Consider the following 72,089-nt stretch of genomic DNA (forward strand, 5'->3'; position numbering starts at 1 on the left):
AAAAAAAGTTTTGTTGTATTGCACTTATTGTTTTTTGGTCCAAACTGCCCAGTTAAGCTAATAAACAAATCTACGGCCGAGCTGAGGAAATTCAATTCTCCTAAAATCCGCGTCCAGATAATGGAAGCGCTTTCTCGGTGCGCTGTATCCTCCGGAGGGGTGGTCTAAAACAATATTCCTGTGGAGACAGCAGAAAGCATTAATCCTCGCTTTGTTCTTGTACACAGATAAACATAAAAGCCGCTTCTGTTGATTCCTCCCAATCTTATTTCTCCCAGTGCTCCATGAGCCGATGTCAAACACATAGAGAAGGCTGTGATGGTCCAAGAAGGTGCACCTATTAATAATGCTGCTCTCTGAAACCATAAGCTTTAATCATGGGTAAAATTTTCAGAATTTGACAGCCTTGTCTTCCCGGTCCCGGCGGTAATGGCTATTTTGCTAGCATGTCTAATACCATCTTGTAAGTGATTTTTTCGAAAAAGAGAAAGCAGTCTATGCGGTGCACTCTTTCTATTTGATGTTTCGATTTGAGATTGATCTCCAAGGACACCCTGGCATTCTGAAAGTGGGATTATTGGATTTTGTGGCTTTCTCAGATGTCGAAGATCTTTGAACAGTGTCTTGTAAAGTGCGCTACATCCCGGCTGTCTGTGAACTGCTTATGAACTCATCAAAAGACTGCGGCCTCCATATTAATGAGGGTCTCTTGAAGTAGGCCGCTTCCCACACGTTTGTGTCACTGTGAGAACTGTTCCCCCCCCTCTCTCTCTCTCTCTCTCTCGGCGGGTAATGATTTTCTTTTCGATGAAACCAAATTCTTAGGAAAATTCTCCGATGGGTGGTGCCACGCATCCTCCCACCTGCATGGGCACTGGCCACTGTGTGGAGCCGCGGCCGGTATGACAATGAAAGGAGGGGCATTTGTTGCACAGGTGATGTGGTGACTGGAGTGCAGCCATCAAAGAAAGATAGATAGATAGATAGATAGATAGATAGATAGATAGATAGATAGATAGATAGATAGATAGATAGATAGATAGATAGATAGATAGATAGATAGATAGATAGATAGATAGATAGATACTTTATTAATCCCAAGGGGAAATTCACATTCTCCAGGATGTAGGCAGCAGGATATGAAGGTCTCTGACTGCAGGTACTGTCAAAGACCCCGAATGATTAGGCCTGAATCCTCACCTTCTACCATTTATCATTCATCTTCTTGGAGATGTGTCCGTCACTACTTCTGTGAGACGTTTGTGAGTTGACGTGTGTTGGAGTGGAGAGCTGGGTTCAGTCTCACAGTCTGGGTGAATGAATGGGCTTTGTAATGGACGGGCTGATCATGGGGGCTCATCCCTGTGCTGTGCAACAGATACTGTCAGTTATTACTATGAAACTGTGATTTATTCTTTAAATGATTATGCAGACATTTGTTACTTTTTTGCTGTATTTACACATTGTACCTCTAGAAGTGGGCTGCATTTAAAAGTATTTAGACAGAGACTGGGCCAAAACTGGGCCCCTGTTAGTAAAGCCTTAAACAAAAGAGCAGCCATTTGGTGGTACAATCATCCCAGGCTTTTATTTTTCCTTTTGCAGTTTTGGCACATGAGCAGTAGGTGGGTGAGCCATTTTAAACAGTTTAGGTAAGGCAAAATGTCCATTAGTCTTACTTCTCAGGTTTCACCGTGAGCCTTAACTCAAAGTCTTCAACAAAGAAGTCAGCTCATCTGTCTATTCGCTCAGTCCACTGTCACAGGGCTAAAGCCATACTGGCAGCATCAGACACAAGGCAGGAAGCACATATGGACATGGAGACAGGCCATCACCAGACGATTCATGCAAACTCACCCACACACACTCACAAGTGGCCAGTTTAACTTCACTAGTAAACCTAGAAAGCATGGCTTAGTGATGAGGGAGAATAAAATGGAGGACCTGGAAGAAAACTCATTAAGACAAGACCTTGGGTAACCATGTGTGGTACAAGACAGGAAACAGCCCTAGAGAGGGTGCCATTCCATCGCTAGGCCCTCTCATGCACACATACACACACACACACACAGAACCCACCAATGGAATTACACTACACTACCACACTCCATTATGCTCACTGTGTTACCAGTCTAAGACGGGTTGAAATCTAAATAATCAGCACAGACCTCAGTGTTAATGTTTGCAGTGCTCCATCTATTGGAGTGTATTTTGTAATGCATGTAGCAAAAAATGCATTATATTTTTCATTCCAACAGATGGTGCATCACAAACATTTATAGTAGTAAAATCCATCTTTTGATAAATGCAATATATATGTATCTACTATATGCCATTTGTTATGAGATTTGTAAAAGCAGCATTAATGTTTGTGATGCACCATCTGTTGGAATGACAAATTCAATGAATTTTTTCACTACAAATGTTTGTGATGTGCCATCTGTTGGAATGAGAGTGACATAAAAACCAAACAAACACACAGACACTTATACTTTTATTAAGATGAATTATATTATATTATATTATATCATATTATATATAATACGCTACCATGGCTGTTCGTTAGTCAGTCCAGGATTTTAAATGCAAACCGTTTCACCTATTGACCTGAAATTTGGTACACATATACTACGTGACGTCTACTGTCTGCTTTTGGGGTGATGATTTTTATTACTCTTTTTATTTTTTATTTTATTGTAGAATCAACTCTCAGCAACATGCAGCATCCTTGCCACCTTCGCAGTCACTTCCCCTGCCTCATCATATCTATCTATCCATTATCCAACCCACTATATCCTAACTACAGGGTCATGGGGGTCTGCTGGAGCCAATCCCAGCCAACACAGGGAGCAAGGCAGGAACAAATCCCTAGGCAGGGCAGCAGCCCACCGCAGTACCTCATCATATCTTAAATCATTCTTCAGGCAGATTGAAGACTTAAGTGCCAGCTTAAGTGAAAAATTAAGAAAACATACTAAGTAATTGCAACATAAACACTGACTTAATCAGTTATAATGCGAAAAGATGCCGACGAAATAAGAGAAGCAGTGGGCCGCTAGGGTGGAGAAAAGAAGAGCTGCTCAGGAAGCAGCAAGCGCATCAACCTCTGAGCAAACGAATGGTAAACATACAGAGAAAGATCATGAAAACTAGGAAGGCACAAGTCAAGTGTGTTCATTGCACGTTATCGTGCGCCATTACTGGTATAATATATTACCTGTCAGAGACAGTAACTAGTATACATTTTTAAATTTGGTATTTCTTGTCTTATGTGTGCCTTTAATGTTTGTTCTATGCCTTTCTTCAGTATCGTCATGTGTCTCGACTTGTCTTAGCCGGCACTTTCACTCTCAGTTGAGTTTTCGTAAAGCCCACTTCTTGATCTTCCTACGCTTTTCCATGTATGGTGCTTCCTGTCTCAATTGTGTTTGACTAAATAAACAGAGCAAAACAGACCAATCAGAATAAAGCCAAATTAACCAATCAGGTTGTTCCAAGGGACTGGACACACACACAGTATTATATTATATTATATTATATTATATTATATTATATTATATTATATTATATTATATTATATTAGGGGAGCAACCTTCAGCGACCAACCCCCATTTGCAACCAGAATATTGGAAAAATCTATAAATGTACAAAAGAAAAATTATTATTTATTGGCATCAAAATCATGAAATTCTATAAATATGTAAAAGAAAAAATTATGAAATGAGAATAGAATATTTACTCTCTTACCGATTGGAGTATTCCCGTTAAATTGAGGTCTACTACCAGTATTTATAAAAGACTAAATAAATGATCCATTCATTTTAACTGACATTCTTATAGATAAAAAACCTTTTTTTTAAAAAATGACTCATTTACAGAACAGGAAACATCGCGTGAAAACTAAAGTGGTATGCAATGGGTCATCGTAACTCAACCTTCAGCTAACTAATTCACCTAAATACAAACATTGGTGTTATATTTTTAATAGTTTGTTCCTGTGAAAGAAAGTTTACTGAATCAAAAATAAAAATGATGACTTTCTTGATATTTTAGTTTATAATTTAAAGCGGAATAAGACTCTTAAAATCTAACAACATCACATTAAAGTTTGATAAATACTGAAAAGAATGATACCAAACATACATATGTAGGTTTTAAAATAAGTCTGATTTAAAGCATGACAAAAAACGTGACACAAAATTGTTGCACTTTTAGGCTTAGGATTTTATATAGAGAGAGTCAATTATATTTGAATGAAGGTCTTCTTTTTCCAAGACCCACAGACTCCAGCAAGGTTATTTTCTTCAAAATTCAGAATTTTTTGATTTTCTCTTCTCTTTTACTACCTTATGTGTGAAGAAAAGAGGCAGTACATGGTAAAGTGTTGAGGCCACCAGTAAGAACCTTGTTTAATAAAGTCAAGGTTAATTCACAAAAGAAAAAAAAAGTATATATATTGTCACACACATGCATTTACGAAGCAGCCAACAAGCCCTGAGGTGAGTAAAGTATCGCAAGACGAAGCGTTGCTTAAGGGTATTAATGTCTCTCTCTCTCTCTCTCTCTCTCTTCAGACCTAATGAAGAAAAACAAATTTACACCTACAACGCTTCAAAATGGCCGCTCTCCACATCCGTCCCCGAGTTGATGACGTCGCCTCCAGTCATTTACGACTACCTGATGTCACATCCTGTTATTCCATTTCCTGTCACCTTTTTGTTTGCTATAAAAACACATGCAATTATGCCTTTGTTGTCAAATGTTTATTTTGATCCATTTGCATTTATTTTTGTATCCGTCCTTTGGACATTATACAGGGTTATTCCGCAACTCTTTTTGGTTGTAGTCAACTTATTGTGATTTATTACAATGTATATGTATATATATATATATATATATATATATATATATATATATATATATATATATTCGTTGCATTCGTAGTCTGTGTCACAATCTGATTGTATGGGTGGTTACCTTCCAGGTAACGCTTGTGGTTGGCCAGCAATCTGCTAACATCCACCACGGTGCCCTCAGTTTGTAAGGAGCAGATCATAGAATGGTTGAAATAGTTTACTGTCAAATAAATGCAAAGAGTACGCGACACGTGTTTCGCCCTCGTTATGGGCTCATCAGGCGTACACACTGCACTGCACTCCCTCTCGGGAATCGAACCTCGGACGTCAGCGCCAGAGGCGATGCCCCTAACGTTGCGCCACGGCGTGTGGTTCGTTTATTTGACAGCAAGTAGAACGGGGTAATTACATTCATTGCATTCATAGTCTGTGTCACAATATGATTGTATGGGTGGTTACCTTCCAGGTAACACTTGTGGTTGGCCAGCAATCTGCTAACATAAACGAACCACACGCCGTGGCGCAACGTTAGGGGCATCGCCTCTGGCGCTGACGTCCGAGTTCGATTCCCGAGAGGGAGTGCAGTGGAGTGTGTACGCCTGATGAGCCCATAACGAGGGCAAAACACGTGTCACGTACTCTTTGCATTTATTTGACAGTAAACTATTTCAACCATATATATATATATATATATATCACCTTCTGCAATTTGCTTGCTGCTCAGCAGATGTCACTGTGCTCTTCTTCTTCTTTCTGCCATGTCACTTGGTTTTTTGATCACAGGTTGTTTTGTCATCCTTGAAAACCACCAGGTTGCCAATACCAAAATTTTTGAGATTTTCCAGAAAGTGGAAAGTGCCTCGCAGTAAGGAGATTGTGGGTTTGTGTCCCAGGTCTTCCTTGCATGGAAAGCACTTTGATTAGTGAGAAAAGTGCTATCTACTGTTCATGTAAAGAATTATTATTATTATTATTATTATTATTATTATTATTATTATTATTAAGGCTCTAGCCTCATTAGTTTGTAAGTAATTATGTTACAGATGGACAGACCTTAGTATTTTACATATGTAGATTATATCATATTATGCTTTTTGTTAATATTTTGTTTAATTACACAGTGTTATTGTATTGTATACTTGTTCTGTGGCTGGAACCTTGACATTACAACTGACGGATGGCCCCCAGCCTTTACATTTTGTCTGAGGACTAAGGTCTGGCAGTGAATTATTGTTTGAGTGTAGATCTTTAGAGTAAGTACTCTTTGGTTTTTCTGGGTGATGTGCATTTTTTCCTTTTGTTTATAATGTTTCTGGATTTCAAACTGGCTCTGTGTTGTGTTTCTGCCAGGGTTCCTCCGGGGGTCAAATTCTTGTTTAATATCTGTTTTGATTAATTTAGAGTCTTTTGTTTATGTTAATATTGTTATTTACTTATTTTCTGTGTATATATGTACCTTTTGTTATGTTGCCTGTATTTTGTCGGTGGCTCCCCAAAACGTTGGGACCACCTGCCCATCACATCACTATAAAGGTAAAGGTTTCCCACAGTTCCTGTCACTTCGTTCAAATGCAGTAGCGAGTCGGTCAGTTTACTTGTTTTCTGCTGGGCTTGTGACATTGCTGTTTTTTCTTTTTCTTTTTTCTTTTGACCTTCTAAATGGTTTTTGACCATTCCCTAGATTACTGCAATGGGGCTTTGTTTGCATTGGATTGTCTTATTGTTTTGGGTAGCCTTTTGTGCTCTGTGGAGCTCCAGTGTTATTGAAGAACATTTTGAACAATAAATCTTTTCTTTTTTTAAAATTGTATGTGGCCCTCTGTGTTACTTGCTGAGTTTTTAGATGGAATTTTCCCCTCCAGTGAGGATTTTTGGAGACTCTCAAGTGTTTGGGAACTCATGGCTGTCAGAACATTGTGGTTACTTTGAATTGTTGCTTAGACAAACCCTTTTCGCCTTATTTTGTCTCCCTTTTCCCTTGCTTTGCCATTTACTGCTCTTTTTCATGAAATAAATTAGTAACATTGTTTCATTTTTGTCCTAAAATCTAGAATTTAATGGTCATCATTTCTTGAAGGACATTTATGTATTTCCATGTATTTTATGCTTTAAAAGCCTGAGCCCCATTTTGGTGCCTGTGTAGGCCAGAAAGCCTGCCTCTTGAATTTGGAGCAAGGCTCCCTGGGGTGAGGCCTGTTTCTGATTCTTAGACCATGTGGTGTCCTAGTCTGGCATTTGTTATTTTGAGGTCCACATTGAGAGAGTTAGTTTTGTGATTAAAAGTGGTTTTCATTATGCATACATTTCTTTATCCTTTATTTGTATTTTTTCTGTGACACCATTTTGTGGCTCATCTGGTTTCTAGCATGCAGCCAAGAGTCGCTAGGCATTTGTCTACGGTGGTCACTCCAGATCTCATCATTGGTGCAACAGTTTGTAGTGGTCCTGTGCTGCTCAGATTCACACCATCGCTAGGACGGTGATTTATTTATTTTTTTGGTGGGGATTCCAGCTACACACCCAGCCTTGGCCCGACCCTCACACTCTCACAGACAGAGCCACAAATCAAACGAATGAGTGAATAATATATTAAGTGGAAAATCAAATATAAACAACACAAATCAGACAACCCTCTCCTTCTCCTTGGGCAATACAGATATTACACACAACAATCAGCCCCAAACAATAAATGCTCACGACAATGTCCTTAACACAGTCCCAATGCAGCAGAAACGGATGAAATGGAGTAAAGATGATGATGATGACCCTGGGAACAGCTTCCGTAAGAAATGAATTAAACAGTAATACTGGTAGTCCTGCACGTCGAGGGGTGAGATATGTGGGAGCGCTCTCTCCGAAAACGTACAATGACTAATCCACCACTAGTATCATGACAGGCTGGCACGAGGCAGTCCATTCATCCTTACAAAAAGCGATTCAGGGTATAAATGATTTCACCGGGATTATGTTGGACAGACTTCTCCTCTTGCTGCTTTTTAAGTTTCCTGCTGGCCCTTCTTGTTCCCAGCTAGGAAATGGAGTCCTTCCAGTGGTAGCACTACTACAGGTTTACAAGCCAGACTCAAGCAGTGCTTTTAACTTTAAAACTGTTGATGCATCTTCTTTTGAGTTTATTTTCAGGCAAACAACTTTTCTTTGTGCATCTGACTACGAGTTTTTGACAATGCCTTTTTGCTAGGTGAAAGATTGGTTTCTTTCCTGGTTTCAACCCCCTGTTGTCCTGCTCCTTCTATACTCTATATTTATTTTTCTAGTATCAGAATGTAGTTTAAGTTAATTTGTTTTGGTTTCAATAGATGTATTTTTCATATTTTTGATTCTTGTTTTCTTTTTTTCACATCTTCGGCCCCCCTTTTTGTTACTTCGCGCCCCCCTAGGGGGCCTGCCCCACAGTTTGAGAACCACTGCTTTAGGAAGACATAGAAACATAAAGAAAGTCAAACTTGCTAGCTTGCAGCCTACAAACTCAGAAGGGGACAAGGGAACTCAAATGTTGCTTCAAAGAGGACATTCAGAAAGCCAAAAGGAATAGACAACAATAGAAAGTCCAAAAGCAAAAAAAAATCAAACTACCATAACCTATAAAAAAACTTCACAATAGAAACTGAACTGAACAGCACGAGTAGGAGCTCATGACTCCTTGAGGTGTCTCAGGCCTTGTAAAGGCTGAGGACAATCAGAGCTGCAGTGTCAGGGGGCCCTGCCCCCTTTGGCTCAGTGTGTAAGAAACAAGGACAATAACTGACAGCATTATCATTAAATACTGAAAGATTAATAGATGAGACAATACTAATTAAATAATTGCATAAAACACAAAAGAATTCATAAAAAATAACAACATGAATGAATAGTAAAACTAAAGTCTGGTGAAAGCATGACAAGATCCTAAAAACTGAATCAAGATGAAGCAGTCAGAAATTATCATTTTCCTCAAGCCCCGCCTATTTTGTAATATGAGAGGAATGCTATGCACAATAAAGCCACTCCCACTCCAGTCTGTAAGTCTCCACCCCATCACCAGTCAACTACTTCACCAGAGGGTCTCCTTTTGTGTGTGTGTGTGTGTGTGTGTGTGTGTGTGTGTGTGTGTGCTAGTTAATGATTTTCTCATGGTGCTTGTCCTCTTCGGTCAATGAGTAAGGGAGACCCTTCACTTTGGTTAAAACCTTTAAAGATGGCAGATCCAATCGCGTTGATGTGCTGTATAGCAGGCACACTTGTATTGGGAACTTCAAAGCATGACAGCTCTGACAATTATGGAAGAGCCTCTTTGACGGATGCTGTTGTTCAAATTTCAGGCGTCGCTCTCCTGACACCAAGGTTGGAACCTTCTGGCAATGCAAACATTCTCCTGAACGGGATCTCAGGACCTGCAAACTCAACGCCTGAAGGCGAAAGTACTACCCGCAGAGCCGCCAACACCTCAACTCATTACTCGTTTTTAACAAGTCATCTGAGGCAGCTCATTAATGGCATTAAGTGTCCTGTGGATTTGGAGACTGCTAGCTTTGCCAAACTTCGGAAGGGAGTCAACGCTGAATATATAATGTGACAGCAGAGAATGTGAGAAGCGGCCGCACCCCTCGGCAGAGGTCGCGGGGCCCTTTGAATGGTTTGTGATATTTGGGGGAATTTCACAGCACTCTGATGATCAGTTTCCATAAATAAGCTGCCTTTTTTTTTTTAAAGAAAAAAATTCCATAATTATATTTCATCAAGACCCCTACAGTCGCTCCACAGGAGCCTAAATAAAAATGTATCTAGAATACAGAAGGTATTATTTCACAAAACAAAGGAGGGTTCATAAAAAACAGAGAGAGGTAATCAGATAAATGTTTGCATAACAAAGCTTTAGTTTTCTAAATGCAGCATTCTCTTTATCAAGTGGAGGGGTGCTTGCCGACTATGCCACTTGTTCCACTCACGTGTCTCTTTTGTTTCCCCTACCTTTCTTCTGTGCTCCAGTCGTCTACTGCTGAAAGGAAACGGCTACATACATCTCATTTCTCGAGGTCTGACAATTGTTTCAATGGTCATCCCTACTGGGAAAATGCTAATGGGAATAAGAGCAGGAGATGCTAAGTAAAAGGTCAAAAGGAACAGAGAATCCGAAACCAAACATAGTCGAAAAGCACCCAAAGTCCTCACTTACTAAGAAGATTTTTGCCCTACCTAACACTGTGAAGAGTTTTGTTTAGAATCCAAAATCTTGGACTCTAGGTACAGTATGACACACTCGGGATGATGACATCATACAATGTAACTTCCAGGGGTCACATTGTGGCAATGGTGTCCTATTACAAGAAAGCAATTAAATAAGAATAAACATACTGTGGGCGGCACGGTGGCGCAGTGGGTAGCGCTGCTGACTCGCAGTTGGGAGACCTGGGGACCTGGGTTCACTTCCCGGGTCCTCCCTGCGTGGAGTTTGCATGTTCTCCCCATGTCTGCGTGGGTTTCCTCCGGGCGCTCCGGTTTCCTCCCACAGTCCAAAGACATGCAGGTTAGGTGGATTGGCGATTCTAAATTGGCCTTGGTGTGTGCTTGGTGTGTGGGTGTGTTTGTGTGTGTCCTGCAGTGGGTTGGCACCCTGCCCGGGATTGGTTCCTGCCCTGTGTTGGATGGGATTGGCTCCAGCAGACCCCTGTGACCCTGTGTTTGGATTCAGCGGGTTGGAAAATGGATGGATGGATAAACATATTGTATGTACGAGGGGGGACCTAAAAATAATGAGAGTGTTTTTTTAAAACATTGTATATATTTCTCAGAAAATTTCCAAAATGTAATCACACTCAAAATACTCCCCCTGAGATGCAACACACTTGTCTCACTGATTTTTCCATTGTTCAAAACTGTTCTGAAACTCTTGCTGAGTGACAGCCTTCAGTGCCTCCGTCATTTGTTTCTTGACCTCCTCTACATCATGAAAACGTTGTCCTTGAAGGTCCCTCTTCATTTTTGAAGGGTGCAAGGTCCATTGTCATCCCATTTTTCGTGAGAAACTGTCACACACTCAGTGCTGTGTGGGCTTGAACGTTGTCGTGATGCAGAAGCCACTTGCCGGATCACCACAATTTGGGTCGTTTTCTCCGCACTGCTTCACACAATTGGTTGAGCACTTCAAGGATGCTGCTTGGTTGATAGATAGATAGATAGATAGATAGATAGATAGATAGATAGATAGATAGATAGATAGATAGATAGATAGATAGATAGATAGATAGATAGATAGATAGATAGATAGATAGATACTTTATTAATCCCAAGGGGAAATTCACATACTCCAGCAGCAGCATACTGATACAAAAAAAAATATTAAATTAAAGAGTAATAAAAATGCAGGTATAACAGACAATAACTTTGTATAATATTAATGTTTACCCCCCCCGGGTGGAATTGAAGAGTCACATAGTGTGAGGGAGCAACGATCTCCTCAGTCTATCAGTGGAGCAGGACAGTGACAGCAGTCTGTCGCTGAAGCTGCTCCTCTGTCTGGAGATGATACTGTTCAGTGGATGCAGTGGATTCTCCATTACTGACAGGAGCCTGCTCAGTGCCCGTCACTCTGCCACGGATGTCAGACTGTCCAGCTCTGTACCTGCAATAGAGCCTGCCTTCCTCACCAGTTTGTCCAGGCGTGAGGTGTCCTTCTTCTTAATGCTGCCTCCCCAGCACACCATGGTGTAGAAGAGGGCACTCGTCACCACCGTCTGATAGAACATCTGCAGCGTCTTATTGCAGATGGTGAAGGACGCCAGCCTTCTAAGGAAGTACAGCCGGCTCTGTCCTCTCTTGCACATTGGCCACCTAGCGGCAAACATCTAAACTAATGCCCCTCCAGCCTCCAGAAAAAAATTGTCGTTATTTTTGGGTCCCACCTCGTATAAGGTTTTAGAACACTTAACAAACCAAACAGAGTATGCTCAGAGAGGAAGAACTATGATGATAGGACCCTCAGGATTGTAACACTGGCAGCCCTTGCTGATATGGCACCCCGGTACCTAAATGTTTTCTTACCAACTTGGCTCCTATTACATTTATGCCATTCAAGATAACTCTTCACTAGTCTGAAACTTTACAGGAAAGCCACCCTCTGAGAGCTGGCCATGCCCTCTACAAGGGGCAATGAGACAAAAATTAGCAATGAAAGGGGAACCAGGAATAGCAAGTCAGAGCCTATGGATATCACTCCTCATAACTCAAATTTCATTTTCTTAGATGGCCTGCTCAGACTTCACCCATAGTCATTTATCAATAGAATCAGGGCCGTCATATCACTGCACTGGGGCCCCTACCTACACAACCACTCAGTAAGTCACTACATGCATAGATTAGCATGGGGTCTCTATGCTCGTGGAGACCCCAGGCAACTGCCTAGCATGCCCATGCGTTAAGACGGCCCTGAATAGAATGCCATGTTGATTAAAGAGACCAAATAACCTATTCTCATTTGATTAGTGTTTAGCTTTATGGGACGTTAAATCCCAGTATGTCACCTGGTCAACTCAGAGCCACCTCAGGGTACCACAGAGGAGTCTGAAGTTGGCTCAGCGTATTAATGGCACATAGCTGTTCATAGTGACATCACACACTACCTTAGGAAGGTGTGGCCGTGTGCAGCAATGACAGGACGGACAACGTTGAAAAGCTGGGACACCATCCAGGTCATCCCGTTTAATGCTTAAAGTCCAACGATAAACGTGACTTAAGGTGATAAAGAATATCAGCCACTGGTGTACAAAACAACAAAACAAGCTCTTTGGCTTCAATAGCAAGAGGGGGGCTGTTCTGGGGAGCTCCATCTGGCAGTTCACTTTCAGGAAAGAATGACGCCTCCTTTCAGGCAGCCGCGCTTCTTTATAATGCGTACACCAGAATGGGCGGGGCTAAGTGCTCTCACTTGTTGGGAGAGAACGAGAAGGGAATGTTAGCGGCAGCGCCTCCTCTTGGCCAGGCGGGTTATCACACACCTCGATCGAGCTCAAGAGGAGATCCTCCGACATGCATGCGTGACAAAGGTTACAGCCCTACTAAAGGACTCAGCCAGAGATCCTTTTTCTCTCATCCTTTCAGATTTATTTGTGCTCACACCACAGTGTGTATCAAATCCCCTGACGTGGTATTCACTGTCTGTGTCAGGATTGTACTTCTGTCACTGGTCTCGGGGAAGACATGTGAGTAAGAATTTCATTTTACTGAGTGGCAATACACTGGAAATGGAAACTTGCCTTGTATTGCACCTTGAGGTGATTTTCTTTTTCCATAAAGTTTCAGTAATAGGGAATATACCGGAACAAGTGGTGGGGTAAAGAGTACATCAAGTAAATGTTTTTGATTTTTTTTTAATATAATAGAAGTTCTCTGTTTTAAGTAATGATGTGTTGCATGTTGGTTGGACACGAGAAGAAGAATTTCACTGTCCTTCCTACACATAACTATACAACTGCTATTTCTACTGTCACTATAGCGGACACTCTCCCGTGGCACTTTTCATGTTTAATCGAGTCATTCCTGAATGTCTACAATGTGAACAAGTGGTAGGCTAGTCTACTGCCACTACTACCACCACCACAACAACTTCTATTACTACTTCTACTATCACTATCACTACTACCGCTAAGGCTACTACTATGACTCCTACTACCACTAAGACTACTTCTGCCACCACTACTAATCACTACTCATTCTTGGGTAATGTTTCAGTTCAAACTCGGTAGAATCAATAAATTTAAATTGCATAATTAAAATAAGATGTTACTCTACAAAGGTCACAAGTGAATGGTAATGGTGTGACTCATTCACGTGTAAGGATTCATTCACTACTCAAATAAACTGTGCAACTCGTTCTTGGGTAATAATTAGTTTGTGAGTTAAATGAACAAGAGTCATGTCATATTTCAGTTCAAACTCAAAAGAATCAGTAAATAATACATAACTTGTGTAGTCAGTGATCTATAAAAACGTGTGCACTAAAATAAAAATAAAATAACTGTGTGAAATTACAATATTATTTTTATAAGGTTCAGTTTTGTGTGACTAATTTGTTCAATTTACAAAGGGAAATAAACATACCGTATATACTCGTGTATAAGTTGGGTCTTGAAACCTGAAAAACTGATCATAAAATCAGACCCCGACTTATACGCCCGTTCATAAAATGCGACATCTTCTTGCCTCCTCCAATCTCACACCAGTTTCTCAGACACATTGAATTTTGTTGCAGCAGCGCAGTTACCAATTTCTTTCACCACTTCAACGACTTTTAATTTAAAACTAGCTTCATATTTTTTTCTGATCGAATGCTCCATCGTAGATAAGGGATGCTCTTACGATAAAGGTGTATGAGGGTGTGAGATACAAAAAACACAAATCGGTGCAAACGTTGCTTCGGAATAGTTCGGGTATTACCGTGTGATCACGTAGGCACAATACACAGAAGCAAAAGGCCGTGTGCCCCGTGGTTACTCTCTCAGGTGGGCGTTAGTATATCGTAATCTCTTAGACCAATAGTGTGGTTTTCTGCATTCGACTTATACGGCTGACATTATAAAATACCGGAAATTATACAGTAAAAATCAAGGCCCGACTTATCCAGGGGAGAACTTAAACGTGTGTATGTACGTTACTAGTTTTAATATTGCTTATACAGTATATTCAGTTTAAAGCAATTCCATTAACAAACTGCACAAAACAAAAACAATGAACACATTCTATTACCACAATGCTATTCTGTTCTTTTCTTCAAGCACTGAAAATTTACACTGTTATGCACCTGTTATTTCTCTGGAAAGGTTCTCAGAATTCCTTGGAATATTCAACATCACTGACATCGTGAGAGAAACAATTTTCAAGTCAACAGACCTGTTTCTGGGGTATCCAAATTTTGCAGAATTAAACCCTTATAGTGACTTCAAAAGACTTTTAATCTCATTTCCCAGTCATTGAATTCTTCTTCTTGTTTGAGTTTTGATTTTTGTCATTGACTTCGCTTCAAAGAAAGTTTGTCTTCAACCTATTCTGACAATGCGTATCTCCCGGTCACTTCACTCTTATTACTGTGTCTTGCAGGTCAGTATACTGAGTCTGCTCAAGTTTCTTTCCAAATTCCTTCAGATTGTCTGTGAGTGTGCGGGTAGTAGTAGCGGCGCCAGTGTTGTTTTCTGCCTTGCGCTCAGAGTTACTGTGTTACCATCTCACGCCCCTAGGACCCTGAATTGGATTAAATGGGTTGGAGAATGTACATGCAGCATGCACATATTGAGAAACATGGCCACTCCTGTTGTGTTAAAGTAACCCTTACAAGTCCATGTGTAGAAATGGAACATCCATAAATACACTTCACTGGAGCGTGTGCATGTAATTGGTGGCCTGATACCAAGACAACTTAAAACTATAAGGTGAGACCCTCAGTCCATCACTAAATTGTGTTTCAGCTGTAAAGCAGCATGAGACAGTAATCACTGGAGAAAGGCGCTATATAGAGTGAAACTAAATATCTGTTAATAGATGCCTCATATTCTTATGTCCAAGTAACGACAGAGACGATGAAAACAAAAAAATGCAGTTTTAGATGGAACTGATCTGCAGAGCCCCCTGTTAGTGATAAGCAATTCACAATTCACTTTTCAGTAAGCTATGGGAAGTGGTGGGTGAACACGAGCCAGTAGATTCAGGAGAGCTCAACTGGAGTGCAGGAAGTGGACGACCTCTTTTGTTTAGATGTTTAAAGTCCATTCTTTACCCAAGAAACACATCTGTCAGCTACAGTTAGTGCAGAGTGCAGCAGTCAGAATCTGAACTAGAAAAAGAAAATCTGAGCCCATCCCACCAGTCTTAGCGTCACTACACTGGTTACCGGTTGACTTTAAAATACTACTAATGGCTTATAAAGCCTTAAATAATCTCACCCCATCCTATATTTTGGAATGTCTGTTCCCTTACACTTCAAGTCATAACCTTAGATCTTGAAATGGAGGTCTGCTTATAATCATAGGAGCTAACCTGAAAAGAAGTGGTGAGGCGGCCTTCTGCTGTTATGCACCTAAAATCTGAAATACTTTACCAATAGAAATTCACCAGGCTAATACTGTGGAACAATTTAAAAAAACTGCTAAAAACTCATTATTTTAAAATTACTTTTTCATGGCTACATTTTAGTTGTATCCCTATTAGTCCATATGGGCACTGAATTATCATTTTCCTCTGGGTTCTATAATTCCGTACTAATCCCTACTATTCTCTGCAGTCTTTTCCAGTTCTTTTGCGGCAGCAATCTGCGCCAACAAACACCTGATAAACGTACCATGCTGCCCCCTGCGTTTATGGATTGAATGGCAGATGTTCCAGATGTCCACGTGACCATCGTCATCAACTCCTTTCATGTGAAGCCTGCTAACCATGAGGACTGATTTAGAACATCTGTGTTAGCTAGAATGCCCAGTTAGGGCTGGGTGGTCTTTTGGCCTTGGAACCCCTGCAGATTTTGTTTTTGTTTTTTTCCACCATCCTCCTGCCCATCCGACCTTACCTTTTTCTTTGTTACACACCATATAATATTACTGTCTAACCTTGTGTGGTTATGTTTTAGATATTAACTTCCTTTTATTTCATCTTGTAAAGTACTTTGAGTTGCATTGTTTGTATGAAAATGTGTTATCGACATATATGTTGTTGTTGCTGTGTGTATTGCCCATCTGATTCGTACTACTTTCCAGTCAGGGATAAATCAGTGAACGAAAGCTCTGCCATTGCTTGCTTTCACGTTTCTCATACAAGTATAAAAGAGTAACAACACATTCATATTAAAAAGTCTGTTATGTACAACTTGTTATTGGAATCGTTTTAAATGGAATACATCAACATAACATGAAACTAATGTGTTTACATCCTGTGGTATATTCAACGAATTAGTAACACAAAACTGAACCTTATACAAATATTTTTCTAATTTCTAACAATTCTTTTGCTATGCCCTAATTTAGCGCACACTTTTCAACAGCTTGTTATATCATTTACGAATGAACTGAATCATTACCCGAGATCGAGTCGCACGATTCTCATCCATTTGGTTTGTAAAGTGGATCACTGCAACATTACCCAAGAACAAGTCACACAATTCTGGTTGACTTCTGATTGTCAAACTTAGAGGATTTTCATTAAACTGTCATGCTTCAGGTTAACAAAGAGGTTAATATTGTACAACATGAATTACCAGCATGTTAAATATTTTATTTAACACACATAAAACAATACATTATAAATAAATAAATGACTTACAATTTATTCAAAGTTCCCCCTCCCCAGAAGGGTTTTGTCATGTCTTATGGATGAAACAAATGAATTGACTCACTTAATTAGATAGTTTAAAAGAATCAAATTAGTAAAGCAAATTAAAATTTCCATCACTACCCAAATATTCCAAAGCCTACCCATCTCTGTAATACGTTCACAACTTGGCATTTTGAAGGTCCACCACTGGTGAGCCCATTTCACATTGTGATAGAAAACAGGACAGGACAGTGTGAAGAGTTGGGGGTCTCCCCTTTAGCACTATTTCATAGCAACAATGCTACAGCAAAGTGAATGAACGCCAAAGGACTTACTTCTCTTTCAGGCTAATGAAGTGAGGTCATAGGCTTTCTCCGCTCTGGTATACAAGAAGTAAGAGAGGTGAGTGAATGCGCCTCGTGCACACACTTCCACCATTTTACGTGTTGCATAGAGCCCCCTTACACACTCACGTGAGTGATGCTGTCCCATTTACAGGTTGCTTGTTTGGCATAAGGCGGGCACAACAGGGCACAGAGAATGGGAATGGCGAAGTAACTGTGTGAGGCCACAGCAATGGGGTTGATGGCAGAGTCATCCCTGACCTAACATCTCAAGTCTCACTTTGATGAGGGTAAGCAAAAATAATGCAAGTGGAACCACTAATAGCTCTCCATGCCCTGGCCTAGTGGTCATGATCACGTCCATGAAGCTCCACAGTTCATTTTTATGTTGGTTTTATAACAAATTTGGCCAAAACGAATTTTTATCTGAGAAGACAGCCGTGATCCTACGAGAGGCCTGGGCCTAACGCTAGAATTATCAGGGAGCACGTCAGGGGCAGCGCGCAGCTCTTGGAGGTCACGCCTCCGCACCCTCGGTTAATGGCAATGGCGCTCCGATTGTTTATCAATCACTGTGTTGGGACGGCTCCCTCTGGTGGATTTTTCATTTTGTAGGGAGTCAATAAAGACAAATGGATTGCTGCTTTCTGGAAAAAGCCAAGTTACTTGTGTTATTTATTAGGCAATATGAAGGCAGGGCCATTTAAAAGGGACAGGTTGCTATGTAACGTGAGCGAGAAAAATGAAATGTTGTCACTGATCACTTACAGCAAAAAAAAAAAAAATGGCCTGGCAGAATTTAGTGACATTCTGTAAACCACCTTGGGGGTTTTGTCTGTGCTTTTTAATGTCACAAATTGCCTCTGCGGGAGTATTTCCTTGTAATTTGTATACGCGCCATTGTATTTAGCACGCGGCCGGCGCTACTGCATGTTCTCTGTAGACATGACAGATGACATCTGCAGCTTTCCTCTCGCCTACTGCAGATAAAGGCCGTGCTTCAGTGTGAGTGTGTCTCCCTGTCTGTGGGAACGGCTGCACGTCTCTGGGGGGAGCTTTTAAAGTGCACTCGTGAGTGTGTAAATAACGGTGTCAGCCACTGCCCCACACTGAGTGAACTCAGATATGTCGGTATTAAGATCCCCTGGTGACACGCTGCCCCCACAAGACAAGTTGAACCTAATCGAGTGTGAGGATTACACAAGGCATGGACACTAAACATAAAGGGTCTCCGTTCTCATGAAGTAAATCACTGCAAAAAAGGGGGGCAAGGCTCTGGACTAAAATAAGCCTAACACCCTCTGGTGGGCACCATTCTGGGGTACACGTTTTAGGCGGTGGGGCTCTTAAAGTGTCAGCCATTGAGGTAAAAGGTTATCGGTTCAAACTTTATACACTACTTCAGGGTGGGGACCCCAAACTAGACACTTTCCCACCAGTGATCATGCTATACAAATATTTAAAAATTCGTGCTATGTGTTGTTACACACATAGGGAACAGCTGAAGAGGGCTAGTGACTGCAATTCTACTGCCACTCCAGGGGTTGGCGCTGTGTCCTAATGTCTCTCTCTCTCTCTCTGCAAACCAGTTGATTGACAGCTAGAACACCTCTGATGTCACTTCTGGTGTCAATCCACCTGGACCCGCCTCTTCCTGTCACAAGGGCCATCTTGGGACAGTTCTGTTTTTGAACTCATGCCTGTAGAGATAACTCCGCAATAATTGAATGTGTTTTGGAATATCACCGCATCTAATGATACGCCAACTCTTTAATGCTCTCTTTCTGTTACAGCATGTAAATTGCTGTTACAGCATCCACTACTGAAAGGCACTATATGGCAGCCATTTAAGAGTGACTCCTTACTGGCTAAAGTGTTCCCAACCACTGCCCCCAATTATGCCCCTGAGTAAGTCCCTTCAACTGCCAATGGTCAGGATACTTGAATACCGAAAACAGTTTGCTTGACTGTCAGAAATGCTATTGAAAGGTGCTATTAAAGACATACATTTCATTTGACCATGTAAAGCACAAGGTTGTCCATTAAACCCCTACAATTACCTCACTGTGTTGGCCCGAGTGACTCTGCCTGTGGCCACCCTGTAAGGCTACACCATCCTGCCATCGTGTAAGATGCCTTGGCCTAATATTCCATGCTGATGTATGGCGTAGATTTCATTTGATCATTTGAATCATTTGATCATGTGAATTTCCCCTTGGGATTAATAAAGTATCTATCTATCTATCTATCTATCTATCTATCTATCTATCTATCTATCTATCTATCTATCTCATTTAACTGGGACACCTTGTGCATTTACAGACCAGTGCCTCACTTTGGGACCCTGAGCAAGCCACATCATCTACCAGGGGTCATACTATAGCCTTACAGAGCCAAGCTTCATCGGTGTGATGTGCATTCCTGGAAAGCAGCATACGGCGTGCAGGCTATGTATTCAGTTGGGCAGTATGGCCGAGGTGATGGAGGGTAAATTCAAACACTGCCAGTGCAGTTGTGCGTGACCCTCAGTGTGTCCATGTTCACAATGTTGAATTAAAAGAACAAAGGCACGTTTACAAGTTGTCACACACGTGCGATTAGGAGGCAGTCAAAAAGCCTAAAGGTGAGTGAAACTTCGCGAGGTGAAGGGTTGTCACATGGTACTTACCGGAATCTCTTCTCTCCACAGAAAAACGGAAGAAAAATAAATAACACCACTTCCGGGTTCCAAAATGGCCGCCACAATGTCACTTCCGGTCACATGAGATGATGTCACTTCCGATGCTTCCAAATGACTTCACTTCCAGGTTATCATTGAACGACATTGTTTCTGCTTCCTGTTGCAATGTCACCTCCTGCCAACCATTTCCTATTCCCATAATACAATTTGCATATAAACGCCATTTTGTGATATAAACATTGTCAAACGTTACCTCTGTTTTTTTTTATCATTTATTTGCTATACATACGGGGACGGTACCCAACACTTTGTTTTTTTGAACGCTTCATTATTTATTTGAAGAATTCTCACAAAGCAGAGCAGTCTTAGCAAAGTATATTGAAAGGCACTACAACTGGCACAATTTGGGGGAAAACCCCACATACACACAGGGAGAGCATGCAAACCCCACAGACAACTTCCAAGTGTGGGATCTGAACCCAGCATCCATGAGGCAGCACTGCTACTCACTGCACCACCATGAGTTTGGCTGGCAGAGCTGATCCAAGGAGGGAGTGTGCCCAGGCAGTGAACCTCAAGGTCCTCGCTTTAGTTCCCATATAAGACCCTAAATGAGTGAGTGAGTGATTTTAGGGTTCCCACTGTAGAAATCTGGAAACAGATGTTCTCTCCTCTTCACTGTTGAAATGCTCCTTACATCACTGTGTAATGTAACAATGGGCAGTTAGCTTGGCATGGTGTCTGAACTGTTTCACCATATGCCATAATGTCACCAGTTCAGTCCCAAGAAAGAGTCACTTAAACTGTCTGTCATTCAGCTGTAGATAAAATGGGAACTATTGTACTGTAAACAGATCTACTATAGCTGTCCTCACTCTTTCAAGGCACTATATCTATAATAGGGTGTTGTACCATGTTAGCCATTATGGATGTAATGAGAAGCCTTACAAAATTACACCTTTTATTGGCTAACTAAAAAGATTACAATATGTAAGTTTTGAGGCAATTCAGGCCCCCTCTTCAGGCAAGATGTAGAAAGCAATTACAGAACCCACGTGCACAAAGCACTAGATAGAAACATTCATCCAATCAAGTTAGTTTTTATTTCTATATTTTTTCTGACCTTACTTGGAAATTCAGTTTAGTTTTAGTTTTCCTTCATTGTGTATTTTTAGTTTTAGTTTAGTTTTTATTTCACAAAGATATTTCTATTTTATTTTTATATCTATTAGTTCCAGTAATTATGGCATGGAGCTCCTACGGAGTTTAGTTTTGTGTCACAATCAGACAGAACTGTACACTTAACAGATTTGTAAATCTGGAGGAATCCACCAGGTGGCAGTGCGAGATATCATCACGGGGAGAACATGTTTGGCTTCTCTGTGTTGTGACTTCCCTGGAACACCCATTAAATTCGGATGACACCTTACCGCAATATCTCTGAAAAGGATGTTTATTGATTAAATCCATCAATCCAGGGATGTGTCCATTCCAGCTAGCATTGGGCACGAGGCAGAAACAATCCCTAGATGGGGCATCAGCTCATCGCAAGGTACAAGCATTCACATACACTGCCGTCATTTTAGTGTCACCAAATCTGCATGTCTTTGGAAGGAAACCGGAGCACACTGTGGAAACCCAGCAGGAAAACATGCAAACTCCAGGCAGGGAATACCAGCGACGTGACTCTCTGTGAGACAGCAGCGCTACCGCTCCGCCACCGTGTCACCCCCATGTGTGTCATTATTAACAGTGTTCATTATTTAAACGAAATTAACAACTTATCTGTAAAATGTAACATACATACTTTAATGCATTTCATCATGAAAGTGATATCAAGTATAAATCTAAGGATTCTAAATGTGCAGAGAGCTGGAATATCATACATTTAATGTGCTCAGTGTGGTGATCTATTGCTGTCTGCTGCTGTTGTCGGGTCAGGAGGAAGCCCCAGAAAAAAAAGATGGCACAAAAGATGGTATGTGAGACTTTTAAACTGTGTCGTGTCATTACGATCGGGAATATGCGACGCTTGAATAAAAAAACACCACGAATGCATCTGTATGTTGGCATTTTGCTTCACCACTTCGAACCATTCATCAAACATCAAAGCGTGCACATCAATCCTCAAAGCAGCTTTCTGTCACATGTAGATAGTAACCAGAGACTCTGACATCACGTTCCAACTTTATCACACTGTGACCCCCCCAAACCCCCCCTCCCCCCAAACACATAATTTTTTGCTGGTACTGCAACTCGCACACGTGTCGCATTAATTTCTGAGGACCTGCTCAGAGGACGCGTCTTCAGTGTTCCCAAATGAACACTGGGAACGCGTGGCAGCCATGTTGCATACGTGTCCATGTTCTGAGTGTGAAGTATAAACGAGCCCTTAGTGGAAGCTTACTACACTACATGGTTTACTATCTGGTTTTGTTTTTGTCTGATAAAAACAAGCATAATCAAAACTAGATACTGAATATGAACAATTTTACACAATTTTATCATTTTCTAAATATTTTCTCATGAAAATCACGGGGGCTTAGGAAGAACAGGGCTCTTAGACTTGAATCAGTGTGCAGACCCCACCTAGCTGTATTGAGGGAAACAAAGAAAAATAAGCATGTAGTGTCAAGGTTAGGGGCAGTGAGACTTGAATAGACCACCATAAAGGACAGTAAACCCATAATGAGCAGAGCAAGAGCAGGCAGTAAGAGTACAGACAGGCATAAAACGACAGAGACGGCATCTGAGATGAAGAACAACATCTACATTATCTAAACCTGTTTATCCAGAGCAGGATTGCAGGAAACCTGGAGCCTACCTCAGCAGGTTCGGATGTAAGGCAGGAAAAATCCCTGGTATGCAATATGCATGACAGCGGTTCTCAAACTGTGGGGGCGCGAAGTAACAAAAAAGGGGACGCGAATGTTGCCATATGTGGCGTACCTTCGCTATTCATAGGGAAATTTTAAACTTGTAGCGGTGTATCGGCAGCCAAAAATATAGGAATAAATTTTATTAGGGTTTCAAAAATACGTCAGGTGGGTGCAAGTAAAATTGTTATGAAAACTCGGGTTGCAAATACTTAAAGGTTGAGAAATGCTGATGTATGATAAGGCTGATGTTAAGAACAAAAAGTATATGATATTCTAACTATCTATTTTGAGAGAGAGAGAAAAACATTGAATAAAGGGAGACAAATATTTTAAAATATAATTCTGCTGATGGATTACTTTCACAATATCAAGTATTCTGAGTTGTGAATATGAACTAAAAAAGATAAATTAATAAAAATAGAATAAATATAAAAACCCATTAGTAAGTTTAGTTTTTCATCACTTGGCAGACTCTCTTCACCTACCTACCTTTGTTTGTATCGCTTCGTTGTTAAACGATGTTTTTAAAGCAAAAGTGATTGGTCAGCAACGATATGCTGATCTTGTGTGACGACCTAGTCAGTCTCTCGATCAGTGCCGTTTTATTTTTAAAAACCCGAAGTGGTCTCCCCTCGACTTTCTTATATACTCAGATATGGGGATGGATATTTGAAGAGTAAACTGCAAGACAATGATCATATTTTTATATTACGTACATTAAGGAACCATCAACAACAAATCAAATCAAATTAATAATACATTGAACAATTATTATAAAAGTAAAGTTGAATAAATCAGACTCTGCAGCTGCAGTATGTGTTTAGGTAAAGTACCACCTCCGGGTGATGGATTTGGCCCAAAAGTTAATACAGATTTACAATTGTGGTGTAACAACCACATGCCAAATTTCATCCATCTATCTAGTTGCGTTTTTGAGTTACCATGTTTACACACACACAGACAAACACACACACACACACTCGCTATTTTTGGACTCTGGGAGGTCTATAACTTCAAGATTCATCAAAATATTGACGTCATATTTTTTCACGATTACTATACTTTCTCTATACTTCGTATATGAGAAAGTAAAAATGATTTCTCCTGTACGAAGTGGCAGGTGAATTGCTGTTAACAAAAAGCAGTCACCTGAGAAACAAACTGAAACGTTACTCACTCATGATTATATGGTAAACGTTTTGTTGAGCAGCACATTCTGATTTCAGCCATTTGAATAACATCTTGATATACAACAAGTGCAAAGAAAGGCGGCACGTAAATCGCTTTCTATTTCACACGCTTTACGCGGCCGCATTCAGCTCGTTCTGTCTCCGCAAATGCTGTGTGAACAACGGTCCTCCGTCACCAGCCGCCGTTCACTGGATGAATATGTGCAGGAGGCTCATGGTGGATGACTTTCTGTCTTAGAGTTAAAACTTACAAGGGTTAAAGACAAACAGCAAGAATATTCATTCAAAAACGAAAACTAAAAATATTTTAGTAAATTATTATTTTATTTCAGTTAGTCTTTCCAGCTACTTTAATAGCTTCGTTTAGTTTTAGTTTTTCATTTTCCATCCATCCATTTTCCAACCCGCTGAATCCGAACACAGGGTCACGGGGGTCTGCTGGAGCCAATCCCAGCCAACACAGGGCACAAGGCAGGAACCAATCCCGGGCAGGGTGCCAACCCACCACAGAGTTTTTCATTTTGATTTTGTTAATTATTTTATTTCAGTTTACGAAAAAAAAAAATTTAATAATAGTTTCAGTTTTGGTTTTAGTTTTCGTTAACTATAATAACCTTGTATCCAATGCTTCATTTTGATTTTGATTTGATTTTGTTAATTATTTTATTTCAGTTTACGAAAAAAAAAAATTTAATAATAGTTTCAGTTTTGGTTTTAGTTTTCGTTAACTATAATAACCTTGTATCCAATGCTTCATCCACTTCAGGGTTAAAAGAGCGGCAGCCATTCCTGGTAAAAGTGAATGCAAGTCAGGAGCCTGGATGAACGTTAGAAAATAAAGGGAAAGGCCAAGTCTCGTCAACTCACTTGTGTCACCCTGACTGCATCGCTTGGCCTGCCAGCAGAGGAGCAGCTGTACTGCGTGTGGAAGGTGCCTTGGTATGATGCCCCCTATGCAGAGCTGCCATTCACAAAACAGTTCAGTTGAGGATGTAAGTTTGGCACGGGCGCTGGACCACAAAGCACAAGGTCACCAGTTCACTCACCTCCTTTGACTCATGATTAGGAAATCTAATAGCCTGGCGGTTAGTGCTGCTCAGGCCCAGGCCACCCTGAGTGGCTGTATGGCATGTGCTTGTTCTCCTAGTGTGCATGTGAGTTCTGCAATTGCCTTCCACATCTGAAAGTCATGAATGTTATGTATCTCAGTATATCTTAATCTTATCTGCTGACCCATCCAGGATTTAATGTGTCTGCTCAGTTTAGGTGACAGTCACTATTGTCCTGTTGTAAATGATGGTAGGCATAGGCTGGCATCCCGAACAGGACAGGATAAGAAATTGACCATATGCCATGCAGTCCCTACATTGATGGGTTGAAGTCAGAACCCCAGATGTTCCCGTGACCATCATCATCAAATTCTTTCGTGTGCAGCCTGAAAGGCACAAGGATTCATTTAGATCAATTATGTTAGGTAGAGTGCCCAGTGGGGGCTAGGTGGTCTCTTGGCCTTGGAACCCCTGCAGATTTTTGTTTTTTTCCTGCCCATCTGAAGATTTTTTTTGTTTTTTTTGTGTTCTCCCGGCCATCTGACCTTACTTTATTCTTTGTTACTTAGTGTTGCCTAATCTTATTTTTGTTTCATATAAACTTTCTTTCTTCCTCTTGTTAAAGCACTTTGAGCTACACCATTTGTATGAAAACGTGCCATAGAAATAAATGTTGTTGTTGTTGTTGTTACCTGGTGAGGGAAGACGTTGGATTCAGAGCAGTGGCTCCCCCTATACTCTAGATGGCAGCACACCCAGGCTAGGATTCCCACACAGACACCTGCAAGGCATAATGGGAGTTGTAGTTCCATGGGGCAACACAGTTGGGTTTCATGGGTTGTGCCAGGGGGAGCTATTGGGATTAGTAATCCCTATTTTCTAAGACTTTTGATTGACTTCCATCAGGCTATGCCCTGGCACCAGAAGTACTCCAGGGTCCAAAATAAAAGGATCTGCTCTGCCACATTCAGGTGAGTCGGAGACCCACTTAACTGGTAAGAGTGGAGGAACAAAAGGAGGAAGAAAGAGAAACGAGAAGAGAATATTGATAAAGAATGTATATTTATTAATAAACCCATTTATTATTTGAACCCAGGACTGATGTAGTAGATGGAGATGAAGAAACAGGATGATAGTACTGTTGCTGATGTACTCAAATATTACCTACTCTTACTGCTGCATGTGTTTTACTGTTTTCAGGGAAGTGAAGTGGGATGAATTGCTATCTCAAAGATCCAAAACCTGCGCCCACTTGTTGACTTCATGTGTTTGTGTTCTTTTATGCTCCGTTGGTGAGAGTTTTATATCAAAAATAAGGAATCCTATCAACTTTTGGGCCACATCCAGCCACCAGAAGTGGGACTTTAACTGAAAACTTTCGTGAATTTTCAAGTAAACTATGGTTATAATTACAGGTAGATGATATGAATTATGTATAGATATTTATAATGATAAAAAGCAAACTGATATGAAATTTGAGAAAAATTACTCAACAGGAAGTAGGATTTCATTTAAATAACCATCCGAATATTTTGTATCATTGAAATATAAATGTGTACACGATATTAAAAACTGTATTTAATATATAACGCATTCTTTTAATAACTATTATTTAAACAACCATCCGAATATTTTGTATCATGGAAATATAAATGTGTACACGATATTAAAAACTGTATATTATTAATTTTAATTTATACATCATCAGTTTAACAATAACGTGTAAACACTGAACATGCCATGTAAATATAAAGATGGAATTGGGAAGCTGCTATGTCCCCGTCGCGTTCCTGGTAATACATTTAATTTTATATATTTTTTTTTATTTCCGACATCATTATCATAATTAAATGTAGCTAAATACAGTTTTACCTATAGCAATTTATTGCAACAAATATTATATAATAGTAACAGTTTTTCTGTGTTTTTAGGTGACTATAACTCTTTATACTTTGCACATAATCTCGGTAATGCATATGTAGTCATGAAAAAATTCCACCACCATTTTTGACCTCCCTAAGTGCAAAAATATCATTTTAATATGAAGTTTGATTATAAATAGAGATAAGTGATTGTGTATCGATAGTATCAATTAGATATGATATTTGAGAAATATCACACAGCAGGAAGTGGCTCTGATGACCTTTTCCTCTATCTCAGGTATTTGAGAAAGTTGAGGGGCACACACTCCAGATTTAATTTTTTTTTTTTTTTTACTATACCTTTGTCTGAAATCTCATACCAGCTGGGCACAAGAGTGTTGAGGTGAAGATCTGGGGAAAGCTACAAAATATTTTTCTGCAGCACTGAAATGTTCCCAAGAGCACAGTGGTCACCATAACTCTCAGAAGGAAGACCTTTAGTGCAACCACAACTATTACTGGCTGCCCAACCAAACTGAGCAATTGGAGGAGAAGGACCTTGGTAAGAGACGTGACCAAGAACCTGACAGCCACACCAGCTGAGCTAAAGAGAACCCATGTGGAGATGGGAGAACCTTCCAGAAGGACAACCACCACTGCAATGCTCCACTGATTTGGGCTTTATGGTAAAGTGGCCAGAGGACACACGAAAACCAGCTTGGAGTTTGCAAAAAGGTATCTCAAGAACTCTCAGACTATGAGAAACACGATTCTCTGGTGTGATTAAACCAAAATCAAACTGCTTGGCCTCAGTTCTAAGCATCACATCTGAAGGAAAACCGTCACTGCTCATCACAGGTGCAAAAGGGAAGCAGGGTGGTGGCAGCGTCATACTGTGGGGCTGGTGACTGGGAGACTAGTCAGGCTTGAGGGAAAAGGTAAATGGAGCAAAGTACAGAGATGTTCTTAATGACAACCTTCTCCAGAGTGCTCTGGACCTTGGACTGGGCCAAAGGGTTACCTTCCCTAGAATCCTAAACACAAAGACAAGACCACACAGGAGTGGCTTAGGAACAACTCTGAGTATGTCCTTGAGTGACCCAGACAAAGACAACATCTTGAACCCAATCAGACATCTCTGGAGAGACCTAACGATAGCTCTTCACCAACGGTCTCTATCCAACCTGACAGAACTTGAGAGGGTCTGCCGGGGGGAATGGCAGACAATCCTCAAATCCAGGTGTGCGAAGAAGCTTTTCATGGCAGACATTAGAGGTCTCTGTTCTGGAATCTCTGCCAAAGGGTCTGAATATTTGTATCAATGTGATATCACATTTTTTAAAATTTTTAATAATTTGCAAAAATTCAGTTTTTTGTCAAATTGTAGTATTGATTGCTGCTTGATGGGGGAAAATGAATTTAGAAGATTTTAGCCCAAGGCTGAAATGTAAGAAAATGTGAGAGAAGTGAGGGGATCTAAACTCTCTGAAGGCGCTATATAAGCTGGACGAGGACAAATTTAAGTACGAGACTGGGTTAGTTGGGGGGCTACACCCTTGTGCATATATAGGGTAGCAGATTAAGAGGGGAGGTGGGAGGGGGTTTCCTTCACAATTCAATATTCAGGTGACAACGGTGGCATTACAGAACCAAGAAGTTGTGACAAGTTCCAGCACAGTATAATGAAAGATAAACTGAAGAGCAAAAAGTAGAAGTGCATCCTAGTGAGTACCAGCTGGCTTCAGACGCTGTGGGTACTCGGGGTACTCCAAACAGGACCATGCAGGGGCTCTGAGGTGGAGGACTGCTCACTACCAGCCCACTTCAAGCACTGGGCTTTAGTCTCACTTCCACTTAGACTCACTGGTTAGGCTGACCTTCTGTGCATGTGGTTTTCCCCCTGTTATACATTGGCTCCCATGTTTTTCTTCCCACTGCTGCTAGGAGAGACCCCAGGCCCTTCCTAATCTTGAATTAGATTAAGGGAATGTTATTGTAACGACCTAGGGGGTGCAAGAGATGAAGGAATGAATTCCGCCTCCTTATGCCAGAACGCTGGTTTAGTCCTAACAAGGACCTTTGACATCTTCTGAAATTCCTCCACTAAGCTGCCAAGGTCTTCTGTGGTGCCACCCACTCCCAGCTGCCTTGTCCTTTTGGCCTGCACACCCACCTGCTCCATCTCACTCTGCTCACCCAGGGTCAGAGGCACCCCAACCATTGCATTATAAATGTAATGAATTATTATTATTATTATTATTACACTATTTCCAAGTTCGTGAGCCAACCCACAACCAGGGTCCACCTTCTAGGCTTGCCAGAGACCACACTTAAGGCATAAGGGACACACAAAACAGAATGCGTAGTCACAGTGTTACTGTATGTCTGCTGTCTCTCTCGGGCCCACTTACAATTCCGGCTTCTCCAGGTATCCCACCACCTCCGATAGTCTGTGGACTTTTGTCATGGGGAGCTGTAGCCAATCCCAGCAGCATCAGTTGCAAGGCAGAGACCAACCCTGGACAGGCTGCCAGGGGGCCACTCACAGGCTCACCCACAGAGAGGCCAGGCTGAAGTCTCCAGATAACCTAACCTGCATGTCTTTAGGACGGGTGTGTGAAAAAGGATGAATCTGACTCAGATATGGAGAAAACCTGCCAACCCCTCAGACAGGGTGGCAAACCTGCCTTACAAATCTGGGACGCTGGAGCTCTGAGGCAGCAGGCTGCAATACAAATGAAACGTCACATGACATTTCCTGCTATCACTCTTTCTGGAGCTCATTCGTGATCTCTTAATAAGGTGGCCCCGAGATTTCTGCATGGAAGCCGAGCCTCAAACCTTGAATGAAAGGGGCAGCACCCAAACTTTATCTCCCTGCCAGTCCGGGGTCCGCGCAAATCCGTGCGGTGGTCTCCAGAGCTCAGTGTGAAGCCGTGGAGTAACAAATTAACAAACAAACGTCACAAGTCTCTAGAAAGTGAGCAAAGGAACGAGAAGAAAAAGAAGAAAAGCCGGCAACAATAAAGTCAGCAGATAAAAGTGTGAGCAATGGCAGGAAGTTGTAAATAAACAGCTGGCTGGAAGCGTGCGCGCTTCCTGGCTTTTATTTGCGGGAGGCGCTGCTGGCTGGGGCCCGCCGATCTCAGCAGCGTGCGGCATAATTTAACCGTAATTGATAATGTAGGGGCAGCTAGGGAGAGGTGTCAGCTCCTGTGAGGGTCCTCGGGGAACTGCGCAGAAATCAAAGCAGATGGTCCAATTGCTCCTTATTTATGTGTTGCTGCGAGCTTCTCCGCCTGCGGGATAATGGATCATTATAGCCTGCTGTGCATAAACACCAATATGCTTTTAAATCTGGATTGCAAAGCTCAAGAAGAAAAAAAGGCCAATAATTCATAGCAGTCTGTCAAGATGCACCTCTTTAACAGGCTCGTCGACATGAATAATCCTATCAAGGATGCCGGGGCTCCGCTCTAGTGGCCTGTCTGGCTGCCGCCGAGCTGTGGCGCAGGGAGGGCGAACGAGGCAGCCTGCCGCTCGCTCCAGATGTGCTCGCCGTGCCTTCCTGACAGTTACACCTTTTGCCAAAGCAGCCACTTTTAATTAGAGCCGCTGCCTAATAGGACGAGCAAACTTCTGTTACTCAGATGGCAGCTCCGGTGACAACCCCCCCCCCCCAAAACACATACACACCCACCCAACATACATAGAAACGAACACGCACTATTAGACCGTCAGCCCTGTGTGTGTGTGTGTGTGTGAGAGAGAGAGAGAATGCTCGACAGTGTCCTCACACTTGCACCCTTATATGACAAACACAGATCTATCTATCTATCTATCTATCTATCTATCTATCTATCTATCTATCTATCTATCTATCTATCTATCTATCTATCTATCTATCTATCTATCTATCTATTATATAGTGCCTTTCATATCTATTTATCTATCTATTATATAGTGCCTTTCATATCTATCTATCTATCTATCTATCTATCTATCTATCTATCTATCTATCTATCTATCTATCTATCTATCTATCTATCTATCTGCAAACACACAAGTATGGGGAGAATTTCATGGCCTCTGACAATGGGGGCACACAGTCAATAACTTCTTTCCCTTTTTTCCTTTAGTGTGGAGCAGAATGCCATGAATGAACGTGGCATTATTTCTAGCATGGATCCTGCTCCTTACGGGAAGATTGCTATTTAAATTACACAGGCACTGGAAGCTGTCATTCATTCACAGACAAGCTTTGAAGCTTTGATGACATATTATCTGCCTAGGAATCTCTTACAGCAGGCTAAGATACCTTGCATTCAATGATCCATAATATACTGTACAGGGTTCACTTACGTGCCCCAACCCTTTATGACATGTCACTTGCTTGATTTATAATGTTTTTATATACAGTATATATATAGCCATGTGCATGGGAGTCAGCTTATGGGCTCTAGTGAACGTAGTTACCTGCTGCGCCAGGTGTTGGCACTGTTTTCTGATTTTTCTTTCTTTCTCCCTCTGCAGACTGGGTGACTGACGACCCTTCCATCACTGACATCATCTCCGGTGTCTATTCTCCTGGACAAACCCACTTCCTAATGTCTTTCTTCATAAAACCTTTGGAAAACCAGCTGTCTTCTTCAGTGTTGTTTTGGAGCCATGTCTGCAAAGACATCTCAACAACTAATTGCATGTTTATTTCCATAAAGCCTGTCAAATTATACAGGGTTACCTAGGCGATACCCCAACTCTTTATCTGTCTTCTTTGTATCATTTTATTTTACTACATATATTTTAGGGGCCCTGCTCAGCCGGGATGCCAGCTGGATGGAAGGATCAGGGGAGAGAGTGTGTTCAGGGCATTATGCTAGAGGGCAGCCACCCTGGGCGGCTGTGGCACCGTGGATTTCCTCAGGGCATGCTGGGAGTTGGAGTTTGCTGCAGCCCTGTTGGGTTTTGTGGGTGCCACCAAGGGGAGCCATTGCAGAGGCTGTAGGGCCCTATTATGTCGGGCTTCTGCCACACCTGGGTGCATTTCTGGAACATGCTAATGGGCCACCTGGAGTGCCTCCGAGTGCAACTTAAAAGGAGCCAGAGCCAGGAGGGAGAGGACGACGCTTCTCCTTGTTCAGCGAACAAGAGAAAAAAGAAAGAGAGAAGAATAAGAAAAAGGTAAAGAAAGTACTGTGTGCTGTAAAGTGCTTTATCGCACTGTGCTTCTGTGGGGAATGACAGGGAAGTGTTTCCCACTTAATAAACGTGTGTTGTGCTTTGAACTTGTGCCTGGTGTCTGTCTGTGTTGGGTATGGTTGGCCGGTGCGCCCCCTGCAGGCCACTATATATATATATATATATATATATATATATATGAATCCCTTTGCAAGGTGACTTTAGTGTATCTGTGACACCTTCTCGACTGCTCACTTATAGTTGCTGCATTTTTGATCAGAGTTTACCAATACACCTGTACTGTAAATTCACAGAGTGTCGCACTCTCATATTTATATAAATGTGACACACTCACGTGCAGGTCTCACCTTCCCGCTGTGACACTTCAGTCCTGCACACACATCTCTTCCTGACTTGTCGGTGACAGTTAATGCCTTTTAGATCAAAGGCTTCACAGACACTCAGTCAGAGTCACACTCATGCACCATACAGGCAGTAGTAGTATTGTCACATGTTTATTGTATCGGCTTTATGCACATTTTTGTTCTTGTCATCACTATGAAGTTGTCACCACCCTGCTATGGAGACTGTGTGTATCCAAATATGCCAACGTATCACCTCTGATGGGTCTCCATTATGACACACTACTGTATCTTTTGGACGTTTCCTTCTGCTGGCCTGTAATTTTTTTTTGTCACTAATGTTTTCTCATATTACACACATACACCAGACTGAAGGTTAGCTCAGTTTTTTTCTACCCGGAGGAAACCCAGACAGACACAGGGAGAACATTCAAACTCCACGCAGGGAAGCAAACCCGGGTCTCCTAACTGGCACCTTTCACTGCGCCACCATGCCGCCCGCATACAAACTTAAAAGGTTTAAATATAACAGAAATATATACCTTTATTTTTACTTCCTTAACTTGTGGAGGGTGTATCCTGTAGCAAAGCCCTAACGTTTTTCATGAAAGCCCCTTTCAGTCAATAAGCCTTAAAAACAGGTGTAAAGCTAAACTTGCAGCACCACTATTCAATTACACTTGCCTAACGCCTCTCCTAAGGGGACATACTGTGGGATCTGGGCATCCGTCAAAGCACCAATCACAGGCCCGATTAGAAAGCGGGAAGCTGTGATTTGTTGTCTCCCTCCCATGTAACAATCACAGCCCATGTTACAACGCACTATGTATGTATGTGTATATGTATATATGTGTATGTGTGTGTGTATGTATGTGTGTATATGTATGTGTATATATATATATGTTGATATGTGTATATATGTGGATGTGTATATGTATATATGTATATATATGTATATGTAGATATGTGTATATGTAGATATGTGTATATATGTATATATGTATATATATGTTTACATAACCTCTTTAACACACTACTTCTCCGCTGCGAAGCACGGGTATTTTGCTAGTTTCTAATAAGTTTCAAGACATGTGAACATGGAAACTATAAGACCACACTCTTAAAATTAAAGGTGCCAGGGTGGTTCTTCAGAGCAATACCATAGGGGAACCATTTTTAGTTCGCAAAAGAACCATCCACAATGAAGGTTCCAGAAAATATAAAAAACAGCTTTTCTTGAAATCCTTGACAGGTTTCATAAGTAGCCAAGAATAGATGATAACAGATGTGTGAGATACTGACGGGGTCCTGATTTTGAAAGGAGTCTTCCTTCTGCACAGGGTAAGTTCAGGATTTTGTGTCCTGTCAGGTAGCCTTCAATACATTAAACATTTCAGTTTTGTTCACATAACTAGGAAGCCCAAAACTGCAAATTAATTTATAAAGAAGAAAGAAAGAATTTTTAGTCAAGCCCATGAGAGACCACACAACCCAATAAAGTGCCATTGCAGTCTTTTGTAATTTGAAGTGTCCATCAGGTAAACGGACTCAAATTCTGTGTTTAATGAGATGAACTTTCCGTACTGTAATCCATTCTTGTCTATTATGGCGCCAGGGAATGGTGATATGTTACATGGCTGGACATGCAGATAAGAATTTCACTGCACTCTGTACATGTGACAATGTGACGGTCACTGCTACTGGTACATGTACAGGGTATGTATGAGACACACACACACACACACACGCACATGCACATGGCACTGCTGCTCACACACATCTCTTAGCGTGGCCCCCCACTTCTGTACACACAGCCCTTCCTGATCTCTCAGCTCTCATTAATAAATTTTGATTGCTGGTCACACAGACACTCATACAGTTCATCCACACCGTGTCACGTTCCCACACGTCCATGATCCTTGTGGCACCTACCATTCCTGTTCTCTCACCAATCACGCAGCACATTGCAGTATACCGTCACACTTTCAGGTGTCCACTCACAAGTCGCACACTGACCTTTTAAATTGGAGTAGGGTGATGTTGTCATTCCCTCTGATGTGTCCCTAGTATACACAGGCACCTTCATATCCACATTCAGTTCACACCCCACATGTCACATTGACTCTTGCACATTTAATGTACACTCAATAAGCGACGCACACCTGTCACTTGTCACAGGGCATGCAGACTGTTTCCTCTCATGTCACCCACGTGCCAACAGTCTTGTGGTTTGTCGTGCCAATCCTTTCTGTTGTGTTCTTGTACTGAGCACTGATCTTTATAAGAAACGCTTGACATTCTATCTGGAATAGTAAAGAGTGTAAGGGGACACTAAGGACCTCCATGAATCCCCCCAAACGTAGCTGCAAGACAGAAGACACTTTCATCTAAAAACAGAGGATGTGGAGCTTTTCCGTGAATTCTTTTCTAAACGTTGTTCAGTATCATTTTGTATAGTGCACCTTACAGAGTGGGATATGGACCCAAAATTAAATCAGACCCAAAAATATGTTTTCAATTTCCTTCCACTCATCCTTTTTATAATCCTGCCTAATAAAATTTTAAGGCTGATCTTGGCAGCATTGAATGTAAGACTGAGATCAATTCTGGGGAACCCCAGTCACTTTCACTTTTTGAGCTTTCTTATTCCAGTGTGGTGTGGCAGGGAGCCAAACTCTGTCATTACAGGGATGGGTACAAGACAGGAGTTTACCCTGGATGGGACCCCAGTCCATTCTGCCACAACGACTAGCATCCCATTACACTGGTGCCTGCAGCTATGAAGTGTTTTCAGAAGCTAGTCAAGAATTACATGTGTTCTTCACTACCCGAAGAACTAGATCAATTACAGTTCACATATTGCTCCTATAGATCCATGGATGATGCCATCACCTTGCTCCCCCATACAGTTCTCGCCCACCTGGACAATAGGAAGGGCAAACACAGTGCATAGACTATAGTTCTGAATTTCAAACAATAAACACCTCTAAGCTCAGAGACCTGCATCTGAGTACTTCATTGTGCAGCTGGCTTTGAACTTCTTGACCCCAGGTGGTTCAAGTGAGTGCTAACACTTCATCATTGTTCACCCTCAACACAGAGGGCCCCACAGGGCTGTGTTCTGACTCCTCCGTTGTACTCCCTCTACACAGATGACTGCCTGGCTATATATGACTCTGACGTCATTGTGAAGTTTGCTGAGCACACATTTGTGGTAGGCCTGATCTCTAACCACAATCAGCAAGCTCACCTGGATGAAGTCAGACCTAGACCCTCACATTCTTAATAACTATAGACCCATTTCAGATTTACTCTTTCTCTCTAAAATACTTGAAAAAGTAGTCGCCAATCAGCTTCAGTCGCACCTTACACATCACAATTTATTTGAGAAATTCCAGTCTGACTTCTGAACTGGTCATAATACAGAAATGGCACTAATGTGTGTTGTAAATGACATTCTGATATTCTCTGATAAAGGAAACTCCGCTGTAATTATGTTGTTGTACTTAAGCGCAGCATTTGACACCACTGACCATTCTATTTTACTGCACAGGCTAGAAAATGATGTTGGGCTTACAGGCACCGTGCTCGCTTGGTTTAGTTTTTATTTATCAAATCGATTTCAATATGTACAGAAATGTGCTGACAGGACTCCATCATTATACACAGAAGTGAGATATGGTGTCCCGCAGGGCTCAGTACTGGGACCTTTACTGTTTTCACTTTACATGCTTCCACTGGGATCTCTCATTAGAAAACATCATGTTAATTTTCACTCGTACACAGATGACACCCAGTTATACCTTTCTTTTAGACCAAATGAAGTTTCTCCAATGTTGTCTGTAATTAGATGTGTTAGTGAATTAAAGGAGTGGATGGATGAGAACTACTTATCTTTAAACACAGAGATGTTAATTATTGGAGGGAATGATGCTGATCACAACAATATTCTGTCACCATTTAACTCAGTTGGAATCTCCATTAATTTTACTGAATCAGCCCGCAATCTAGGAGTTGTCTTTGACTCTAGCATGTCATTTAAAGCGCATATTACAAAGTTGTGCAAATCATGTTTTTTCCATCTTGAGTAATGTAGGCGTTTTCTAAATAAGCAAGATTCTGAGAAATTAATTCATGCATTAATTTCTAGTAGGATTGACTACTGCAATGCGGTGTTCACTGGATGTTCAAACTGTTCTTTATACAGCCTCCAGTTAATCCAAAATGGTGCTTCAAGAAATATTACAAGAACAAGAAAATACAAACAAATAACTCCAGTTCTTAAATCCTTACACTGGCTCCCAGTTAAGTTGAGGGCAGATATCAAAATCCTCCTTTTAACATATAAAGCCTTAAATGGCAGAGGTCCGGCTTACTTATCTGAGCGTATCATGACTTACAAACCAGAGCGCACATTAAGATCTGAAGATGCCAGTCTGCTTATGATTCCAAGGATTAATAAAATAACAGTGGGAGGTCGAGCTTTTAGTTACAGGGCCCCTAAACTGTGGAGTGGTCTGCCTGCTACTATAAGAGATGCCCCTTCGGTCTCAGCTTTCAAATCCTGGCTGAAGACTCACTACTTCAGTTTAGCACACCCTGACTAGAGCTGCTGATTAACTGTACAGTCTGCATCTCTGTTGTTGGTCATTAGCACTAAAACATAAGTAATGTAACAGTTATAAGTTGTTACTAACCTTCACCTATTCTGTTTCTCTTCTTGGTACTCAAATGTGGCACTTGGTGCCACTGCCCACCTGCCAAGTTGTTTTGCCTGCCTAAGGTAAAGTCATCTCTGATGGAGGATCACAGGAATCGTCGGGTAGAGGGGTCCTTTCATTGGATTGGCTGGCCCAGCACTGACTCAGCTGTGGAATGGCCAATAGGGGGAGGCAGCTTGATGCCTGTGGTCTCCAGGACTCTGAACAAATCCAAATCCTCTTATGTGATATCATCTACTATTGAATTCTGCTCTGTACTTGTAATATTTCTATTGTACTATTATATTGTTTTGAGGATTACTTGTGTTCTGTGTATTGTATTGTATTTTATTGACCCCCTTTTTTTGACACCCACTGCACACCCAACCTACCAGTTTGAACTGCCTTTCCCAAGGTTTCTTCCATTTTTTTCCAAGGGTTTTTTTTGAGAGTTTTTCTTTGTCTTCTTAGAGAGTCAAGGCTGGGGGGCTGTCAAAAGGCAGGACCTGTTAAAGCCCACTGTGGCACTTCTTGTGTGATTTTGGGCTGTACGAAAATAAATTGTGTTGTGTTGCATTGTATTGTATTGTACTGTCACACTGGTATAAGGACAACAGCCTACTCTTGACTACTCTTGAATGTCAGAAGGACAAAGGAGCTGATTGTGAACTTTGGGAGAAAACAACAGAGGCTCTACCACTCCCTCAGCATTAATAGCACTCAGGTGGAGAGGGTGGACAGTTTTAGATGCCTTGCTGTCCACATCATAGAGGACCTGATCCAGGCATATTGACTCCTTGATGAAGAAGGCATAGCTACGTTTCAGGCTGCCTTCCCAATAACTAAAGAACTTGTACACATCCACCATCGAAAGTATCCTGACAGGAAGTATTAGTGCCTGGTTTGTGAAAAGCACACAGCCGGACCACAAGGCTCTTCACTATGAGGGGCCAAACAGGCCAAAAATCATATATTTTTGTACGTAAAGTATTGGTTTATGCATGAACATTATTGGTTTGTGATGCGGTCAGCTAAACACATCATTGGGAGTCACTGCCACTCTTATCCCCAAGACACACGGTCAGTATAGATCAGTCAATTCACGTCCTTGTACGAGAGAGCAAGGGGCACCAGAGAAGTATGTGAGGATTGTGCAGGATATTTAAGAGGAAGTGAGGACTTGGGTTAAATGCAGTGTTGGGGTAACAGACAAGACCCCAGTTAGAGTACAGTAGGTCTGCACCAGGGATTTTCTTGAAGTCCTCACCTTATTGATCTCATTATGAATGTGCTGAGTTATGGGATAAAAGGCCAATCCCCCTGGTGCAGGCTTTATGCCGAGGACATTATTTTGTGTAGCACCGGAAAAGAGGAAGTGGAGAGGACGTTGGAAGAATGGAGGAGGACTTTGGAAGATAGAGGGCTGAAGATAAATAGGAAGAAGAAGGCATATGTGAGGATTAATGATGATCAGGATTCAGAAGTTAGCCAACTACTGAAAAGAGTGGATAAGTTTAAATATCTGGGTCAGTTGTAGTCCAAGATGGTGAATTAGATACAGAAATGGTCCACAGAGACAAGTGTGGATAGAACAATTGGAAGAAGGTATCAGGAGTATTGTGTGATCAGAAAATTAAGGTGATAGTTAAAGATCAGGTTTTTAAGTCAGTGGTAAGACCAGCAATGATGTATGGAGCTGAGACCCGGCCAATAAAAGGATCAAAGGAGAAGAAGTTAGATGTTGCAGAAATGAGAAGGTTACGATGGATGTGTGGAGTTACAGAAAAGGACAGAATAAGAAATGAGACCATCAGAGGTACAACAAAAGTGGGAAAGACATCTAAGAAAGGACTGGAAAGTAGGTTGGAGTGGTATGAACAAGGAATATGTGGGCAAAAGAGTGATGGGAATGAAAGTACAGGGGAAGAGAAAGTGAGGAGGCCAAAATGGAGAAGAATGGATAAAGGAAAAGAAAATCTGAAAGAAAAGCACTTAACTGGCAAGGAGGTGCAGGACTGAGGTGAATGGAGAAGGTTGGTCAAGCACATCAACCCATCAAAGAAGTGGGAAAGGATGAGGAAGAAGAAGTACAATTGTCACCTTTCTCTAGTGTGAGCCATGGTGAATTGATTGTCTCCCACAGGACAGCAATGGTGGGGCTTGAATTGATTTGTCGACTAGCACCTTAGTACATAGGCCACTCAGCCAAATTCTCTACACATTATGAAATCCACATTCTTTATTAGAGTGGCACAGTGGTCAACTCTCCTGCCCACAGATCCAGTGTCTGTGTGAAGATTGTGTGGATTTTCTTCTAGTTTCCTTCTTCTAAGACATGCACCGGGTAGATAAAATGGTGACTCTGAACGGGGCAGTGAGAGTGTTTGCGTGTATATGAACTGGTGTCCTTTCCAGAATTGTTTCTCCAATGTTAGCGTGAATGGCTACAGCCCCAGGTCTCCTAACTACGAGGCAGCAGCGCTACCCACTGCACCACCGTGTCACCCGCTTGTGTTTTCATTTTTCTTAACTGAACACGTCAGACACAGAGGCCAGTCCCCCATACCTGGTGGTCTTCTAGGCACACTGCGCACAGAAGGCACTGATGCGGGCGCAGCACCGTGTATCCAAAGTGGTGAAAACATTTGCCCAGAATGGAATCCAAGTTGAAATTTAGGAATCGTTCATTTCTGGAATTTTCCATTGAACATTTTCGCACCACATTAAACCGTGAATAACTGAAGCCCTGGTAACTTAATCCGCGAATACAGAGTTCTGCTGTAATGTCTCTCTTATTGCTATGTATGTCTGAAGACCTTCACAAAGTTCCGCCATATCAAGCCTGTTCTAAAATGATAGCCTTTTATTTAAGAGGCCCCTTCACTGAACATAGAGGACATGCTTGGTGAGTCAGTAATGGTGACCTTACAAGCCCACACCTTCACTACGTCTCAAGTGACCTTTACTTTCTCTTCTGTCCAGGTGACTGCTTATTTTTAGACTGATCTTTGGTAGCAAGAGCCTGCTGCCCTAGTATGAGTACAATAAGAAGAACACGTCCTGATAAAGCCTTGTGACCTTCTGCACGTTCCTCCACAACATGATATTTGTTATTATATGCTTGTTTTGTAACTGATTATTCATTAATCTCCATCCTGCTTGGCTTTGAACAATCTGTGCACCATTTTAACCCAACTTAACGTAAAAGATGTCATATAAAATGTAACATGAATTGAGAGTGACACCATTGGGTGTTGAAGAGGTCCATCTGATTGTTGTCACCTTCCTTGTGGAAGGTTTGCTATTGTTGCATCCAGGGTGGCGTGCTGCTGAGATATACCAGGAAGCCACCTTTTTGAAAACCCCTCCTTGTCTGGCTTATCACTCTGCTTGGTGTAGCCATGTTGCGGTTCCAGAGTGTCCACCATTGTCACTGACACACACACTCAACATGACACGTTGTGGGCTGGGGTGTTGCTCTTCCGGTCTCCATTCAAGGAGATGACAGATGAAGTTTGTGGAGCCTCTGCTTTCCAGTTTGTGTTTTCTTTCATTTTCTAAAGCAATTCTGTTATGTGTGGGAGTTGAACTCTTATGGTGTCCATGTGCACATTACAGCAGTAAGGCAGCCTCCCCCCAGGGTCACAACGCATTCATTTGATTACCAAAGCCAGGATCTTAGAGGCCACAATTGAACACAAGGCAGGGGCACAAGCTAAAACTCAGGCTTGAAAAACAGTCACAATCATGTAGCAGATGATATTCAATATGTAATTAAGTAAATGTGTCATGATATGTGTTGTGAGCTTGCTGTGCAAATTGGGACAACTTGAATAAGAAAGTGAAGAAAAATAGGAAGGCGCCACATTTGCTGTCTTAGTATGGGCCATATTTCACCTCAAGCCTACTTACATGTTTATATTATCACTTACTGTGCTACCCATCTAAGACGAGTTGAAATCTAAGGAATCATCATCAACCTTAGCGTTACTGTTTGCAGTGCACCATCTATTTGTAATACAGCTCATAATAAAAGGCATTGCATTTGTCATTCCAACAGATGACGCATCACACACATTGCTGCATTGCTATGTTTGTGATGAGCCATCCATTGCAATGACAAACACCATGCGTATGTCTCTATTATATGCCATTTGGTATGGGATTGGCAAAATCAGTGTTAATGTTTGCGGTGCACCATCTAATGGAATGACAGAGAAATAGCAACTGAACAGACATACAGATACACAGACACACATACACTTAACCATTTCTTAAGGTGGATTGACTATTATGGATTGAAACTCCTTATGAATTCAATGAAGATCAGACTACTATACTTATGAAAAGCACGGACAATCTGCCTATCCATCAATCCATTTGTAGGGTTGTGCAGAGCTGGGTCTCATTGTCCTTCTTCGTTATCACTCTCATGTGGTTGTTTTATTGCCTCATGGTATGTTGCCACGTTGATCTCTCGACATACATGTGAGCAGTATTTTCGTTAAATATTACCTTATGTCTTCAAGTACGGACCAAAAAGATCAGAACCACCACTTACCATTGGGCCCATTGTGTGCAAGCAGAGAAGCTTGCATGTGCTGCTCCATGAAGTCAGCCAGAGTTGGAAGTTCTGCAGTTGGGATACATGATGGAGAAACATAAAACTTTCTCAAGATAAATGGTCACTTGTGTTTAGATCTGGTAGACTGATAGACATGACGTGCAAAGAACCTCATGTTATACTCATCAAGCCACTGAGTGGCTGAGATCACATCCTCTGTTGGTGGGAGAGATGGCATTCTGTCCCAAGCAGCAGGAGGGAACTGTCACCGAGTAGGCTGAAGTCGGTCATTCAGAGTCATTTCATGATGTTAGGACATTCATTAGGTGCTTACCCACTGCAGGAACTTTGTTTTTAGGAACCAATGAGTTTCTGTACGATGTAGGCCATGGGCCACTTGTGCTCCCTGGCCACTATGGTGTGTTACATTCCCCCCGCACAACAGGAGCTGTAGCCTTTCTGCAAAATATGTGACATGCAAAGAGGAGTGATGCAATGTGAAGTACGACGTGATCAGAATTTCATGGGGGAGATCATTGCTTCATTGTGGTGCATGGCGTGGCATACCAGTGAGCCGGCTATGCAGAGTCACACTGTTGGAAGTGCGGTGCTCCATCTTCATTAATAACTCACCAAAGTCCAAAGTACTTACAGAATTGTAAGATGGCACCAGTGCTTGTGGTCAAGCAATCAGCACAAGTCATTGCCCGAGTTCCACCCATGATGATAGCATCTAGTTGATTGAGAAGTACGTACCCTGGAGTAGGAACTGGAAAGAAAAGTATCAGGAACTTCCTACTGGGAACTAGAAATGGCCCGAGTTCCTGTAGTGGAAATGTTACAAAGTCATCACATTGTCAGGTATGCAGAGTACCGTGTAGTCCAGTCGACATGGAGGACCTCACTATACGCTTGTTAGGTTGTCATCCATGTGCAAAATACCCCATTACAGGGCAGGATGGGATGATCAAATTCAGATTTGAATTATCTGTGGGCTTGTTTGTGTTATCTTTACAGATTTGGTTTACCCAATTAGGATTTACAAGGTCAACGATTCCATTTATGGTGTTAGTTTGTCGTGAATTCAAGTATTTTTTATGTTGTACTCTTTTGAATGGCATTCTGTTTTGGTATGATGCGCCATCATTTTGTGTCCTCCATGTTAGGATACGTCTTCTAGGGGGTGTGTCCTCTGAGTTTGTGACCTTGACATTACCACATGATGGGTTTAAAGGTCAGCAATTAATGTCATTTCCTTATCCAAGATTGTGGAGAGCACAAACATTTGCCATCAAATTGCTTTCTAAAAATATCTCTCTGTTTTTGAATGTTTTGACTTCGATTGTTGCATGATGTTCTGGTTTTGATATTTCGATCCTTTTGATTTTCACAGTTTGGACCATACTGATCATATGCTCTTGGTAAATTTTAATTGGTGACGTATTCCAGTTCTGCTCTACACGTCGGTCCTTATCGTCCCCCACAAAGTAACGGGTATTTTGAGGTGATCTGATCTGACTGAACTATGAACTCAGACCCCTTTCATTCTTGTCATTGATTTAATATCTGCGTTAGTATTCCATCGTGTAACCTTACACAAATTCTGTTATTTGCTCATGTTCCTCTTCTACAATTTTGTATTTTTATTACGGATTCTAACTCCTTATTCTAAATCAGACCTTTCTGTTTTGTGCTTTACTGTTGTTGTTGGTCGAGTGAAGGACAGGAATGAAGTGGAAGGTTGGGGTTCCAACCAAGGAAACCTGTTTATTTGAAACAGAAAAAACTGAAAGTGATAAGCACGTGATAGGGCCAAGTTTGACGTTAGCCGTTGGCTTCACTGCGATAGGCTCTGGAGAGCAGTCTTATCACAGGATCGGACACCAAAAGGCGCTGCACTAATCTCCCGAGTGAGATGCCACTTCTCAGAGCGCTTCACTTTTATAGCTCCTGGACTCAAAGGGGTCTGGTCAGCTGCCCTCAGTGGGCATCTCCTTGGAACTGTTGGATGATAAGAGAGATACCCAGTGGCATAGCTCGAGTTTGTGCCACTCAGGGTGGGGCGGTGCTTCAATTTGCAGCCCTCCAACATATCGGAATATGTTAACCTATTTAAATAGAAAATAAAAATGATGTATAGAGAAAAATTAAGATAAGTTTTGCTTAGATGTATTCATATATAGAGAAACAGCAATCATTTTTTTACATATAATTATTTATAAGCATCAACTAGACAAGAATTGGGGTGGCACAGTGGTAGCGCTGCTGCCTCGCAGTTAGGAATCCTGGGTTTGCTTCCCAGGTGGAGTTTTTATGTTCTCCCTGTGTCTGCGTGGGTTTCCTCCGGTGCGCTGGTTTCCTCCCACAGTCCAAAGACATGCAGATTAGGTGCATTGGCGGACCTAAATTGTCCTTGGTGTGTGGGTGTGTGTGTGTGTGTGTGTGTGCCCTGCGGTGGGCTGGCACCCTGTCCGGGTATTTGTTTCTGCCTTGCACCCTGGGGTTGGCTCCAGCAGACCCCCGTGACCCTGTGTTAGGATATAGTGGGTTGGATAATGGATGGATGGATGGATAGACAAGAATATAGTACATGATAAGCCATCCATCCATCCATCCATTTTCCAACCCGCTGAATCCGAACACAGGGGTCTGCTGGAGCCAATCCCAGCCAACACAGGGCACAAGGCAGGGAACCAATCCTGGGCAGGGTGCCAACCCACCGCAGGACACACACAAACACACCCACACACCAAGCACACACTAGGGCCAATTTAGAATCGCCAATCCACCTAACCAGCATGTCTCTGGACTGTGGGAGGAAACCGGAGCGCCTGGAGGAAACCCACGCAGACACGGGGAGAACATGCAAACTCCACGCAGGGTGGACCCGGGAAGCGAACCCGGGTCTCCTAACTGCGAGGCAGCAGCGCTACCACTGCGCCACCGTGCCGCCCCATGATAAGCCATGTTCTGATAATTAGTTTAATGTAATTACGCTGCGAAAACCAGAACCAGTGTAGTGTACAAGTGATAGGTGGGGATGTTTTCTGCGCAGAGCAAGAATGCATTCGGATTGATAACGAAACAAAATTATAAATTGTAAATTAGTTGTTTATCTTCCTAGAAATTATTATCAGTGTAATGTTTCTGTTTATTTTTGTTATTGCTTCATAAATTTCAACTGCTGTGTCTGATGCCGTCACAGAAGGACAGTCTGAAAACTATTTATGAAGCATTTGTGGGTAAAAATCAGAGAATTTGACTTTTTCATTCATGAGTGATATTTTTCAAAACCCTGCTGCTTACACAAGAATTGTACTGAGCCTGTTGGCCAATAATGCCACCCCCAAAAATGTGCTACCCGCCCCTATATACGCCACTGGTTAGCGATTGAGCCTCCTGGTGTCCAGGAATGGTAGCACCTACGTTCCGACGAGCTTGGAAGGTGACCCTCAGATACACATGCGTGGGGGGTTACAGTATGTGGGGTTTTAATGTTTGATATTAGCTTATGTCCAGTGTTACTAATTTGATCTTTTTCTGTGCTATTATTTCTTTTGTATCCTTTCGAAAATGTGTGAAGTATTATTATATTCTTTGTAACTTGACTCCATCTCATTTTCTGGTCGCTTTCCTCCTTTCTGCTGGTCTTCGGTAACATAACACGGGGGGCTTCAGTGTGTTGTTGTCTGGTACAGTAGAATATACAATTAGCTATACACAATGCTGTATATCGTAAATAGACCAATCACATCCCACACACACACACACACACACACACACACACACACACACACACACACACACCCAATGTGCAAACAAAAGCCACAATGCCTTGTACTTGAGAGCAGCATCATGCAGAATTGACACTTTGTATGTCTTCTGTTCACAAGAGCAGGCCATTTTCTGTAGCACTGCTGATGCTTAGTTGACTTTTTTTTTTTCATTTGGGACATTTTGCGCTCTTAAGAATTACTTATGAATGTTTTGAAATCACTTCAATTTTTTTTTTATTTGTTCGGCGCCTCCTCACTCACCATTACAATGAAACATCCACAATATGATGTACCATTTGACTCGTCTTGATGTCTTGTTGTGCAAAACTTCAAGTTGTTCAGGAGTTCCCTCCTATTTTTGTCCCTCTAGACTCATAAACTCCTCATTCATAGGCCATTTTTGACCATAATTTGTGCAGGGAATTAAACCCTTATGGTAAAGAGTAAATCAATAGGCGTCTTTAGCAAAAATGGTCAGAAGGACTTGAAGCTGTGCAGGCCACATCAACTGTCCCCCCTTAAAGGGATACAAGGGGTAAAAGCTACTCTTTTTCACACAACTGGGGATCGGTAATTTTGCATGTGGAGTGTCATTCTAGGCTATTTTGAGGTTGCTGACTATGAATATGGTCATATTTTTGATGTTTGATTCTTGACAAGTGGTCCGAGCCCTCTAAGAACCACACCCAAAAGGTAAAAGATAACAAATCTCAAACATAAGCATGTGGGGTATCGTTTTCAGCTATTTCAAGGTCAGTGATTGTGAATATGATATCATTTTTGATCCATCATTAGGGCTTTAGTATTCTATGAGACTACACAGGGCAAAAAATGACGAATTTACAGTTAGGTCCATAATTATTTGGACAGAGACAACTTTTTTCTAATTTTAGTTCTGTACATTACCACAATGAATTTTAAATGAAACAACTCAGATGCAGTTGAAGTGCAGACTTTCAGCTTTAATTCAGTGGGGTGAACAAAACGATTGCATAAAAATGTGAGGCAACTAAAGCATTTTTTTAACACAATCCCTTCATTTCAGGAGCTCAAAAGTAATAGGACAAATTAAATAACTGGAAATAAAATGTTAATTTCTAATACTTGGTTGAAAACCCTTTGCTGGCAATGACAGCCTGAAGTCTTGAACTCATGGACATCACCAGATGCTGGGTTTCCTCCTTTTTAATGCTCTGCCAGGCCTTTACTGCAGCGGCTTTCAGTTGCTGTTTGTTTGTGGGCCTTTCTGTCTGAAGTTTAGTCTTCAACAAGTGAAATGCATGCTCAATTAGGTTAAGGTCAGGTGACTGACTTGGCCATTCAAGAATTTTCCACTTCTTTGCTTTAATAAACTCCTGGGTTGCTTTGGCTGTATGTTTTGGGTCATTGTCCATCTGTATCCTGAAACGCCGCCCAATCAATTTGACTGCATTTAGCTGGATTTGAGCAGACAGTATGTCTCTGAACACCTCAGAATTCATTCAGCAGCTTCTGTCCTGTGTCACATCATCAATAAACACTAGTGTCCCAGTGCCACTGGCAGCCATGCACACCCAAGCCATCACACTGCCTCCACCGTGTTTTACAGATGATGTGGTATGCCTTGGATAATGAGCTGTTCCACGCCTTCTGCATACTTTTTTCTTGCCATCATTCTGGTAGAGGTTGATCTTGGTTTCATCTGTCCAAAGAATGTTTTTCCAGAACTCTGCTGGCTTTTTTAGATGTTCTTTAGCAAAATCCAATCTAGCCTTTCTATTCTTGAGGCTTATTAGTGGCTTGCACCTTGCATTGCACCCTCTGTATTTACTTTCATGCAGTCTTCTCTTTATGGTAGACTTGGATATCAATACGCCTACCCCCCGGAGAGTGTTGTTCACTTGGTTGGCTGTTGTGAAGGAGTTTCTCTTCACCATGGAAATGATTCTGCGATCATCCATCACTGTTGTCTTCTGTGGACGTCCAGGTCTTTTTGCGTTGCTGAGTTCACCAGTGCTTGCTTTCTTTCTCAGGATGTACCAAACTGTAGATTTTGCCACTTGTAATATTGTAGCAATTTCTCGGATGGGTTTTTTCTGTTTTCGAAGCTTAAGGATGGCTTCTTTCACCTGCATGGAGAGCTCCTTTGACCGCATGTTGTCTGTTCACAGCAAAATCTTCCACATGCAAGCACCACACCTCAAATCAACTCCAGGCCTTTTATCTGTTTAACTGTTAATGACATAACGATGGACTTGACCACACCTACCCATGAAATAGCCTTTGAGTCAATTGTCCAATTACTTTTGAGCCCCTGAAAAGAAGGGATTATGTTAAAAAAATCCTTTAGTTGCCTCACATTTTTATGCAATCGTTTTGTTCACCCCACTGAATTAAAGATGAAAGTCTGCACTTCAACTGCATCTGAGTTGTTTCATTTAAAATTCATTGTAGTAATGTACAGAACCAAAATTAGAAAAAGGTTGTCTCTGTCCAGATATTTATGGACCTAACTGTAGAATTGATCAAGAAGTCAAGAAAAATGACACCTTTTATTGGCTAACTAAAAAGATTACAATATGCAAGGCAACTCAGGCCTCTTCCTCAGGCAAGATGTAACACAGAGACTGGAATTCCTTGTGCTTATATAGACAGCAAGACAGACATAGCATTGGAAAACCTTTAAGTGAGATGTCTTAGATGTAAAAAATTAATAAACCTCTCCAGGCAGATTCATTTAGCAAGAGATGAGAACAACGTTCAGTCAAGATCTTTGGATAAGATAATCCAAAGCAAGAAATGGCTTCTCATTAAGAAACTGGTTGGAGTGAAATTAGTTGGAGTTTGAAGCCTCAATTTAGCTGGTCAACTGTTGACTTGTTTCACATTTGATTTCTGTTTGGCTGTCATTTAATGAAGAAAATAATTAATTCAGAGCACTGAATCCTTAAAAACAGGGCTATTAAAAGGAAGGGAAAAAGAAGTTAATTAGCAGTGAAAACTGATCACTGATTACGAAAAAGGGTTAGAATGAAAACCTGCAGCCACTGCGGCCCTCCAGGACTGGAGTTCGCCACCCCTGTACTAGGGTGATGTACCGTGTTAGCCATTATGAATGTAGTGAGAAGTCAAGCAACATGACACCTTTTATTGGCTAACTAACAAGATTACAATATGCAGGTTTTCGAGGCAACTCAGGCCCCTTCTTCAGGTGAGATGTAAGAAGTTTTTCAATACAATGGGGATTCTTTGTCACTCCGCCATAGAATGAACTTATACAAGCTCCACATTAAGCATGGCAGTAGGGCCTGGAGGAGCTCACTTCAGCAGTCATGGACACCGTGGACTGGACTTTAAAGTCACAGTGCTTATGGGCAACGTCAAAACACAGCAAGAGAGAAAAAAAAATGGGAATTTAAACTGGTGTGAAAACGTAACACATTACAACATGGTGTAAATAGAGACAAGAGTTTAATAACAAGATATGAGGACTGTTTACATCTCACTGACTGACTCAGACATCCTGACTACAGATCCACATTGTATGGAAAAACACATCAACATTTGCAAAACATGGACTTTGATTTTATCTTATCCAAAAATCTTGACTGCACGTTGTTCTCCTTTCTTGCTAAATGAATCTGCCTGGAGAGGTTTATTAATTTTTTACATCTAAGACGTCTCACTTAAAGATTTTCCAATGCTGTGTCTGTCCTGCTGTCTATATAAACACTGGGAAATCCAGTTTCTGTATTCCATCTTGCCTAAAGAACGGGCCTGAGTTGTCTTGAAAGCTTACATATTGTCATCTTTTTAGTTAGCCAATAAAAGGTGTCATTTTGGTTGACTTCTTATTACATCCATAATGGCTTACACGGTACAACACCCGAGTACTATTAGAATCGAGAATGTTTAGGCCTTAAACATTGTGATGGATGGCCGGGGCCCATGCCTGGCCTGGACACCCCTTCACCACATCTGCCAGGGGGACAAGGGTGGGAAGTCCAGTATCTCACCCTAGACGCTAGATGGCAGCCTCCCTGGGTTGCAGCACTACCTCGGACTCCCGCAGGGCTTCATGGGGGTTGGAGTTCTGTGCAGCTCTGTGGGGTTCCGCAGACACTGCCAGGGGGTGCTGCAACAGGAGCGGCTCTCCCCTTTTGGGCATAGGTTTCGCCTTACCCGAAAGTGCAGGTGGATGTCTGCAATCAACCACCTGGAGCACTTCCGGGTGCCTGATAAACAGGAGCCAGCGACCACCAGTCATCGGCCAGAGTCAGGAGGAGGAGGACTAAGCCTGTGGAGGAGTGGTGGTGGAGGAAGAGAAACGTGCTTGTGTGTGTGTGTGTATATAGTTTCAGTGCTTGGGACTGTGTTGTGGCTGGAGGGATTACGGGGAAGACGTGCCCTCCAACTGAAGAAAAATAAAGTTCTTTTAATTTTATACGTGCCTCCCGTGTCAAGTCTGTGTCGGGTCGGACGCAATATAGCACCTTTCTTACAACATTTAAACTGAAACACACATTTTAATATTTCAAATACACGACACAACTATTCTTGTTTATTACAAAATTCTACCTTATTACTTCTACCTTCTACCTTGCTGGGAGGAGTGGTGGCTCTGAGGTAGGGATTTGCACTGGTAATCGGAAGGTTGCCGGTTCGAATCCCATAAACGCCCAAAGTGACTCTACTCTGTTGCGCCCCTGAACAAGGCCCTTAACCTGCAATTGCTTCATCCTGGGTATGACGTTAATCTGTAGGCCCTCCAACCTGCAGGGAAATACCTGGGGGTTGGTGGCAGAATTGACACTCCAGCCACCATTAAAAACCTCCCACTGTCCCATTCCATCTGAACTGGTGTGGTTCTGAGGTGTCACCCGTTGCATGGCTGGTTTGCCATGTGGTGTCATGCGCTGTATCAGTGCATGAGCCAAAATCAGAACCAAAAGACAAACTGGTCAGTCACTAAACAAAAGAAAGAGCAGAGTTCTAAAGCCTGGGCGTTAACTATCAGCAAAAGAATCTCACACTAACACAAAGATTATCTGCAAACTCAGATGAGAACACAACACAGTCGTCAGCGCTGACCTTTAAACCCGCCACAGATGTCACTGACCGCGCCCCCGGCAACTAGGAGCCACGTCTTGGTAACGGGACGCACAAAATGGCGGTTCCCATGTACAAAATATGATTGCATTGCAGCATAACGCTGTACATTTTTTCAGTTTGTCAAAATGTCACGTAGGAAGATATAAATGTTATTTTCACACTCCTTGGGATCCAAAATCCCTAAAAATGTCTGCTTTACTTCAAACACTTTAGGAGAACTGGAATGTTCTACCAGTCTATGCCCACGCAGTTGGCACAATGGTAGCGCTGCTGCCTTGCAGTAAGGAGATCATGGATGTGTGGAGTGCAAAATGCTTGGAGTAGTGAGAAAAGCGCTATATAAATGTAAAGAATTATCATTAGCAGCCGGTATGGTGGTCTCCTGGGGAAGCAACTCAAGCTCAAAAGAAGCACAAAACCTGAGAAACGTATCAGTAAAAGTCTGCTCCATCGTAGGGCGAGCCCTGGACGCAGTGATAACTGTTATGGAAAAGAACGTGGTGGCAAAATTGGATGCCATCATGAAAAATCCTCTCCACCCCCTCTAGGAGGCACTCTATTGGAGCACATTTAGCCGCATGCTAAGAAGCACCTCTGGGGGGTCTTTTGTGCCCACTGCTATCAGGCAGGCACTGATTAAGTTTATTTTGAAATATCATTTTGACAAATCTGAACAATACACATTTATGTATTTATTTACATATCAATTGATTGATTGATTGGCTATTATCCGCCCTATGAGTCTGTATCCTTATTTTTTGCGTTTCTGCTGCTGTATTCATCTGAATTTCCCCTTGGGATTAATAAAGTGCATCTAATCAATTCTAACAGACAGAGCTGGAGGTGGCAGAGTTAAAGATGTTAAGATTTGCATTGGGTGTAACGAGGATGGACACTGGACAGGTGGAGATCTGCTCTAGAGAGGAGAGGAATGAAGGTCAGTAGGACCACCGAGACAGAATACATGTGTGTAAGTGAGAGGGAGGTCAGTGGAATGGTGAGGATGCAGGGAGTAGAGTTGGCGAAGGTGGATGAGTTTAAATACTTGGGATCAACAGTACAGAGTAATGGTAAAGAGAGGTGAAGAAGAGAGTGCAGGCAAGGTGGAGTGGGTGGAGAAGAGTGTCAGGAGTGATTTGTGACAGACGTGTACCAGCAAGAGTGAAAGGGAAGGTCTACAGGACGGTAGTGAGACCAGCTATGTTATATGGGTTGGAGACGGTGGCACTGACCAGAAAGCAGGAGTCAGAGCTGGAGGTGGCAGAGTTAAAGATGTTAAGATTTGCACTGGGTGTGACGAGGATGGTCAGGATTAGAAATGAGGACATTAGAGGGTCAGCTCTAGTCAGAGAGGTGAGATTTCATTGGTTTGGACATATGCAGAGGAGAGATACTGGGTATATTGGGAGAAGGATGCTAAGGATAGAGCTGCCAGGCAAGGTGAGAAGAGGAAGGCCTAAGCGAAAGGTTTATGGATGTGGTGAGAGGGGACATGCAGGTGATCGGTGTAACAGAACAAGATACAGAGGACAGAAAGATATGGAAGAAGATGATATGCTGTGGCAGCCCCTAATGGGAGCAGCTGAAAGAAAAAGAAGAAGATCTAATCTAATCGAAATATAATCTGCCATCTCTGGCCAGACTGGTATTCAGGAGCATTTCACTCAATTGAGTTACTAAGCGCTTGGCAGTGATGGTCGCCGGGAGCCCAGCCACCCCAGTGCCAGCTGACTTTCCTGAAGACATGTCTGCCTACCATCAAAAGTCCCCCAACAACGACCCCGGAAATTGGGCGTCTGCCACCAGGCCCACCAACCTGAGGCTATCAATCATTTTGCTCCAAAAGCAGAGCGCTCTCGCTGTTCCTCATGTTAAAGTTCAGAATAGTCGGAAAATGACCGAACCCATTAGCCCTCCCCATGTTGGTATAACATCTGCACAGCTGCTTTGAGTGGTGGTGGTGGTTTGTAATGGAAAATTTAATCACTGTTTGGTATCATGTGACAGACTAATAATCACAGGACGTTCACAGAATGTGCAGTAAAAGCTAATTAGGCACAGGACATGCAGAGATATAGGCAGTTATTTTTAATTCCGTTTAACAGTCGGTTACAACTGGCTGCATTTAATAACTACCGGAGGAGATTCAGGAATTTGGGTCTGGGCTCTTGGACTGCACCGCGCCTCACGAAGTCGGGCCGCCTTCTCCGAGTCAAATGTTGTCTCAATGAGAGTCTAATTAACCCTGCTAAAATGTAAATGAACACACGTGTGGCTTTCTCGTCAACAAGCCTAATAATAACTCGCTGCTCGGTGCACCAAGGTGTCACGGGCCCTGCCACCGAGCCGCACACAAGTGCACTGCGCGCTCGCCTCCCCGGCTTTAACGCTGAATTTGTCAGTTTTTTAATTTGCACTACAGACCCTGGATCTGGAGGAAAATAGACGGCACAAAACCCCAGGCAAAAAAAAAAATGTAAAAGAAAAAAGGCTCATTACTGACTAGCAGTGCAGAACGAAAAATAGAAAGAAGTTCAAAAGGAGAGGAGGGCACAACGGCGGGCACGGAGGGGCCGCTCCACTCTGGTAGGCGTAGTCCTCTTGTCAAGCCGGGCTGAGCTGCAAAACCCACTACTTGAAAACAGGCATGTTTGATACAAGATTGGCATGGCTCTGGATTAAAACCAGCATGGCATGTTCTTAGATTAATACCAAAGGATGCCATGCTACCAGTGTTGAACCAAGCCAGCATGTTCTTCCATCAGAATCAGACTTTACAATTTCACTTCATTCTGAACTGTTTCTGAGCTTTAAATGGAGTCTGGGTATGCTGTCATTCTGCTAATTTTTAACCAGGGTGGCACATTCCCACTTTAAAGCCAGCCTTGCATGCCACTGATTTTGTACCAGGCAGGCAGATATGCTACTAGCTTTAAATCACAGTGAATATTTCTTCTGGAAAACTGATCATTTTAAACCAAGCTGGTACAAGATGTCCCAGACAGTAAACCATGATGGCACGTGATGGCTTGGAAACGAGAAAAGTAGATTTCCAACTTTTAAGCCAGGATGGCATATTCCTGTTTTGTGTTCTCCCCTTTACAACAACTTGGCACACTGATGATTTAACCCATGCCCATGTATTGTTTAAAACAATACCTGGCAAGTTCCTGATTTGAAACCAGGGATGGCATGTCCCTGGCTTTGTAGTAGCCTGGCATGTCACTGATTGAAAACCAAGCTTATATGTTCTTAGGTTAAAACAAAGCTGGCATGTTCCTGATTTGAAGCCAGGCTGGTGTGTCCCTGGCTTTTAGTAGCCTGGCATGTCACTGATTGTAGACCAGCTTGTATGTTCTTGGTTTAAAACAAAGCTGGCATATTTCAGATTTGAAACCAGGCTGGCATGTCCCTGGCTTTGTAGTTGCCTGGCATGTCACTGATTGAAAACCAAGCTTGTATATTCTTGGTTTAAAACGAAGCTGGCATGTCCCTGGCTTTGTAGTAGCCTGGCATGTCACTGAATGTAAACCAAGCTTGTATGCTCTTGGTTTAAAACAAAGCCGGCATTTCCTGATTTGAAACCAGGCTGGCATGTTCATGGCTTTGTAACAGCCTGGCATGTTGCTGATTGGAAACAAAGTTTGTTAAAACAAAGCCAACAAGCTCTTGCCTTTGATAGATAGATAGATAGATAGATAGATAGATAGATAGATAGATAGATAGATAGATAGATAGATAGATAGATAGATAGATAGATAGATAGATAGATAGATAGATAGATAGATAGATAGATAGATAGATAGATAGATAGATATGAAAGACACTATATGATAGATAGATAGATAGATAGATAGATAGATAGATAGATAGATAGATAGATAGATAGATAGATAGATAGATAGATAGATAGATAGATAGATAGATAGATAGATAGATAAGGCACTATATAATAGATAGATAGATAGATAGATAGATAGATAGATAGATAGATAGATAGATAGATAGATAGATAGATAGATAGATAGATAAGGCACTATATATAATAGATAGATAGATAGATAGATAGATAGATAGATAGATAGATAGATAGATAGATAGATAGATAGATAGATAGATAGATAGATAGATAGATAGATAGATAGATACTTTATTAATCCCAAGGGGAAATCTCGGCTAGTGTGCCCCAGCTCTACACTAGCTTGGCATGCTGATGCCTTTATTCCCTCCTCCTGCTTTGAAATCCATTCTGGGGCGTTGTTGTGTTTACACTAGCCTGGTAATTTTTAACTTGACTGGCATGTCTCCTTGACATTAAATTGCACTGCCATGCTAGTGATATTGAATTTATCTATGTCATTCTTGGTGTTTTTAAATCAGCATGGCTTTACACCAAGATGGCATGAACCTTTCTGTATATCAGCCTGATGTGTTGCTGATTTAAAATCAGAGTGGCATACTTCTGGAGATTAAACAACATTACCATATTCCTATTTTCAAACCAGGCCCACATATCCTGGTACAACACCAGACTGGCATCTTCTTTGTTTAACATCAACCTGACATGCTTGTAAATTAAAACCAGCCTGGCATATCCCTGGTGATTAAACTAGACTGTCATGTTCCTAAACTTCAATCAGGATGGCATGTTCTCAGTGGTTACAGAGATTTGCTCATTTCTCATGACAGACCTGGCTGGCATGTTCCTGGAGTAAACCAAACTGGCATATTCCTTTGCTTTATACTAGCCCAATATGTCGTTGGCACATACCTCATGACAGAGCTCCCCGGTATATTTCAGAATATAAACCAGGCTGGCATGCTCCTTGCTTTACACCAACCTGATATGTTGCTGATTTAAAGCCAGGCTGCTATATTCTTGGTTGAAAACAGGACTATAATGTGGAGTGTAACTCATGAAGGTAAATGAAATAACATTTGGTGCCACCTATCCTGGCAAGGCTCAGAAATCACTAACTGCCCTCAAGTTCCTTGTTTTCCTGGCACATCTGGGGTCAGAGTCACCATGTCACGTGTAGGGGAAGTGACGGCTCCTTAATTCAGCATGTGGCAGCGAGCGAGGCCTGTCCTTTACATACGGCTCTGCTGCCCTCTAGTGTTCATTTTCACTCCACCAGCTCAGCCTCCTGTCTCTCCTGCTGACTTCAAATGACTGCACGGGGAAAAGCTGAGGGTCTTGGCGTCCAGCTCAGCGGGGCAGTGGACTGGAAAGCAGAAGGCTGCCAGTTCAAATGCCAATGCATCTGTAAGTCACTGCTGAGCTCCTTTACAGGTGAATAAAGGTTGTGGGGTTTTACAGGACAGCTAGCCCCCCACCCCCACCTCAACACCCAGCAGGCACCTCTACTGCCACTGCCAATTCTCTTAAGTGAGTGGTGTTGGTGGCCTATTATGTGTTGATGCCAGCTTGTATGTCCAAGTGCTCTCACATTCACCACACTCCAATTATAAAGTGAAAGAAGCCACCTCTGAAGGGCCTTCCCCTTTAGTGCTTGGCACAGCGGACCCTCACAGAACACTTTTCTTATCATTGAAGATCCACCTTTACCTGAAAGATGTTATGTATGGCTGTTTAATGTGCTTCGAGAGTGGCTGTCTCGATTTAGTAACTAGGAGAAATGTGCACCCTCCACCACCGTAAGACTATGAGAGTGGCATACCTTAGTCATTTTGGTCAAATGCCAGACAATAAATCATCTGATAAGGAGGAGCATCGAGATGCTCAAGGGAATTTGAACCACTTAAGCTCAGAATTACAGTATGTGTTGAGTAGAAAGGGCAAATGAAAAGAATCTACATAGACAATGTCGTCTACTAGTTAGAGGATCAATGTCTAGGCATGCCCATAATGTGCCAGCCTTTGAACTTTCTTGCCTTTCCCTGTCCTTGTGAGTCATAAAATGGAAGACTTATAAAATGAGAAGTGCTCCACACTGACCTGACTGAAGAGTGTTGTGCAGCTCCTGGCAGTGCCCAGTCTGTGACTGGCACCCTACCATAACACAACCTGGAGACAGTGGCAATTGGACAGTGCCCATCTATGTCAAACTGACCTACATCATTTTACACAAGTGACATCAAAGTAATGCTACATTGTGAGCCATGACAGATAAAACGTCACACAGAGAGCCTGTGGTGGGCACTGAACTGACAACCTATAATCCAAAGCTTTATCATGCCGCAAGAAAAGTATTTGATAAATTGGGTGCAACAATCCTCATTCACCTCTAGGACTTCAGCCCGAGGACTTATGGGCCACCTAATGGCCCCAAAAGGGAGACGCAGCCCCTGACATTGACCCCAAGCTCTGGCCGGCGCTGTCTCCCCTGTGACCGGATTAGTGCTTATTGAGCTATTTGTCCTCTTTCATTTCTAGCAAGACCCCCACCCCCTCACCCCATCTCCCATAAGACCCCCAAGGTATATATGCTAGGGCTCCAGGCTCGGCTGCGGCCAGGACCAGGGTTCGCCTCAGCAATCAAGTAGAATCGACATTAAGGCAAGGATGCGTCCATTAATATTTTACTAGTTTGCCGTCATGCCTGTTTGTGCAATACATCAATGCCCGGGCGCTCCATTGAAAGCCATACATTAAAACTATTTTCAAAATATTTCATTGTCAGCGCCTGGCAGCCTCATTACTTATTAAGATAAGAGGAGTGGAGGAGCTCACTTGCCTTGAAAGCAGCGGGTTTTTTTTTTTTTGATTCAAGTTCTACCAGTTTTTTGCCGCTGCATTAGCAGAGTAAATACGTGCATCTTCAATGTGGCCTGGCAGATAATCGTTCAGTGTGTGGTGTCGGGTGGCATGAAGGGTGGAACTGCACAAAGAGAGCCACACGCCTGGGCACAAGTGTGACCAAATGCTCCATATGACCATCACACCTATAGTATATGACCTTGTCGGACATCACATTCCACAACCATGAGCGGTAATATGGAGGTGGGCCCCCTTGTAGCAGCCTCCACTAATCTGGGGTGGCTTTGCACAAGATTTTAGAGTGTGTGTCCATTAGGTGCTGATGTTGGGCGAGAGGACCAGGCTCAGAGTCAGAGTTCCAACTTACGCCAAAGGTCAGGGCTCAGTGCAGGCCACTCGAGTTTGTTCATGTTTTTATGGACCTGACTTTATGTGGTCCTGGTGGAACAGATGAGGACTTGCTTCACACTGTTGTCACAAATTTGGAAGACACAATTGCTTTGCTGTAGCATTGACAATACCCTTCACTAAACCCAAGGAGCAGGAGCTTCCATCAGTAATGAAGATACTGACTGAATCCAGGAGTTTACCTTCCTGGGATCTGTGATCCATCAAAGCAGTGAATGCAGTCCTGGACTCAAACCACGAGTAGCACTTGGTGACAGCGTGTTGCTGAGCATGTCCCAAATATGGAGGAGTAGAGATATCAGCCTCTGAGTGTTTGCGGATGACATTGTGATCTGTAGCGAGAGTAGGGAGCAGGTCGAGGAGAACCTGAAGAGGTGGAGATATGCTCTAGAAAGGAGAGGAATGAAGGTCAGTGGGACCACCAAGACAGAATACATGGAAGTGAATGAGAGAGGTCAGAGGAATGGTGAGGATGCAAGGAGTAGAGTTGGCGAAAATGGATGAGTTTAAATACTTGGGATCAACAGTACAGAGTAATGGGGATTGTGGAAGAGAAGTGAAGGAGAGAGTGCAGGCAGGGTGGAGTGTGTGGAGAAGAGTGTCAGGAGTGATTTGTGACAGATAAGTATCAGCAAGAGTGAAAGGGAAGGTCTACAGGGTGGTAGTGAGACCAGCTATGTTATATGGGTTGGAGACGGTGGCACTGACCAGAAAGCAGGAGACAGAGCTGGAGGTGGCAGAGTTAAAGATGGTAAGATTTGCACTGGGTGTGACGAGGATGGACAGGATTAGAAATAAAGACATTAGAGGGTCTGCTCAAGATGAACGGTTGGGAGACAAAGCCAGAGAGGCGAAATTGTGTTGGTTTGGAAATGTGCAGAGGAGAGATGCTGGGTATATTGGGAAAAGGATGTTAAGGATAGAGCTGCCAGGAAAGAGGAAAAGAGGAAGGCCTAAGAGGAGATTTATGGATGTGGTAAGCATAGACATGCAGGTGATGGGTGTAACAGAGCAAGATGTAGAGGACAAGAAGAGATGGAAAAAGATGATCCACTGTGTCGACCCCTAACGGGAGCAGCCAAAAGAAGAAGAAGAAGAAGAAGAGATATCAGCCTCTCAACCAAAAGCAGACTGGCCTGTGCAATCATTTTCCCCATTTTCATGTATTGATGTGAAAGCTGGACCTTGAAGATGGCTGATCAAAGGTGGTGCTGGTGAAGAGTCTGATGGACACCATTGATGGTGAGAGTCACCTATGAAGATGTTTTGGAATCCATCTTAGAAGCAAGGTCGCCAGGCTCCAGCTCATTCATTTTAGCAACGTGATACAATCAAAAGTCTAAGGAGAAAGCAGTGATGCACAGGATAGTCAGTGGAACAAGGAGATGGGACCGTCACAAATGATGTTGGCTCAATAACATCAAAATGGACACTGGCCTAAACATGGAATAACTAATGAGGAAAATTCAAGGCTGAAAAGCATGGCGAGAGATGGCCCAGGGAATCAACAACAACAGAACCCAGGGGTCTAGCCCACACCTTTAAAAGCAGCCCCAGACCATTATGCCCTCCTCCACCAAACTTTACAGTGGGCACTTCACATTCCTGAAGGTTGCATTGTCCTGGAATCCACCAAACACAGATTCGTCCATCAGACTGCCACATAGTGAAGAGTGATCCATCACTCCAGAGAATGCATTTGCACTGCTCCAGAGTCCAATGGCACTGTGCTTTACGCCACTCCAGCCGATGCTCGGTAATTCCATAAAGTGATCTTAGGCTTGCAAGATGTTGAGAAATGAGTTCACGCTTTTGTTTTTAGTCAACTAGATTACTGTGATACACTCCTTACAGGACCACCTAAGAAACACAGCACTCAGTTACAGCAAGAATCTGATCTAGAAAAAGGAAATCTGAGCACATTTCACCAGTCTTAGCGTCACTACACTGGTTACCGGTGTTATTTAGAATTGACTTTAAAATACTACTGATGGTTTACAAAGCCTTAAATAATCTCACCCTATATTTTGGAATGTCTGTCCCCCTACACTCCAAGTCGTATCCTCAGATACTCAAATGGAGGTCTGTTTATAATCCTAAGAGCCAATCTGTTAAGAAGTGGTGAGGCGGCCTTCTGCTGTCATGCACCTAAAATTTGGAATATGTTACCAATAGAAATTTTGCAGGCTAATACTGGAGAACAATTCAAAAAAGAACTGCTAAAAACTCAATATTTTAAAATGGCTTTTTTTGTGGCTACATTTTAGTTGTATCCCTCTTAGTCCTTATGGACACTGAACTATCATTTTCCTCTGGGTTCTGCAATTCCGTACTAATCCCCACTCTTCTCTGCTGTCTTTTCTGGTTCTTCTGTGGCAGCGATCTGCCCCACCACCACCATCACCACCTTGTTCAACGTACCATGCTGCACCCTACATTTAAGAATTGAATGGCAGGTGTCTCAGATGTCCACAAGACCATCATCATCATCAAAAGCCTGAAAAAAATGAGGACTGATTTAGAACATCTGTGTTAGCTAGAATGCCCTGTTTGGCTGGGTGGTCATTTGGCCTTTGGCAGATTTTGTTTTTGCCTTCTGTCTTCCTGGCCATCCCACCTTACCTTTTTCTTTCTGTATAATTTTATTGCTTAATCTTATATGTTTATGTTTTATATTAACTTCCTTTTATTTCATTTTGTAAAGCACTTTGAGTTACATTGTTTGCATGAAAATGCGCTATAGAAATAAATGTTGTTGTTGTGTGTATCTGCTCTGCCATGGAGGCCCATTTCCTGAGGCTCCCAGGCCCGGTTTTTGTGCTGTTGTTGCTTCCAGAGGCAGTTTGGAATTCTCTCATGAGTGATGAAGCACCAAACAGGTGATTGTACCTGCGTCAGCACTCGGTGACCCCACTCTGTGAGTTTGTGTGATCGGCCACTTTGTAGCTGAGCTGCTGGTGCTCCTCACTTCACATTGATAGCACTTACAGTTCATGGGATTTGTGATACAGTGCTTTGTGGCAAAGGTGGCATCCTATGGCAGTGCTATGTTCATATACTGTCTGAATTTTTACTGGAGATTGAATGGCTTCATGTTAGACACCTGATAACAACAAAACATCTGAACTCAGTAATTCGGCCATATAGTGTAAGACTGGCATCCAAGAGCTGTGGGTAACAAGGAGAGATGTGCACCCACTGCCTCCATGAGAATGGCATACCTGAAAAAGGGGCACACCCCTGAGCTCTGTGCCGCTCATGTAGATGTACATATGATGATTTTAGCAAGGCATTCAGATGCCAGGGTGACCAAGTGAGTAGGCACCTGGGTGATAAGCTACAGTACGTGACACCCTCAGCAGCATTCTATGGCACATTTTCAGAATGTTTCACAATAATAATATGGGCTGAACAGAGTTACAAAAGAAAAGAAAAATTAAAACGCAGTTATTTATAATAGAGAATTAAAATGTCCATCTTAATGATCAATTTGTAACCTCGTCCTTGTTCCTAAACAGCCCCACAGACTGATGCTTACTCGATTACAGTGACCTCTGTTCATAAGTCACTTTGGCTAAAAGCATCTGCTAAGAAAATAAAGACATGTTGTGGCACGCGGCTGGGGGTGGCCCCCAACCGGGACGCCCAGGAAGACAGGAGGAGGGCTCATGCCTCCTCCAGACCACGAGGGGGCAACCGCCCTGGTTCCTTTGGGGGCCACGGGTACAGAGCTTCAACCCTGTAGGGTCCCGTGGTCACCGCCAGGGGGCGCCCCCATGCCTGGAGAACCCTGGACCCCAGCACTTCCTCCACACCAGGAAGTGCTGGGGGGAAGACGAGTGGGGACACCCGGAGTGCTTCTGGGTACGCAGCCGGCACTTCCGCCACACTGGGGCGTGTTCATGGGAGATTGCCAGAACACACCTGGAGCACATCCGGGTGCTAATAAAAGGGGCCGCCTCCCTTCACAAGGAGGCTGGAGTCGGGAGAGCAGTTGGACAAGGTCTCAGGAGGAGACACGGAGGCGGCCTGAAGAGTGAGGCATAGTGGTTGGCCTGGACTTTGGGGGAGTTTGGGGTTGTGTGGCATTTAAGACTGTACATAATAGACTGTAAATAAACGTGTGTTGGGTGCCAAAATGATGTCTGCCTGTCTGTGTCCGGGCTGTTCCCCACAATGTAAATGTTATAATAGAACAGACAGACCACAGTAAGGAGTTGGGGCAACACCCTGGTCACCCCTTAAACACAAAACAAACACGAAATAATTGCAGAGGGTGAGGCCCTTAGGTTTAGACTTAGGCTAGGGGTCCCCACTGGTTAAGCTTAGGGTTTTTAGTTGGGGTAGGCCCGCCGGATGCCTTAGGCTTTCTGGATGTTTTACCTGCTGCCTCTGGAGCTTTCCCTTAGTTTCTCTCCTCCCTTGCTAGGACTTCTGGCTTTCCTTCCTGCAGTCTTTTGTCCCCTTCGATTAGGCCACCAGTCTCCATTCTCTCTTGGGCTTTCTCCGGGGGCTCCCTGCCTCTCAGCTACCATTCGGGTTGCTTCCTGCCTGGCTTTCCTTGGTATGTGGCTGGGTAAGACATGACATTTCCTCCTTTGGTGGCACAGGCAAGTTAGGTTTTTGAGATAGACTCAGTTCCCAAAGTTTTCTCCGGAATGCAAATTCCCAATTTAACTCTTTCAAGATGGTGGACCTTCTGGCAGGAAGAGGCGGGTCCAGGCGGATGGACACCGGAAGTGGCGTCAAAGGTGTTACAGCTTCCAATCATTTGTTCTGCAGAAGGAGGAGGAGGAAAGGCATTTGGACACAGCGCCAACCCCTGGGGTGGTAGGGAATTACAGTCACCAGAGCCCTTAAGCTGTCGCCTACGTGCACGCACGTGTCATTGTAAATAATTCCTGCTTAAAGACCACTGAGTGATGGTGAGAATGGCACATCCTAAACTCTACAAGTAACAATGCACCTGGATCACGAGGCAGACGCTCACATCCTTAGATGACAAAGTAAGTATGTCACGGGATCCCTCAATGAAGCTGGACAACAACAGACCCCACACTGGGACCCATGGTGACAGAGCGGTTCATGCAACCAGATCTTTGAGAGATGGCGTGGTGGGTGTTTCACATCCCTGTGTGACTCTTAGACTGGTGTGAAGGTGAGAGTCTTGGTGGCTACTCCAGGCTCATAAAATGACCAAGATCCTTGAATAATAATTCATGAAAAGGGAACTAAGGTATGGTACACCAAGACCTCCAGTTACTGAGCTAGTGCTTCATTCAGACCCTCGAGTGACTCTCAATCCGAGGTGATCCACACCACAGTGCATTTGGACTCCAGAGTGACAGCATGAGTGAGACCCTCACTAAGCACTGAGAGACATGACATGACCCCAGGTGATCTTGACCATAGTCAACAGGTATCCCTGGTGCTGGCAGATGTGGTACACCAAGACCCATCATAATTAAGGATATGCACACATGTGAACACAGAAGCGCATACAGTCGGCCCCCCAGGAGAAAACATGACGTGGAAAATGACATACCCAGACGGTTGGTGCACCCTAAATAGGAGTTACACTTGGATCACAGGTGCAGGTTTACCCCATGTAAACAATAGTGGAGCGTGCTGGCACACCCAGACCAGACCCCCACATGGCTCACTCCTGGTGCACACTATCACCCAGACTAACAGTGGGGAATAATCTTTGTTTTAGTTTAGAAAATGTCAAAGAAGAGACACATAGCCCAACATTCTTTGACCCCCAGAGATAACCCTGTCAACACTGTATGTGGACCACACTGGGCAATCACCATTGACCCCAACACGGTCTGCTTCATAGAGTCTAGTGACGTGAGCTTTCAGTGGTGGCTAGTTTGGTTGTTATGGCACAGGAGTGGTCTGCAGTGGGGCACAATGTCAGTACATAGCTGGATTTGAATGTGAGGAGCTGCAGCAGTGACCCTATGTTAAAGTGATGGGGGGCCTGGACTCCTGAAATGCACTTTTCTCCATTTACTCTACAACTGTCTAGTAGGCAGCTCTCTGTGATGGTGGCTGTTTACTGGACTGAGTGCTGATGTCTAATGTTCAAGTGGAGATTTTGGAAGTGTGCTTCTGTCCCAAGTACTGCTGTCCAGGGCTCTGCTCTGCCTTATTTAATGGCCCACTGGATGGCTGCTGTCTTCCACAATCTCATCCATCCTGCACTGCACTGCCCTTTCACTGCGGCTGCGGGATAATTTTATACACAGAAGTCATTTACGTTGTGATTCATGCCGTCGGCCCGACTGAGCCGTGAGTGGCCCTGTTGAATGCTGTATGGAGGAAAGAGATACTGGCATACTGACCACGGAAATAAATATCCCAAGAGTGGCAGTCTGAGCGTTGAGTCGGACAGGGAAATAAAGTGCCTCTTGTCCCTGTGACAAGTATGTCGGAAGGAACTCTGTAACCTTTAGCAGGACGGCAGATGCAATCTGGGGAAGATGAATGGACATGGCAGAAGGTTGGCCCAATAGGAGACGTGTGGCAGGCGACAGTAAAAAAAGCAGGGAGGACAAAGTGCCCAGTGGAGGGTGGTGTGGGGTGGAGGGGTGCTTGGGGGCATGGGTGAGATTCTCATTCATTTTTGTATCTATTTGGACTGGCCTATACATGGTGCACACTGTCTCGACATGTTTAGTTATTTACATTTTATCAGCTGCCCCGTCAGCTTCTGCCCTGGCTTTTGGTCATCAGGCTGCATTAAGGAGTTCCCTCATGTCTGCAATGGGGTCCATCTCCACTTGATGACTGCTAGGAGGGCTGTGGAGAAATGGGGCCATTGGTTTACTTCATTATCATGTAAACTTATACTTACGAATATAATATAAATGAATAGATGTAGTGATCTGCTTTCTTTGCAGCCTTTGTAGTTTTTCATAAAGGGTTTGACTCATTTGATCGAGCTGCCCTGTGGGACACTCTGAGATTTCGTGGGATCACCTCAACGTTGCTGGATATCATGGCCGGCCTGTACACTGGTACTGTGAGTGCTGTGCAGAGTGGAGGCAGAACCTCTCCCAGTTGATTCTGGGAGTCGTCAGGGGTCTGTTTTTGCTCCTACTCTGTTCAGTGCTTGTATGGACTGGGTGTTGGGCAAGGTTGTGGGGTCCAGCGGCTGTGGGGCATCTGTTGGTGAAGAGAGATTCACTGATCTAAACTTTGCTGACGATGCTGTGATGTTCATAGAGTCAATGGAGGATCTGATCGGAGGTCTTGAGAGACTGAGCGAGGAGTCTCAGGGTCTAGTCTTATGAGTGTCCTGATAAAAAACAAGATCCAGACCTTTAATGACCTCTTGGGCACAGCCATCACCAGTGTGTCTGTTTGCAGAGAGAGTGTCGACCTGATCGAGAGGTTTACTTACCTCGGCAGTGACATTCATGTCTCTGGTGACACTTCCTATGAAGTCAGTAGACGGATTGGGAGAGCATGGGGGGGTCATGAGGTCTCTATAAAGGGGTGTGTGGTGCTCTTGATATCTTGCAAAAGGATGACGGTCCAAGTCTTTAGAGTCCTGGTGCTTCCAGTCTTGTTATATGGTTGCGAGACATGGTTGCTATCCAGAGATGAACACTGGACTCCTTCATGTGTGTCTCTTCAGAGAATTCTTGGGTTCCTCTAGTTTGACTTTGTGTTGCTCATGGAGTCCCAAATGACGCACATTACCTGTATTGTGAGGGAGCGTCAGTTATGATACTATGGCCATGTGGTGTGATTATCTGAGGGTGATCCGGCTCACAGGACCCACATTGTTGAGGACCAGAGTGGCTGGATCAGGCCAAAGGGACGCCCACATAACACCTGGCTGTGGAAGATAGAGGGCCATTTCTGGAGGGTGGGACTGAACTCCGTGTCTGGCTGGGGGGATGCCAACCAGGATCCCAAGTTGTTTTGTCATGTGGTGGGTGAGGCAACATGCTGTACCAGTCCATCCCCTTCAACCTAACCTGACCTGATCTAACAGCTGATCGGTACACGTTTAGGATATCTTATATGAAAGTCACTTTAAATGAGTGAATACAATGGTGTTTGACGTGTGTGAAGTTCTAACATATTCAGACATTTACAGGGCTATTGCTAGTTACATCACAAATTAACCATCATTAATATGAACTGTGCTGATGGACCTCAAAGTAATAATGCTCAAAAATAATGACTAAACAGAGTCACAAAATAAACTAACAAGCAGTCATTTCTAATAGCAGAAAATCATAATGTCCAGCTTAATAACAAACACTCTGGTCAAGATGGTCAGGTAGGAGAGGAAAATGAACACTCCAGTCCATGCAATGCTGGACAAAATAATCCTCCAGTGGCTCCAAGGCCAAAAGACCACCCAGCCCCCTCTGGGCATAAATATATCACCATTAACATGATACCCATCTGCCTAGGATTGCAAGAGGATCCAGCATACAACTCCCAACCCAGTCATCCCAGGAGACCACACATGTACAAATCCTTTTCACTTCCAGAGATAAATTATTTGCATTGGTAAAGAGCTCAAAATGAAAGGCACTATACAGACTCACTGGCCATTTTATTAGCTACACCTTACTTGACCCATTTTTGCCTTCACAACTGTCATAATTCTTCAATAAGGTACTGGAAGAAACATTCCTCAGGGATTTTGGTTAACATGATAACATCATGCAGTTGCTGCTGATTGGTCAGCTGCACAACAATGATGTGAATCTCCCAGTACACCACTTCCCAAAGGTGCTCTGTTGGATTGAGATCACAGCCTAAATGCATTGAGTTGCTGCCACGTGATTGGCTGATTATGTATTTGCGTTAACAGGCAGTTGATTAGGTGTACCTAATAAAGTGTAGCACCAAGACATGTTGAGGAATGTGAGGGGCAGTTCTGTGATAGCCATCACAACTGCTGTCCCATTCTCATAACCCCTATAGTAGTGCGGGGTCTTTCTTAAATTAACGTCACAGTACACAACTTCTGGTCGGAGAGGATGTCAAACTTGCTGTTGATCTTGTCACTTGAGGGTGTCAGATTATATGGCTATAAGTCACTGGGGATGTCAAATTACATAACCATGTGGCGACTTTCCAACATAGTTTTGCATTTCCAAAATATCACAAGCTCACCCGTTTTTCCTGACAGCTGCCGGTGTCCATGAGAAGGACCTACAGGTTCAGCCAAAGTTTTGTCCCCATTTTATTTTTATTTTTCCCATTCTATCACAGTATATAAAACATGAGACATCAAACCAGCAGGACTTTCTTCTGTTTGTGAGGCTCAAAACACTTGAGTTCCTTATTCCTTATTGCTGCTTTATATGCTTTGTATTTCTGAATGGGCATTCAATGGTTGTCAGCTCTCACACACAGACAAGCCCACCCCTAAGACTTAGGACAGGATCAAACCTGTTTGAATTAACTGGGCTGACTTGTGCTGATGTTTTGGTACTTTTATTAATAAATATTCAGAGTAACTGGATACCCCTCAGCTCCAAGTAACTGGGTTGAAACCCTAGCTGGTTCCCTGACTGGTTTGAATTTGCATGTCCTTATAGGTATTTGTCCTCTATTGCCATGGGAAGAACATGGTCCAGTGTTGTTCCCACATGTCACAGAGGAACAGATCAGCTTGACTGGTGGCACTTTGGAGTTCGTGAGCGCCTGTGGCCAGTGGCGGACTGCTACCCAATCCTGACTCGATGCTTACTTTGTGCCAGTACTGCATTGCTTGCATTTGCTTGCATTCACAGGCATATTTAGGTAAGAATTAAACCTGTTTGGTCTCAAGCAGAAGAGATTGTGTGGGGACCCAATCCAGATCTTCAAAATTCTCAAAGGCACTGATAAAGGAGATCCAGAAGAATTCTTTCAACATAACAGTGAATCACGAACTTGAGGACATTAGGGGAAATTTAGAGGAAGGTCCGTTAATCTTCATCCAGCCCTGCAAGCAGGTCCTCCAGTTTACAGGGAAAACTTGGGGGTTGATGGCAGGATTGCCACTCCAGCCACTGTAAAAAAAAAACTTCACACTGTCCCAGTGTGATGCTGAGGTGCCACCCGCTGCACTGGGGTTCCAATTCAGGGGGTTCGTCGTATCAGCGCAAGCTCCCAACCTCACTCCCTCATTTAGAATTGAAGCCAGGAAGTTCTTCTTTACTCAAAAAATTGTGGGAATCAGGAACAAACCACCAGGTTATGGAATTGAAGCCGAAACCTTGACCACTTTTAAAGAGAATCTGGATGATATATTAGCTAAACAACCGAGCTTGATGGTCTCCTCTCTTTTGTCAAACTTCTTGTGCTCATATGTGATACTGAAGTGAATCTCATTTTTGTCCATGTCTGCCTCTGTTTGAGTATTCCAAGACAAAGAAAGAAGTGGAAAAGAATTATAAAAACGAGTTATGGCGTCGTCCCTCAGCCATCGTGGGCTGCTGTCCTTCTGAGTCTGGGTGGGCCTTCACACTGACTGGTCAGCCACTTTAATGTCTGGGGCAGGTCCTTATGATGCAGGACTTATGGAGGTCTCATTGGTGGACTGTAGCCACAGCTCTCAGTGATGCTGTCGAGTGTCACCATGTGACAGTCTTACTTACGCCAAGCCACATTAACATTTAGAGGCTTTTAGCATGGCCTGAAATTCAGTTTAATTAAAGCATATTCAGATATCTCAGACGCATTTCAAAATGTCTTAACACGACTTTTTGAGATGTCTTGAAATAAGTTTCTGTGCATTTTGAGATCTCAGATACATTTTGAGATATTGTATAATTACAGCCTGTGCTTTTCGATATACAGTATGTCAAAACAATCTTCCTACAATTTTCCTTTGCTTTGTCTTTCATTTTAATATATCCTGAATTCCACGGTAAGTTACTTTAAGATATTCGGAAATGCAATCGAGAAATCGCAAGACAGTCTGGTGGTGTCCCTAATTTCAAGCACAATATCTTAAATTGCACTTTGGACAGACTTGGCTCCAGGGAGTCATTTAGCTTGGATAATCTCCCCAACCCATGCTGTTGTGTATCTTGGAATTTTGTGTCACAACTTGCCCCCCCCCCCCCCCCCCCCCCAGTATTTTAGATGCCTCCCCCTTATCCCTCTGGTCTGGAGCTGGGACTGATTTCATATATCTTAACATTGGGGTTTGAGAAATTTACAACACGTACTCTCACCGACCCCTTTATTAGGCACACCTGCCCATTAACACAAATATCTAATCAGCCAATCACACGGCAGCAACTCAATGCATTTCGGCCTGTAGACATTGTCAAGACGACCTGCTGAAGTTCTAACGGAGCATCAGACTGGGGAAGAAAAATGATTTAAGTGACTTTGAATGTGGCCTGCTTGTTGGTGCCAGACGGGCTGGTTCTGAGTATTTCAGAAACTGCTGATCTGCTAGGATTTTCATACACAACCATCTCTAGGGTTTACAGAGGATGGTCTGAAAAAGGGCAAATATCCAGTGAGCAGCAGTCCTCTGGGTGAAAATATATTGTTGATGCCAGAGGTCAGAGGAGAATGGGCAGACTGGTTTGAGCTGATAGAAAGGCAACAGGAACTCAAATAACCGACGTATGCAGAAGAGCATCTCTGAACACACAACATGTCAAACCTTGAAGCAGGTGGGCTACAACAGCAGGAGACCACACCGGTGACACTCCTTTCAACTAAGAACAGCCACCTGAGGCTACAATTTGCTCACCAAAATTGGACAATAGAAGACTGGAAAAACGTTGCCTGGTCTGATGAATCTAGATTTGAGCTGTGACATTCAGATGGTTGGGTCAGAATTTTGTATCAACAACATGAAAACATGGAGCCATCCTGCATTGTATCAACAGTTCAGGCTGGTGGTGGTGGCTTAATGGTGTGATGGATATTTTCTTGGCCCACTCTGGCCCTCTTAGTACCAACTGAGCATCATTTAAATGCCACAGCCTACTCGAGTATTGTTTCTGACCATGTCGATCCCTCTATGACCGCAGTGTCCACATCTTCTACTTCCAGCAGGATAACACACCATGTAACAAAGCTCAAATCATCTCAAACTGGCTTCTTGAACATGGCAATGAGTTCACTGGACACAAATGGCCTCCACACTCACCAGATCTCAATCCAATACAGTACCTTTGGGATGTGGTGGAATGGGAGATTCACGTCATGGATGTGCAGCTGACAAATCTGCTCCAGCTGCATAATGCTATCATCTCAAAATGGACCACAATTCCTGAGGAATGTTTCCAGAACCTTGTTGAATCAATGCCATGAAGAATTATGGCAGTTCTGAAGGCAAAAGGGGGTCCAACTCAGTAGTAATAAAGTGGCCGGTGAGTTTACATATAGTTTTCACACACTCACTTCCTGATATCTTAAAATGGGGTTCCTCTTCCATCTGGTGTGTCTTAAGATGCACATGAAGGTATTACAGCCATCTTTGACAAGACAAGGAGTTGCTTCAGGATGTCTGAATATCATTCTGAGATTATCTATAAATGTGACTGCTGATTTCTCAAATGCTCTTCCAGCTATCGTAAAACAGGCAGGAACTCTGGTTCTATAGGCAGCGATTTCTTGATATCACAAAGTCAGTCTCAGATATCTCGAAATGCACAGGTCAGCTTGAGATATCTTGAATTGCAGTCGCCATATCTTAGACTGTAGTGCTGATACTTTCGAATTTGAAGGGGCTAATGTGGAGATATCCTTCAATGAGCTTAGATAAATGAAGGGTTGGAGTGCACTTTCAGACAGCTGACATTCATGTTGAGGTTTCTCTCAAGGCTCGCCATTGCCGCTCACTGATGGTGATGATGAAGGAGCCCCTTTGCACTGACGCTTTGGGGATTTTGTGCCATGCAGTGTGTGCCTTTAATTAAAGAAAAAAAACCTTCAGTGCGTAGTCGTTGGCCGCTCCACCAGACAGTAATGGATAGCTGGCGGGCTGCAAGAACTTCATAATCTCATTGAATATTTTCCTAAAACCTCTCAAGAAAAATAGCAGCATATTGTACAGTGCATTTAGGCCATCATATCGCTCTCAAATTCTATTATCACAACTACAAGTTAGTCGATTTGTCTTAAAAGACGAGATGACAGGAGCTGAAACAGTACATTTGTTATTATCAGATGATAAATGATCCTCCATTACGCCAGCAATGCATCATCAGCAAACGCTGAAAGGAGATATCAATGCAATCATAATTTAATTTTCAAAAAGCTGTCAACACAAATTTCACACGCCTGATGTCCCCATTTTCAAAGTTCATCCTTTTTGTCTCTTTGACCGGCTCGACTCATTTGTGAGATATGCTGCACCATAACGGATGGCACGTGCGCCATTATTTCCCCCATCTTAATTAGGTAATATATCAGATGTCATTCGTGTGTATTAAAAATTAAATGTCAGATTAATAGCACAATAAAAAGAAGGCCCCCTACCACTGTCGGTGTGCTGAGCTCTAGATTTTAAACGAAGGCCTGGGGTTCATTACAGTGAGGGTGGGTGCGTTTGCAGACCCTTGGTGCTTTCAGGATTTCCTACCTGGCAGGCATGCAGACAATGCTGGTTGAAGTCCATTTGGAGCCCCCTTGGGGTGTAGATGGCTCCCCTCGGTGTGCATAATGGGCAGTCTTTAATATTAGACTTAGATGACTTGGGGGTTAGGGAATCACCTTTGGTGTCTGGAGAGTGAGCCCCTTCTTTGTACATACTGTGGAATTTACGGAGCCTTTAACTTTCCTATTTTTATGAGTAGCTGAGGCATCTAGTGCTGCTCCCCAGGCAAGATGTCACTCAGGTTGGCTGCCCATGTCACCCATACCTAAATCCACCACTGCATTCAGATCATAAATGGCTATGGCCCCAAAAGGTCTCTGTCTGATAAGGAGAGGACTGTGTAGTGGATGGCTGGTACCCGTGTCCGGGTGGGACATCTCCCCCAGAACTCTATATGGCAGCCCCTCTGGGTTCCAGTGGTGTCTCGGATTCCCACAGAGCTTCATGGGAGTTGGAGTTTGGCAAAGCCCTGTTTCGGTTCTGTGGGTGCTGCCAGAGGGTTCTTCAGGGACTGTGGAGTCCTACTTTTCTGGGCTTCCGCCTCACCCGG

Source organism: Erpetoichthys calabaricus, chromosome 9 (genome assembly GCF_900747795.2).
Source record: "Erpetoichthys calabaricus chromosome 9, fErpCal1.3, whole genome shotgun sequence".
NCBI lineage: Eukaryota > Metazoa > Chordata > Cladistia > Polypteriformes > Polypteridae > Erpetoichthys > Erpetoichthys calabaricus.